Raw genomic sequence first — 72,089 nt, forward strand, 5'->3', positions numbered from 1 at the left:
ACAATGCAGTATTCTTTATATTTGAACTTTTTATATTCCTTCACTTTAGTTATTATCAAATCAATATATTAGTAAAAGTGCTAAGACATCAGAATAATTATTTACCCTCGTTATTTTATTCATTTTCTAATTTGTTCATATCGAATAGACCAAACACCCCAAAATCTGGATTTTGCATCTCCCATATCAAATCAATATTTTAAATTGGAAAGTCGATCCCACTGCCCAGAACTTTGGAGCCACGACAGGGCCTCAGACAAACAAGAGGTGTGGTGTATTGATGGTGGAACAGTCTGGGGTCTGTGTAGAGGGCCCTGTGGCTGTCTGACACATGTGCTACAGTTGTGTGTGTGTGCAGTTTGTTGGGGGAGAATGGTAGACTTTGAGGCAGCTGTAAAGACTACAGAAGATCATATGGTGTTTAATTGAATCCAGACAGTTGGCACCGGTCGTCCTGAATCCATGATGTGACCTGCTTAGACAGGAACATCTCTCCCTTTGCTATCAGGAGTCACAGACAAAGCAAAGGCACGTTTAGGAGCAGCAAGGTCCTGCAAATAAGTTATTAAACGTAAATAAGTAACATTGCAAGTAAGTAACATAGTAAGATTTGCAGATCACTTGAAATAATACAGGAGCATGTCCTCACAGACCAGCTGCCGTGTTGTGAACATTAGATCATAACGAACGCATTTATAGAGGCTACAATGGTTGAGTGTACAAACATGCTTTCAAGGCACGACTGTGTGCATTGCTGCACGCATAGGCGTCTATACATCATTATTTCATTCTAGAAGTTTTACTGTGGAAAAGGGATGGGGACTAGTGGTGGGAAGGGGACTAGAATTACGTTTTGACTCCCTGTTTAAACATCTCCGTGTAGCTTGGTCTGTAACTGAATGCCAAGCCTTGAGAAGCAACCGCCAACTCAATCCTGTCCCAGAATCCTCTTGGGAGACAGTGGTTAGCATAGAGACACCCTATGAAAGCATTAACATCTTGTAGACATTACATCGATGGAAAAACATTTACGACTTGAGGGAAAAAAGCAAATATTTTGCACTAAGCAAAGCAGAAAACCTAGAGTGATAACACCTAAACATCAGTATGACCTAATTGGAAACCTTGGTCTCAGAAAAACATAAGTTGTTACCTAAATATGGTTTGAATTTGTTGTCTTATTATATTTTTGGAATGCCAAGATGGTACAGGATCATTCACTGTGAGATTGTATTTTCTGAAATTTTGTATAAAAAATGACTTTGGATATGGGCCATACACGTGTTAGATTCTAAGTTCTGGTACAAATCCAGTTGGACACCAAAGGAAGCTCAGACTAGATTTATTCCATCCAAACTGAATGCTGCAGCTGCATAGCACACAATTTACATAAGCATATATTTATGCCTTCCGATTAGGAGTCACCTCCTCGTCTATCGAGGATAAACAATCAGTGTTGCTGGGCAATAACTAAGTATGTTCCTCCTATTGGTGTTCCAGGGATGTGTACATGTGTGTGCGATAAGACTACAGTTGGAGTATTGTTGGGATGGGCCCCTCTAGCCCCCCTCCCAGAGGTTTCTTCTCTCCTCAAATTTCTCCTCACCTCAATGTTAAACTCCACGTCTCTCACTGCCCTAGTTCCCCAGAATCTCGCCTGACCTTACCAGGAACTAAGAGTCAGCTGTGGCTCTTTACCTACTTTCTTAGAAATATGAATATACAACGATAACATATGTGGACATAGAAACTTTCTGCACTTTCCTTTGTCCCAACAATAACACTCTCCGGCTCCAACATCCTAACCAATAACAAATTATTACTACTAATAAGCACATTCGGCAATTACTAACGGACTGATTATGCAACTAAAAACTGTCTCAAGTCAAATACATGGCTCCAAAAGTACTGTATATAACACCACAAGCAAATGGCAGGACTTTCCTATGGGAATGACTACATGATTGCGAGTGTCTAGTCACTGTGGTATGAACGGGATGGTGGGAACCTTCTGTGTAGGCAACGCTACACCATGATCTTTTCATTTTCTCTGTTCCCCCGAAACAGTAATGGAAAGTACAGACATCATGAAATATCCTAATTGGAAACCAGCACAGGCGACCCAGAATGAACAGACAAGATCATAGCCAGGACAAGTGTTATGATGTGACTCATCAAAGAGGGAATTTCCTTTGTATATTGTGTAAGAACTTTCTATCAGTCACATGGTCATATTGGAGCCACTCAATTAAGGGTGTCAATCAATATGTGCCACAATAAACTGGAAAAAGCTGCTATCATCGCCAACATGTAGGCCAAAGCACACGTTATCTCATCTCTGCAAGCAATACCAAAACTGGCTCCATCTTTCCATGCGAACATACTTGTTCTTCTAACAGTCGAGTTCATTGTCTGTCAGGACCACATTCTAGTCTTCTTAAACTCATCATTTATTCTCTGGACACAATCACAACATCCACAATAAAACTGCTCATGATCTCTCTCTACCCCCAGAGATTATACTTGACCAGAATCCGCAATCTGGCTGTATAGCATTCATTTTAGTGTCCATGCAGGTGCTCCGACTACATGTTTATACTCTAGAAAAATGGGCCAAAACATCTGGGTGGTACCAATGATTTATATAAACCATGAATTGCTGATGCTATGCATTGGCCATTGAGAGGCTTTGAAGCCACCTGTCGGCCATATTGGCACTCCCCAGTAGAAGCAGTCCTCCATAGGAATGAATGGAATTCTACAGTATTTCAATGCAATGTTTCAAGGACAAAATTACATGTACAAGTATTTCTTTATTGTAGTGGCGACATCAACATTAGTAATCCCAAGATAAATAATACTTTCATTTTTATGTTTAGCTGATTAAATATAATTTAAAAGTATGCATTAAGTTGTCTGTAACTGGGCCGGCAGGTAGCCTAGTGGTTATCACAGTGGGCCAGTAACCAAAATGGTTGCTGGATCAAATCCCTGAGCTGACAAGGTAAAAATATGTTGTTCTACCCCTGAACAAGGCAGTTAACCCACTCTTCCCTGGTAAGGCCATCATTGTAAATACGAATTTGTTCTTAACTGACTTGCCTGGTTATATATATATATTTTTTTATTAAATGTAGAAATTAATAAATATATTTCTATAGCTTCCAAAATGTTTTTTACAATGGAGGGGGAGTGCCAAGATGGAGGCACTATTGCATATATAAATCATTGGGTTGTACGGACCTTAGATGTGGGATATAAAACATTACATAAACAACACATGGATAAAAATAGATGGATGCTGAATGGACGCTACAAAAAGAGGGAATTGCTCCATCTGCTGGACACTGTCTTCCTCGAGTTACCTACTATAGCTGGGTAAAAGAAATGTCTGAAACTAATATAAAACGCAACAATGTAAAATGTTGGTCCCATGTTTCATGAGCTGAAATAAAATATACCAAAAAACTTGCATACACACCAAAGGCTTCTCAAATTTTTAGCACAAATGTATTTATCCCCCAGGTCGTTGCTGCAAATGAGAACGTGTTCTCACTCAACTTACGTGTTAAAATAGAGGATAAATAAAATAAATAAAAAATGTACATCCACTGCCAAGATATATTGATTTTTCAATTTAACTAGGCAAGTCAGTTAAGATCAAATTCTTATTTACAATGACAGCTTACCGGGGAACAGTGGGGTAACATCCTTGTTAAGGGGCAGAATGACAGAATTGTGACATGTCAGCTCAGGGATTCGATCCAGCAAACGTTCGGTTACAGGCCCAACGCTCTAACCACTAGGCTGCCTGCTGCCCCGATAATCCATCCACATGACAGGTGTGGCATATCAAGAAGCTGATTAAACAGCATGGTCATTACACAGGTGCACCTTGTGCTGGGGACTTTAAAAGGTCACTAAAATATGCAGTTGTGACACACAACACAATGCCACAGATGTGCCATGTTTTGTGGTAGCTGCAATTGGCATGCTGACGGCAGCAATGTTCACCAGAGCTGTTGCCAGAGAATTGAATGTTAATTTCTCTATCATAAGCAGTCTCCGTCATTTTAGAGAATTTGGCAGTACGTCCAACCGGCCTCACAACCGCAGACCACATGTACCACGCCAGCCAAGGACCTCCACATCCGGCTTCTTCACCTACGGAATCGTCTGAGACCAGCCACCCAGACAGCTGATGAAACTGAGGAGTATTCCTGTCTATAATAAAGCCCTTTTGTGGGGGAAAACTCATTCTGTTTGGCTGGGCCTGGCTCCCAAGTGGGTGGGCCCATGTCCTCCCAGGCTTTTTCATGGCTGCACCCCTGCCCAATCATGTGAAATCCATAGATTAGGTCCGTATGAATTTATTTACATTGACTGATTTCCTTATATGAACTGTAACTTATTAAAATAAAATAAATAAACAGTTTAGTTTGTATTTTTCTTCAGTATAGATCCCATTACATACTGGTCTTGACGAGAAGAAAATAAAACTGTTTGGGGATCTCTTCTGCACTGTTCTACCAATCCCATAAATGTGGAGAAGATTGAGTGTCACCTTATCAACATCCAAAAAGTTGCTTCACAGGCTCTTTCCATTTCCCCTGAAAAACTGAACCGGTTGTTGGGGACTGAGGCTGTGTGTTACCCAACAGAGCAGGACCTGGCTGTCACACCTGTGACCATAGATCAACTCTCCCAGTGAGGGAAACCAAAGACAGCAGTGCCTTGTGAGCGAACGGTTACCGACAACCATCTTCTGATATTCTGGTAAATAACCTTTGGGGTTCTCTCATTTTGGCAAAAGTCTGTCCTCCGTCGTCTCTCCGTCCTGTTTCAATTCAGAAGATGGGCCTTTTATTAAATTAGCTCACCTCCTGCCTCCTCTCAACTCCTTTTGAAAAGGTCAAAGTTAAATTGAGAGTGATAGCGGATGGAAATGCACTTGCTTGAAATGAGACTGTCCTTCTCCACAGAATTGCCTAACTCCTGTGTCCTCTCTTGCCTGTTTGAACAGGTAAAAGATAATCAAGGCGAAACGGCGGAAAGTGGACACATCCGCTTGTATGCAATGGCTCCTCCAAATGAGACTCAAGTACAGTTGATGATTATCTAGCTATTTATCTGATTCTACAAATCAAAACATGTTTATATTTAATTTATTAACAGTTTTAAAGTATCAGCATTTACAAATGGTGAGGGAGAGGAGATCAGGCAAATTACATTTACAGGAGAACCTCCACATAAGGCAACATATGCTTACAGGGGTGAAGCCCAAATAAAATGTGTAAAGTGATCCAAACAAATAAAGGTTAGTAGGCAAACAGAGTGTCCTAACGAATTGACACATTCCTCTACCACACCGATTTCCGGGTCACAGAGGAGGACTGAGGCAAGAGGATGGTCTTTTTGGTCTATGGTCCTCCCTTAATCAATAGCCTCCTTCTGGCAAGGAAGCACGGGTATATTCTACCTGAATAGACAAGTGTACCCTACCCCCTTTGAATCAGCTATTATTTCCCCGAAGGAGAAGAGCATGCAGACATTTAAGAATATGCTACTTAACCCTTTATTAAATGTATTGCACAACTAGATACATTTATTTTAGGATTCCACCCTGTAAGTAATTTGCCTGGTGCGCAATTGGAGTAATTTCATACAAGCGGACGTGTCCACTTTGTCTTCTCACAGGCTCACCTTGACCTGTTCAAAAGGAGGCTAGAGAAGACACAGAAGTTGAGCAAATCTAATTAGGAATAGGCCTGTGTTTCTTCTAGGACTGACTGAAGGATAAACCCAGTGCTGTTGACCTTTGACCTGTATTGGATTTGCACTTTCTTTGACTTGTGGATAGGTGCCATTTATGACGTTTGCGTGCTTCTCACAGCATCCATTAATAACACTATTCAATAAGTCCAAAGTCATACCTAATGGCAACACAATCAGGTCTTATTACCAGTTATGGGATCCTAATAAATAAAAATGGGCCAAATATTACTGCCCCACAGTCCCAAGTTATTGATGCGCAATGCAAAACAATCTCCACGACAGAACTCTACAGCACTGTACTAAAGTGATTAACTAGACCTCTTGTTACCTTCTACAATGCAATGCTAAAATAGTAGATGTGGTGGGGTAACAGTGTGCAATATCTAACAAGAGACACGTGTCAAGTACAGTTGATGGCGAGCTAGCTACTTAATTGATTCTACAAATCAAAACATGTTTACTTTGAATTTATTAACAGTTTTAAAGTATCAGTACATTTACAAATGGTGAGGGAGAGGAGATCACAGTATACAAGGTCAAGTTGAAACACTTCCACGTTTTGATCAGTCTTTTTGAAACTCCCATTGTAATGTTGTTCGTCTGCTGTTAGAAGAGAGGCAGACCGAAATGCAGCGTGTAGGTTACTCATGACCTTTAATAAAGATAAAGCGGTACATGAAATAATTGAAAATACAAAAACAACAAACAAGTGAAACAAAATACAGCCTATCTGGTGACTAACACTAAGACAGGTACAATCACCCACGAAATACAACGCGCACTCAAGCTACCTAAATACGGTTCCCAATCCGAGACAACTAGAATCAGCTGACTCCAATTAGGAATCGCCTCAGGCAGCCAAGCATAACTAGACACACCCCTAATAATACAAACCCAATACGAAATAACAACATATAAACCCATGTCACACCCTGGCCTACCCAAACATATAACAAAAACACAAGATACAATGACCAAGGCGTGACAGAACCCCCCCCCCCCTAAGGTGCGAACTCCGGGACGCACCTCAAGAGCATAGGGAGGGTCCGGGTGGGCGTCTGTCCATGGTGGCGGTTCTGGCTCGGGACGTGGACCCCACTCCATAAATGTCCTAGTTCCTCCCCTTCGCGTCCTAGGATAATCCTCCTTCCCCGCCGACCATGGCCTAATAGTCCTCACCCTGATCCCCACATAACTGAGGGGCAGCTCGGGACAGAGGGGCAGCTCGGGACAGAGGGGCAGCTCGGGACAGAGGGGCAGCTCGGGACAGAGGGGCAGCTCGGGACAGAGGGGCAGCTCGGGACAGAGGGGCAGCTCAGGATAGAGGGGCAACTCAGGATAGAGGGGCAACTCAGGATAGAGGGGCAACTCAGGATAGAGGGGCAGCCCGGGACCGAAGCAGCCCGGTACTGAGGGGAAGCCCGGTACTGAGGGGAAGCCCGGTACTGAGGGGAAGCCCGGTACTGAGGGGAAGCCCGGTACTGAGAGGAAGCTCGGTACTGAGAGGGAGCCCAGTACAGAGAGGGAGCCCAGTACAGAGAGGGAGCCTAGTACTGAGAGGAAGCTCAGTACTGAGAGGAAGCTCAGGCAGGTAGTAGGCTCCGGTAAATCCAGGCTGGCTGGTGGACCTGGATGATTCAGGTTGTCTGGCCGATCTAGAAGATCTTGGCAGACTGGCACTTCTGGCGGATCCTGGCAGACTGGCACTTCTGGCAGACTGGTGACGCTGGGCCGACTGGCGGCGCTGGGCAGACAGGAGACTCCGGCAGCGCAGGAGAGGAGAAAGGCTCTGGCTGAGCTGAACAGGCGGGAGACTCCAACATCACAGGAGGGGAGAAAAGCACTGGCTGTGCTGAACAGGCGATGCGCACTGGACGCGCTGGGCCGACTGGGAGCACTGGTGGCGCTGGACAGACAGGAGACTCCGGCAGCGCAGGAGGGGAGAAAAGCACTGGCTGCGCTGAACAGGCGAGGCGCACTGGAGGCCTGGTGCGTGGTGCTGGAACTGGTGGTACTGGCGCGAGGACACGCACAGGAAGCCTGGTGCGGGGAGCTGCTACCGGAGGACTGGTGTGTAGAGGTGGCTCTGGATAGACCGGACCGTGCAGGCGCACTGGAGCTCTAGAGCACCGAGCCTGCCCAAGCTTACCTGGCTCGATGCCCACTCTAGCCCGGCCAATAGGAAGGGCTGGTATGTGTCGCAGCTGGCTCTGCACCCGCACTGGAAACACCGTGCGCTCCATAGCATAACACGGTGCCTGCCCGGTCTCTCTAGCCCAATGGTGAGCACAGGGAGTATGCGCAGGTTTCCTACCTGGCATAACTATTCTCCCTTTTAGCCCCCCCCAATATTTTTGGGGGGGGGGGTGACTTTCCGGTTTCCAACCGCGTCGCCGTGCTGCCTCCTCATACATACGCCTCTCCGCTTTAGCTGCCTCTATTTCCTCCTTGGGACGGCGATATTCTCCCGGCTGCTCCCAGGGTCCTTGACCGTCTAATTCCTCCTCCCATGTCCAAATCTCCAAATGATGCATTCTCTCCCATTGCAACTGCTCTTCACGATTAACAGGGAGAGTAGGCTCAGGTCTGTTTCCTGACTCAGCCACTCTCTCTCTGCGCTTTCCCCTGTTACCTTCAGTTTTCGCTCTGTATAGCAATGCTTTCCTTCTCGATTCCATCCGTGTATAGCCCTCTTCGCATTGCTGTAGGGAATCCCAGGCGGGCTCTTGCACTTGCTCTGGGTCAGCTGCCCACCTGTCGATTTCTTCCCACGTCGTATAATCCCTTCTTCTGCCGTCCATAGCGTCCTCCTTTAGCTCCTGCCAGTTCACACGCTGCTCGGTCTGTGAATCGTGGTGGGTGATTCTGTAATGTTGTTCATCTGCTGTTAGAAGAGAGGCAGACCGAAATGCAGCGTGTAGGTTACTCATGACCTTTAATAAAGATAAAGTGGTACATGAAATAATTGAAAATACAAAAACAACAAACAAGTGAAACAAAATACAGCCTATCTGGTGACTAACACTAAGACAGGTACAATCACCCACGAAATACAACGCGCACTCAAGCTACCTAAATACGGTTCCCAATCCGAGACAACTAGAATCAGCTGACTCCAATTAGGAATCGCCTCAGGCAGCCAAGCCTAACTAGACACACCCCTAATAATACAAACCCAATACGAAATAACAACATATAAACCCATGTCACACCCTGGCCTACCCAAACATATAACAAAAACACAAGATACAATGACCAAGGCGTGACACCCATGCCATGGAGTTTCTGATAGCGAACAACCAGCCTCGCAGTGACAGGTCAATGCAGGTGATGGTTCACGAAGATTGACTCAGGAATGGAAACTGAAGTGTGGCGTTTGCTTCATTTCTGCCGCAACATAAGGCCACTTCTTTATTCCTCCACGTTTTGGTATTTGATGTGTTTCCAGAGTTTCTACGAACCAAACACAACATTGAAAGTTGGATCACACGTATAACGACTCATGCTATTTAGCGCACACCGCTAACTAAGCTAGCAGTTTCACATCCGTTACACTCACCCCCCTTTTGACCTTCCTCCTTTTTTCGCAGCAACCAGTAATCCGGGTCACGGCACCAATGTAACAGAATAACTTTAAACCGTCCCCTCGCCCATACCCGGGCGCGAACCAGGGACCTTCTGCACACATCGACAACAGTCACCCTCGAAGCATCGTTACCCATCGCTCCACAAAAGCCGCGGCCCTTGCAGAGCAAGGGGAACTACTACCTCAAGGTCTCAGAGCAAGTGACGTAACCGATTGAAACGCTATTTAGCGCACACCGCTAACTAAGCTAGCCGTTTCACATCCGTTACATTTATATCTGTGCCACGGTGGAGGTGTCATGATACCCATAAAACCTAGCAGTCAAACAGGGAAATAGTTCCAAACGGTTTTCCACCATTTATTTTTCCCCCAATAGGAAATTATAGACAAAACATTTTTTTTTTAAATGTGCTGTCTGGTTTGCTTAATATAAGGAATGTGAAATGATTTACACTTTTACTTTTGATACTTAAGCATATTTTAGCAATTACTTTTGATACTTAAGTATATCTAAAACCCAAATACTTTTACTCAAATATCATTTTACTAGGTGACTTTTACTTGAGTGATTTGGGTACTTTTCCTAAAACTGCCTGGCGTGACGTTTTGATAACCATGTAAATCTTTCTCTAGCCGACACCTTTGCTAACAGGTATTGTGTCAATTTAAAACTTGCACAAGAGAGTTCACAGAATTGTACATTTAAGAAATGTTGCCAATTTATTAGTTGCTAACATGAGATAGTTAATCCAGAGATTCTTACCTTTGACTCGATTCGGCAGTCTGTCCCGATCACCATGGTATTTGTAGTTCTTTATGTTAGCCACATTAGCAGCTAATTAGCATTTCATTTTTTGAGGGTAAATAAAGATGAATAAATTGATAAGTAACCTTCGAAGAGTTTTACACGGTTATCAAAATGTCACACCAGGTTAAGCCTACACAAAACACAGCCCTTAAGTGTTTCTAAAATGAATGGTTGACAGCATGGGCAGCGCCATTTGAGGCTACAACCCATAGGAATACCCACTATTTTAAAATGGCAGAAGCATGGTGGAAGCCCTCAATGGCGCTGCCTACGCTAATATTGCCTTTTGGCCACTAGAGGCCTCCATCATTCTCTATAGGTAGGTTTTCCTGTTTGGTAAAAGGCCATATAGTGGAACTGGAAAGAGACCCGGAAATTAACAAGTGGTCGAGGAGTTTGTCAATTCGTTAGTAGGCAAACAGAAGACAGTCCCCCCCTCCTGAATTTCCACCTTTTTGGAAGTATGCTTGGGGTCATTGTCCATTTAGAAGACTCATTTGCAACCAAGCTTTAACTTCCTGACTGATGTCTTGAGATGTTGCTTCAATATATCCACATCTTTTTCCCTCCTCATGATGCCATTTATTTTGTGAAGTGCACCAGTTCCTCCTGCAGCAAAGCACCCCCACAACATGATGCTGCCACCCCCGTGCTTAACGGTAGGGATGGTGTTCTTCAGCTTGCAAGCCTCCCCAATTTTCCTCCAAACAATGGTCATTATGGCCAAACAGTTATTTTGTTTCATCAGACCAGAGGACATTTCTCCAAAAAGTATAATCTTTGTCCCCATGTGCAGTTGCAAACCGTAATCTGGCTTTTTTATGGCAGTTTTGGAGCAGTGGCTTCTTCCTTGCTGAGTAGCCTTTCAGGTTATGTCGATATAGGACTTGTTTTAATATGGATATAGATAATTTTGTACCCGTTTCCTACAGCATCTTCAAAAGGTCCTTTGCTATTGTTCTGGGATTGATTTGCACTTTTCTCATCAAAGTACATTCATCTCTAGGAGACAGAACGCGTCTCCTTCCTGAGCGGGATGACGGCTGCGTGGTCCCATGGTGTTTATACTTGCGTACTATTGTTTGCACAGATGAACGTGATACCTTCAGGCGTTTGGAAATTGCTCCCAAGGATGAACCAGACTTGTGGAGGTCTACAATTGTTTTTCTGAGGTCTTGGTTGATTTTTTTTAATTTTGCCATGATGTCAAGCAAAGAGGCAAAAGGTAGGCCTTGTAATACATCCACAGGTACACCTCCAATTGACTCAAATGATGTCAATTAGCCTATCAGAAGCTTCTAAAGCCATGAAATCATTTTCTGGAATTTTCCAAGCTGTTTAAAGGCACAGTCAACTTAGTGCATGTAAACTTCTGACCCACTGGAATTGTGATACAGTGAATTATAAGTGAAATAATCTGTCTGTAAACAATTGTTGGGAAAATTACTTGTGTCAGGCACACAGTAGATGTCCTAAAACACTTGCCAAGGCTATAGTTTGTTAACAAGACATTTGTGGAGTGGTTGAAAAATGAGTTTTAATGACTCCAACCTAAGTGTATGTACTTCTGACTTCAACTGTATTTTAATTTACTTCTAAATAAGATGATAAGGAAAAGCTATATGTCAATGATTTTCTCTCCATTTTGTAAATCAAATCACTCATTGAATTGACTGTCTTCAATTCAAATTGACCCTACCTAACTCATGTAGTTCTATTCAATTAACAACACATAAGCATACATACACAAACAGTAATAGTAACAACAAAATTGACCAATAAACAACTAAATCACTGTATTGAGACCCTGTTGCATACCTGATAAAGCAACGAGGCCTCTCTCCAATGGTCGCTGAAGAGATCAAGTTGGAAGACAGTTGATTCCCCAAACTGAGTCAACCTAGGTAAGTCCAACAAAGGTGTGTGTCAATTTCCATTGTCATGTTTCTCTGGTTTAGGGGATATGAGGTTTCTGCAGGAAATGCTACCCAGCAATTCGGGCTCTGGCTGGGCCACTCAAGGACATTCAGAGACTTGTCCCGAAGCCACTCCTGCATTGTCTTGGCTGTGTGCTTAGGTTCGTTGTCGTGTTGGAAGGTGAACCTTCGCCCCAGTCTACGTTCCTGAACGCTCTGGAGCAGGTTTTCATCAAGGATATTTTTTCGCTTTGTCATTGCTGGGTATTGTGTGTAGATTGATGAGTTTTAACTTTAAAAAAAATAAATGTTAGTGTAAGACTGTAACGTAATAAAATGTGGAAAAGGGAAGTGATCTGAATGCATTCCAAATACACTGCATGAAATAGGTGTTGATGAGCCTTTACACATTCATTAAATCAGCCCATGGCCGGCCACGTGCTAACAAATTTTGACTCATGAAGGGATCTCGACTAAAAAGAGGTTTGTGACCACTGTTCTAGTCTATGTAGCAGGGATAATCAACTACATTCAGCCGGGCGGATGTTCAGGGGGCTGGAACATAATTACAAATCATTTGTAGACTGAAAATTGACCACAAGAAGCCCAAACAGATATAATATTTTACTAAAACATAATAATTTCAAGCCTTGCTTACATTTGTATACGATCACATATACTGTATCTATTATGGGTGGAAATACTTTGGAACAGATTTCCAAAACGTAAATTACTTGGAGTTGACTGGCTGATGTTTTTACATGATTTTATGTACAACTACAAAACTTGGGAGGCCAAATAAAATCATCAGCTGGGCTGTATTCGGACAGTTGGTGAACTCTGTTACGTTAGGAGTATTATTGTTATACCAATGCATTATGTTCGAGTCTCATAGTCTATTAATTATAGGCTTATGGTTTATTATGTGTAGCTCTATGTCAGTCACATGTTAAATGCAAGAGTCATGGATTTCCATAGGCCACCAAGACTATTTGATCTGTAATGCAAAATCACATGTTAGATGGTTTGTTGTGTGCAATCGATTACAGTTGGGTATATGGTAGGCTATGCTTTTATGATTATTTAATGAGTGTCCAAATTTTGGCCCATCTACATTTTTGCTGGCACTGCAATCAACGGATTTCTGGCTATGCCACTGCCAGGAACACTCCATATTATTCAAAGCCCCATGAAATGACACCCTATAAATATTCTACAGACACTAGTGAGTACTCCCCACCCCACTTTTACACCAGCACAAATAATATTTTTTTCCTGTACAGTGCTGTATTTGTGCCATATAGTGTCCAGTCAACACATTTTCAGCTGTTTGACCACAGTAAAAGTCCAGCAACACTCCATATTATTCAGAGCCCCATGAAATGACACCATCTAGATTCTGTAGACCTTGCCTACTGAGTACTCCCCACCTCACTTTTATGTCAGCACAAATAATATATTTTTTCTCTATAAACGAATATGTCATGCATTTGCATTGGGGGCATTTCTTTTACCTTGGAACATGTTCTAAAACACAAATGCAATGCAAATGTCACGTATATATGAACAAATATGAATCCGTATTAATGTTTAAACATACATCATGAATAACTACAGGTTAATGACACTTTTCGACTATTACGCGGGGGACTTTTATTTTGAAATAGTCCGCCATTCAATGACCCGGATGTACTTATTTTAAGTGTTGCTGATAAAATGCTGACAAATTAATTCGCTCCGAATAATCTTTTGTCGAAATCATAACAATTTAACATTTTACAGCTAAATAATTTCCTAAAATGTAACGTTGGCTGAAAACCTTTACTGAGTGTCCCTTGGATTGTCTTTAAATTCTCACATAAAAGGGTTCGTATTGTTTATTTCTTTACACTGAAAGACAAAGGTTGCGTTATAGCTTCCGGTCCTTCCACTCTCCTCAGCCCTGCTTCAACTAATCAAATCCCTGATGAGCAGGGGGTTGCGGGATTAGTAGCCTTTATAATCAGTTGTGTAGAGTAAGGTTGGAGCAAAAGCCTGCATACCCAGTAGTAGCTGCTATTAGCAACGCTGTTGTGTTTACACTATATCGTTGGTACCTTTTTGTATTGGCATTGAGTTGCACAAAAACAGTCCGTAGTTTAGGAAGCCGGGGGCGTTTTCATTTCGGAGGCCGTTTATCGTTTAAGAAGCAAACGGAGCAACACGAGCGTTTGTATTGAAAAAAAAGTAAGGTTAGTGCCTCCCCGTTTCATTCCGTTTGCTTTCGGAAACGTTTTGCAACAGGTTCGGCATAATGAATACGCCTCAGAAGTTAAATATAGCGTTACTTACACCAACGTACTGTGCCGGTGGTCATGACGTTTGGTCATTAACACGGGGGAATTTGAGTCAATGTCTAAAGAAATAACATTTATTAAAGACTTTCCAAACGTGGTTCTGTTATATACCCACTTCTTCTCCACTTACCTCATATCAAAATAAAAGTCCAGAAGGTGCGCCATATGTTGACAAAAGGAATAACTTGTGGGGTACTTGTATTTTGACATGAGGTAAGCAGAGGACTTGGGTCTAAAACAGACCCACGTTTGGAAAGTTGTTTAATAATAAGTAGCTTTAGATATTTTGGCTCAAATTCCCTCTGTTTAAAGGACCAACTGTCCTACCCACCGGCTCAGTAAGTTGAAGTGGAATTTTTGGTAAGCACCTCAAGGTCTTAACACTTTGATTAGGCCTATATTGTGGTGGTCATTGTTGCAAATCATTGAGTGTTTTGTTTCAGAGATGTGAGGGTACCTACAGCTGACTGAAGTGAAGGCCAGCATCTCAACCATGGGGAAGCGGTATTACTGTGACTACTGTGACCGGTCCTTTCAGGACAACATGCACAACAGGAAAAAACACCTATATGGTGTTCAACACCACAGATCTAAAAAGGCCTGGTTTGACAATTTCAGGGGTAAGTCATTTCATTTCCCAAGAGTTTCATGGTGTGTTTTAAGACAACTTGAGAACAAACAAAAAAACTAACAGCTCAGACTAGGAGAAATCTTTACGTTAGTTATTTTCAGGTCAGGGCAGTCAGAAATCTAGGATGATGGTCACCTTCCAGTCCTCTGCTGCCAATGACTGGAACGAATTGCAAAAATCTCTGAAGCATGAGTCTTATATCTCCCAATCTAACTTTAACCATCAACTGTCTGAGCAGCTTACCCTTCACTGTACCTGTACACAACCAATCTGTAAATTGCACACCCAACTAGCTCATCCACATATTGTTACTTACCCCCTTGCTCTTTTGCACCCCATTATCTCTACTTGCACATCATTATCTGCACATCTATCACTCCAGTATTAATGCTAAATTGTAATTATTTCGCCTCTATGGCCTATTTATTACCTCCCTCCCTACTCTTCTACATTTGCACACACTGAACATAGATTTTTCTATTGTGTTATTGACTGTACGTTTGTTTATTGTTACTCTGTTTTTCTTCTTGATTTAAAAAGGCTTTATTTACTTTGCATTTCAGTAAACATATTTAAAAAATAGCAGGGCCGACATGTTTTGACTTCAGTTCATCAGACCAGGGCTTCAATGTTTGACACAGTAACCAATTAGGAGACATGATTAAACAAAAATAACAGCATAAAGAGATGGTTGGGGCTCAATTCAGAATGATGTGATCAAATACATTTCAGTTCGAGTCCTTTTCTAAATGAAATTGCAGGCCATTGTTGTTATGACAGTTCCCAGAAGATACCAATCCTATCCTTACGCTTGTTTACACTGAGCTGCACTGTGGTCAGAAAACATACCTCAATGCAGGGATGGGGATATGCCACTGTACTCCAAATGTTTACCTTTATCCACACTGCTCCATCGAGAAGATTGAAGTACTTACAGCCAGTATTCCTGGAACACTGCCCTTATCGTCTTTACGCTAGCTAGCAGTAGCCACGGCAGCCATTATTGAATGGCACATCACGTTGAACAACAAAGGAGATAATTGGCTGACACTGCCATTCCAAAGTGGCTGCTATGGCTACTGTGCGTTTTCCGTTAGGGTTGGTATCTTCTGGCGACATCTGACAGGTACTTGTCATAACAGGCTGAGGACAATATGACACCTCTTCTTTCATCACAGATGCAGCAGCCATCCTGTATGATGAACAAACTAAGAAACCCTGCAGGAAATTTCTTCAGACGGGTAAAGACAAAGATATATAATGAACATTTTAATGAAAGACCCTTACAACTATCGGTGTGTAATGCTTAATTTTTTTTGTCCTTTGCATCAGGCCAGTGTGTGTTTGGCAACAACTGTAGGTTCTCTCACATGTCAGAGAGGGACATGGAGAACCTAAGAATGCAGATTGAAGGTGAGTTGTTTCCACAAGATGGCACTGTCTGCCATGGACATGGTCCTCATATTGAGAGTGTTAATTTATGGGCAATGCTGTTGTTGTTGTCGCACCTTGCACGATGATAACATTTTTAAGAATCGCAATTTTCTGTCATTATGGTGGCAAGTACTCTGGTATTTCAATTATGAACACACAATGCCACTCTGTTAATTTAGGTGGTTCAATGAAATCTCTAATAGTAATCATCTTTTCTAATTTCACTCAGAATTCAAAGCTCCAAAGGTGATTGTGCTAATGAAATCCATATTAAGAGGTGTAGTCTAATGTCTAGATGAAAGACGGAGCAGAGAGGACCCGGAGCACAGAGCGTCCCCTGAGCGGAGCATAGAGGAGTGGCTCACCAGGAGAGAGAAGAAGAGAGCCGCCCTAAGCAGTGGAAGGTACAGTATGAATCAATGGTCAAAGGCTGTCAGTACTTGCATACAGTGTTATTTACGCTTGCATGGAGTCAGATTTGATACTTAGTGTGAAAATAATCTTTTCCCCTTTTCTTAAACTATTTGACTCTATTTACTCTCTACAGTGTTCTGAAAGAGGAAGATGAGGAGGATGAAGATAATCAACCAGAGAATGATATACCGCCACATTTCCTCACCATTCCTGACCTTCCTCCCTCCCTTCTGCCCCCTCCCCTTGGAGGATGGAAAGTCAAAGTCAGAACTGAATGGGGTTGAAGGGGCAGTGAAGTTAATGGCAGTTCTACACTGAGGTCAAAATAACAACCTGAACTGGAATTTCAACCTGTTCAGGTGGGGTGGATTTTTTTTTTGGTAACTGATCTGATTATTCTTACCTATGACCAGTCATCTTTTATTTGTATACGCATCCTACTTTGAAGGGGTAAGCAGGGTAGGCTCAGAGTCAAGACGATCCTATCCGCCAATCAGGGTTGTGTATGTTAATATATTTACATTTGTATCAACACGCCCACACAATCAGACTGAGCATTTCAATGGCAAAAGGAGCCTCAGGGAAATAAATATTTTCGTGAAATAAACACACAGTCATTTATTAGACATACAGTGATTTAGAAATACTGCATGGGAGCTTTAAACCTGGGTCATCATTTTTTTTCTCAGTTTGATGTGGTGATGCAAGAACGGATCATTAATTGCTATTAGGGCTCAAACTTTTACTTGATAGAAGTGAGTGAATTTGTAACACATTTTAATTGATTTTCTCCATCACCGACTACATTAAAATTCAGTTGCGTGCATGCAGAGATTTTGTTGAGTAGGTCCTCGTATTCAAGAAAATGTATTCCGAGTTGGAAATGTACAGAAGGTGAGGTTCTAATGCTTTTTAAATGATGGCCTCAGGAAAGCAGCAGAACAGGAGTGGCTACCGTGATATAGACTCAGCAAAAAAAAGAAACGTCCTCTCACTGTCAACTGCTTTTATTTTCAGCAAACTTAAATGTGTAAATATTTCTATGAACATAACAAGATTCAACAACTGCGACATAAACAGAACAAGTTCCACAGACATGTGACTAACAGAAATGGAATAATGTGTCCCTGAACAAAGGGGGGTCAAAATCAAAAGTAGCAGTCAGTATCTGGTGTGGCCACCAGCTGCATTAAGTACTACAGTGCATCTCCTCATTGACTGCACCAGATTTGACAGTTCTTGTTGTGGGATGTTACCCCACTCTTCCACCAAGGCACCTGCAAGTTCCCGGACATTTCTGGGGGGAATGGCCCTAGCCCTCACCCTCCGATTCAACAGGTCCCAGACATGCTCAATGGCATTGAGATCTGGGCTCTTTGCTGGCCATTCCTGTCTTGCAGGAAATCACACACAGAACGAGCAGTATGGCTGGTGGCATTGTCATGCTGGAGGCTCATGTCAGGATGAGCCTGCAGAAAGGGTACCACATGAGGGAGGGGGATGTCTTCCCTGTAAGTTGAGATTGCCTGCAATGACAACAAGCTCAGTCCTGTGATGCTGTGACACACCGCCCCAGACCATGACGGACCCTCCACCTCCAAATCGATCCCGCTCCAGTGTACATGCCTCGGTGTAACGCTCATTCCTTTGACGATAAACGCGAATTCGACCATCAACCCTGGTGAGACAAAACCGCGCCTCGTCAGTGAAGAGCCCTTTTTGTCAGTCCTGTTTGGTCCAGCGACTGTGGGTTTGTGCCCATAGGCAACGTTGTTGCTGGTGAAGTCTGGTAAGGACCTTACAACAAGCCCTCAGTCCATCCTCTCAGCCAATTGCGGACAGTCTGAGCACTGGTGGAGGGATTGTGCGTTCCTGGTATAACTCGAGCAGTTGTTGCAATCCTACACCTGTCCTGCAGGTATGATGTTCAGATGTACCGATCCTGTGCAGGTGTTGTTACACGTGGTCTGGGCTGCGAGGACGATCAGCTGTACGTCCTGTCTCTCTAGCTCTGTCTTAGGCGTCTCACAGTACGGGCATTGCAATTTATTGCCCTGGCCACATCTGTAGTCCTCATGCCTCGCAGAATGCCTAAGGCACGTTCATGCAGATGAGCAGAGACCCTGGACATCTTTCTTTTGGTGTTTTTCAGAGTCAGTAGAAAGGCCTCTTTATAGTGTCCTAAGTTTTCATAACTGTGTCTTAGACTGTTCCACCAGTGCATGTTCATGAATTGTTTATGGTTCGTTGAACAAGCATGGGTTACAGTGTTTAAACCCTTTACAATGAAGATCTGTGAAGTTATTTGGATTTTTACAAATTCTCTTTGAAAGACGGGGTTCTGAAGAAGGGATGTTTATTTTTTGTGCTGAGTTTATTTTAAAAATACTTTTGTATTTTGTCATTTGCTTCCCTCCACATATTCTATGTGAATGGAAAGTGGTTTGTCCATGTTGGGATTTATTTATAATGGATGGCATACTGTTTTACCTCCGATTAAGTTCTTGGTCCGTATTAAGAGAATGAGTATCGGAACCGGAACAAAGAGCTCTACCCTCTCTCTGAGTTACAGGCAAGTCTATTGACCAAATGTTCCCTCCCCTTATGTTTTTCGAAAGAAGAGAAAATTGTGATTTGTCCAAAGCATGGGAACTAATGCTGCTCGTTATCAAACCTTCCCGTATCATGACAGATCTACGATACCATTTATGGTTACGTAGTCTGTCCACGAGTGATTACCTCGCCAAGGATGGCTGGCCACTTTTGTAACAAAATTGTTTTACATTTTCTATCTTCTGGTAATAAAATAGTGTTTTAACTGGACATATTGTTATTTCCCCTGTTTCACTTGCAAGATCAACTAGGGGATAACAGAACAAGTGGTATTCAGGACATTACTTTAGTGTGTTAATGGAGGCCTGTCCATATGTGCCAGGCAGCTACGGTCCAGCCCAGATCTTGGTAGGATGTCCCATCACCCTGTGACAGGGACCCTTTCCTGGCAGCGTCTGCCTTTCCTGTGACAGTGACACAGATTGAAACCGAAACTGCTACACCCTAAAAGAACATTTTCAATTTGTTTCAGATAGGCTCCCCGAGGGAGATGACAGGACAGCTGGATCCTTCCCTGGTTGGTTGGCCGGCAGTGTGAATAATATTCTGATGATTATTATGACCGTGCTGGCTGTCTCGCATCTCTGGGCTCTGTGATAAAAACTTGCAAGGCCAATATTGGAGCAGGACTACAGTTAATGACTTGTCTCAAAGCCTTTGTGTCTGCGTAACTGCCACCGAGAGCTTTGACATGTGTCACTGGCCCTGAGATTCCCAGGCATACAATAACTTCACATAATGAAGTTGGTAATTACCAAAAAGTTATTACATTTTACTGTGGATGACTTGCATCCACACTTGTAGTTTTGCATGTACTCAAACTATTCACCAACATGTACAGTCATTGTACCCAAACACAATTCCAAGTGCAACAGTGTTTAGCTATCAGTAGTAACTTCAATGTCATTAATATGCAGCTTGCATTGATTGCTTAATTGTCAGTACACTCTGTGCCCTTTAGCTGCACTGCTCTCCAGTGCCACAATAACTGCTCTTTAAGACCTTAACCTCCACAAATGAGAAGTTGCAGTACTGAATACTGAGTCAATTCCCTGCTGAAATGTGACACATCAACAAGCTCTCTCTCAACTTAGCAAAAGAGACTTACAACGCCGAGTCCCACTGGAGCTCTGTTGCACATAGAGGCGGTCTTCCTTGAATCCATGATTAAACAAGTTGCCTGTGTCTTGGAAATATCGCAGTAGGCTATTTTACAACAGGTTGACGTTGAACGTTCTGGCGAGAGTGATTGCGTTTGACATAGGTGTTACTAAAAGCAGCTTGTGTTTTTGTTATTCTTCAGAAGTCCCTACAGATGTTTCGTTATTGACTTGTGCTCTAGGCACCAGGCAGTAGCAGAGGTCCATTCGCTGTGACTGTGAGTCGGTTTGTTTTTCACAATCCAGTCATTCAAGCATCGAATCTGAACTGTATGCGATTAAGGTTAAATGCAGAGTAAATACCAAATCAACACTACCGTTTTTTTACTTTTGATTTGTAACACACACAGTTGTAAGAGAAATGGTTCCCTAGCAGCAAGTCTTCAGCTTGTCTGCTGAAAGCATATGCACCAGGAACAGATGTTGATGTTGATTCAGTTGTTTGAGGAGCAGCACATGCCAGCCAGGTCAAACCTCATTTCACAGATTGGTCATTAATCATTAATGTCATCTTTTCATCTTATATATCCCACTAGTAGATAGCTTGGAATTAGGGTCAACACATGGAATTATCATGGTAAGAATGTCGATCATTATGCAGTTCAAGAAAACGACAACATAAAACAATTGGAAATTAATATTTGGCTGATAAGTATCTAATAAACCTTTTCCCTGCCTTGTTTGGAATTCAAAGGTTGATTGAAAATGAATGGAAAATAAAGGTTGATTAATGTATTATGCCGCAATAATAGTTGGTAAAGACAAAGTGGGATAATTTATCATATATTCATGGTGTAGGCGGCTGCTTGGTTGGACCCATCATTGGTAGGTAGTCCGAGATAGATGAATGAATCATTATTGAGATTGGGCACATTCTCCCCTTCCCAAGACGAGCACCAAAAGTCTAAGCATTTAATTAAGAGACGAGCAACCTTCTGCATCGCCTTTTGGGGAACAAGTCCAAGGCTTACCCCCAGTTGTTCTCTTACCTCTCAGTAATTTAGTACCTGCAGGCACTATTCCAAACGTAGATCCTGTTTTAAAACCGTCCAAACATTTCATCTTACTCTTCAGTGGATGCTCCTTAGAGGAGGAACAGGAGGACCATCCTCCTCAATGAATTTCATAAAAATCGAAATGGTGAAACAAAATTTTTTTTTTAGATAAAACTATACTAAATACAGATTCACTTAACCAGATAATTGATTAAAACACAATGTTCTGCCTCAGCAGCACTCTGTAGGGTAGCACCATGTTTAGCCGGAGGACAGCAAGCTTCTGTCCTCCTCTGGGTACATTGACTTCAATACAAAACCTAGGAGGCTCATGGTTCTCACCCCCCCATAGCCTTACACAGTAGTTATGACAGCTTCCTGAGTATGTCCTCCAACCTATCAGAGCTCTTGCAGCATGAACTGACATGTTCTCCACCCAATCAAAGGATTAGAGAATTAATCTAGTACTGAAAGCATTAGTTACAGCTAGTTAGCACTGCAGTGCATAACATGTGGTTAGTAGTTGACTCAAAGAGAGAGACAGACAATAGTTTAACAGTTTTGAACATTCATTTCCAAAATTAAGGAAACGCAACAGAGAGAGAGAGATTTGGTTGTGTTTTTTTACTTTCACATTTACTTAACTAGCAAATACAGCTAAATAGTTTAGCCTACTCAAACACCCGCCTCAAACAGAGAAGGATGATTTGTTAGCTAGCTGGCTATGACTATTCAATACTGGAACTTCCAAGTCAAGGTAAGCTTTTGGTTTTATTCATTTATTGCCACCGGGGCCCACCGGTGTAATGGCTAAACTGCTTATGCAGCTAGCTAGTTTAGCCTACTCAAACACCCGGCTCAAACAAAGGGGCATGCTATGTTAGCTAGTTAGCTATAGCTATCCAACACTGGAACTCTTCCAAGTCAATGTAAGCTTTTGGTTTTATTAATATATTGTAACTGGGGCCGTTGGTGTAGCTGCTTAACTGTTTTCTGACTCTACACTGTACTGCATGATTGTGGCGGGTTTACTAAGTTCTAATAGTTCTAGTTGACTATGAAGTGACAATGATGTAGGCTGTGTGTAGCGGTTAGCGATCATAATATGAAGGTTTGGCCTGGAAAGGTTTTTTCGCCTGGTCACAGACAGCTAACACGTTGTGCACTGAAGTCCACAAGTGAAGGAAAAAGGAGAGAGGAGGAGAGCACATATATAGTTGCAAGAAGGAATTATATATACAATGAGCAAAGTGATCATGCTGTTTTTATGTGGCAGCTATGAAAGTGAGCTGTTTGTGTGTGATTAGGGGTGTATTCATTCCGTCGATTCTGTTGAAAACGTTTCTTAAACGGAAGCAAACAGAGATAAACATGCTTGTCCAATAGAAACTCAAATTTGCAACTGTTGGACTAATAGTTACACCCTAGATCAGATAGATGCAGGCAAGAGGGTGCAAGGCGCCTCCCGGGTGGCACAGTGGTTAAGGGTGCTGTACTGCAGCGCCAGCTGTGCCATCAGAGTCCCTTAGTTCGCACCCAGGCTCTGTCGTAACCGGCCGCGACCGGGAGGTACGTGGGGCGACGCACAATTGGCCTAGCGTCGTCCGGGCTTGGTCGGTAGGGATGTCCTGGTCTCATCGCGCACCAGCGACTCCTGTGGCGGGCCGGGCGCAGTGAGCGCTAACCAAGGTTGCCAGGTACACAGTGTTTCCTCCAGGAAATTTGGGGCAGTTGGCTTCCGGGTTGGATGTGCGCTGTGTTAAGAAGCAGTACGGCTGGTTGGGTTGTGTATTGGAGGACGCATGACTTTCAACCTTCGTCTCTCCCGAGCCCGTACGGGAGTTGTAGCGATGAGACAAGATAGTAGCTACTACAACAATTGGATACCACGAAATTGGGGAGAAAAAGGGATAAAGAAAAAAAGAGTGTGCAAGGCGGTATTGAATGTGTCACTGTCACCTTGATTACTCAAAATTCTCTTTACCTGTGCACCTACATTGTAAACTTTAAATAATAGGCTAGGTTGTAGCAAACTCATGATCGGTACAGGACATTTTTTTGTGTTTTATAGTAGCCTAAACCTATTGATGTTACATTGAGCTGGGTGAGTGGAATATGAATGGCAGTCCTCCAATATGCTGTAATATAAATAAGCCCGTGCTCATAAAAAAAACGAATCATCCTCCCCCATCTGAAACGGCACCGACCTCTGTTTCTCTTCGAACAAGTATAAATACATTCAACGGCTTGGCAAATCCCAGGAGAATAACATGTTGTATGAATCTTTAAAACAGAAGTGTTGAGTCTTACTCTATCCACAAAAATATGCTAAACTTAAAATGTGTCTCAGGGATTTATTTTTTTCATTGTCTGGGAAGTTGTCTAGATGTGTTCAAAGGGATGTCGATATTATTAGATTTTGTAGTCCCCTAGAATATCATTTATTTCGACTCTTCTCTTTGCTAAGATGGTATGTGTTACAGTCTAGGAAGGGTGATAAGGAGTCAGGAAACCAGATATGCAAAATAAAAAAGATGGAAAAGGAATAAAGGCATAGATTACCATCATTCAATTTGAATTAGTTTCTGCATATCTACACTGCTGAAAGAAAGCCATTATAAACAGCACTGTGGTGTATGGGCACCATTTCCTTCTTCAGATCCATTACATCATTTCACTTTATTGTATACTTTGGCTATTTACCAGCATTCAAAAAAATAAGTTCCTAATGATCAAGTAAACAATTCATTACTGTTCTTCTCCCAGGAGACCAAACATACAGTCGTCAATATGATCCAAAGTCTGTCCGAAAGTCTGAATTGTCCTGCCAGTCACATCCATCCCCTTCTGTCTCATCACTTCTGGAGCCCTCCCTTAGCGCCATTAGAGTCCTTTGAGAGATCTTTGGCCAGTTAAAGCCAGCAACTAGTGTCTGCCAAAGTCCCCTGAGGGGAATGTTATAGACAGTCTGCCAGACTCGTGTTGTGAGATGGAGGACCTCGAGGGAGAAAGGGAATGCTTTCCCTGTGCGTGAGTCATAGCCCCGTCACTGTCAGAGGGGTAAAGAGAAGGCATGCCTTGTTTGGAACTAAACTCAGAATTCAGTGAGAGCCTCCATGTTAGAGCCTCTCGGGTCATCAGCTTGTCAAGACACAGTATCGTCAAGGAGGATTCTGACACGTAAACAACCAGAGATTTGGGAACCCTTTGGGCAGTAACTGGTGAAATAACAATAAACAAAGTATCTGTGAAGAATACTGTGTAGGAATTTGAATATTTTTTTTGCTTCGTTGCTTGGTTTCATAGAAAATTGAGCTGCATGATCAATGACAGATTTTATTTGCAATGGGACAGTAACTTATTATTGTCAACTATGTTTCATCTGTTTCCAACGGAACCTTGCCTTTACTGTGGTGTATTGACTTCACACTATTGATTTTACATTCATGGTGATATAATATTAATGCTAGGTTGGCTGTCAGGTTAATATACCACCCATCCATCCTTTGAAAATATATTTTCATACAACAGCATAGCCATATGTTTTACTGCTGATTTATCTTCAGATAATGTCACTTTATCAATCACACTTGAGTATTCACTGTCTTTATCATTTGCATCATGTCAGGAAACAGGGCAGAAAGAAGTTCCATTCTGTAGTTCAGACCTTAGAGGCTGTGGGTGGGAATTTCATACAGGTTTCCTGGTATTTTGCCAAATGAATAATTGATTCATAATTATTGTCACCTAAAACAGAACTTTCAATTCACTCTCCTCTCTGGTATGACTTCTCATGTGATTTAATATGGTAGGCTGAAAAGAAAGTGAAATGGACCAAGGACATTGACATTCCAATTTCCTGTCTGTCTCCTACCCAGTCTGTCTCCTACCCAGTCTGTCTCCTACCCAGTCTGTCTCCTACCAAGTCTGTCTCCTACCCAGTCTGTCTCCTACCAAGTCTGTCTCCTACCCAGTCTGTCTCCTACCCAGTCTGTCTCCTACCAAGTCTGTCTCCTACCCAGTCTGTCTCCTACACAGTCTGTCTCCTACACAGTCTGTCTCCTACACAGTCTGTCTCCCACCAAGTCTGTCTCCCACCAAGTCTGTCTCCTACCCAGTCTGTCTCCTACCAAGTCTGTCTCCTACCAAGTCTGTCTCCTACCAAGTCTGTATCCTACCCAGTCTGTATACTACCCAGTCTTTCTCCTACACAGTCTGTCTCCTACACAGTATGTCTCCTACCAAGTCTGTCTCCTACACAAGTCTGTCTCCTACCAAGTATGTCTCCTACCCAGTCTGTCTCCTACCCAGTCTGTCTCCTACCAAGTCTGTCTCCTACCAAGTCTGTCTCCTACCAAGTCTGTATCCTACCCAGTCTGTATACTACCCAGTCTTTCTCCTACCCAGTCTTTCTCCTACCCAGTCTGTCTCCTACCAAATATGTCTCCTACCAAATATGTCTCCTACCCAGTCTGTCTCCTACCCAGTCTGTCTCCTACCAAGTCTGTCTCCTACCAAGTCTGTCTCCTACCCAGTCTGTCTCCTACCAAATATGTCTCCTACCCAGTCTGTCTCCTACCCAGTCTGTCTCCTACCAAATATGTCTCCTACCAAGTCTGTCTCCCACCCAGTCTGTCTCCTACCAAGTCTGTCTCCTACCAAGTCTGTCTCCTACCAAGTCTGTCTCCTACCAAGTCTGTATCCTACCCAGTCTGTATACTACCCAGTCTTTCTCCTACCCAGTCTGTCTCCTACACAGTCTGTCTCCTACCCAGTCTGTCTCCTACCCAGTCTGTCTCCTACCCAGTCTGTCTCCTACCAAGTCTGTCTCCTACCAAGTCTGTCTCCTACCAAGTCTGTCTCCTACCAAGTCTGTATCCTACCCAGTCTGTATACTACCCAGTCTGTCTCCTACCCAGTCTGTCTCCTACCAAGTCTGTCTCCTTTTCCATCACTGTATGGTTTACTGAACATTGGGATGTTTTGTAACAGAAGTGGGATGATAAACTGAAAACTATCGACACCGACCATACCGATTACTTATCGCAGGCATTTTGCTGATGTAGTTTATTACAACAAGTAGCCTATACGAGAGAAATGTGAAGCTTGAAATGAAATATGTTTGCTACTATGGGTGGTTGTTAACGGGACCCATACAACCATCAAACCAGTAGTAGTAGTTTAAATGATTTTTTATATTTTTTACGGTGGTGCACATTGTTATGAACGTATCGTACTATTTATCGTTATTGCATCAATTCAGGCAGTTTATTGCGATACGGATTTTGTCCATATCACCCAGCACTATCTCTTAATGATGTCTGCTACTGTTCGGTATAAAATGTTGTCCTGTCTTCACATGCTGGGATTTGAGTCCCAGGGAACCAGAGCTCCTTACGTCTGTCTGAAGAGAGGGCCACCATCTGTCCTGTTGGGTTTAAACCCTATTGATACAGCCACAACACTAATGGTGTTGTCACAGAAAGCAGCTGGAAGATTCATATTCAAACTCATTAGAAAGCAGCTACACAATTCGGTATAATTTCCTAATTTCTGTCACATTCTAGTAACTTCCCTGAGTAGATTTTGAGACTATCTTATATGAATGTATATATCACCTATTGGCTCACAACATAACACATGGTTTCCAAACTGTGGGGCGCGCCCGCAAGGGGTGGCGCAAGGGGTCGGCAGGGGTGGCGCGGGGTCCCCCCCCCCCCCCACAAAATCACAATAATGTATATATATATATTGGTTTTTTTTTTGTTCAGGAACTCAGTCCGGCTTTAAATGTACTCTTGAAAGTTGTAATAGTAGAATGCACAATGTGCAATTTCAAAATTGGGTAGTGCATCATCAGTTGGTCCTTCTGTAGCTCAGTTGGTAGAGCATGGCGCTTGTAATGCCAGGGTAGTGGGTTCGATCCCCCGGGACCACCCATACGTAGAATGTATGCACACATGACTGTAAGTCGCTTTGGATAAAAGCGTCTGCTAAATGGCATATATTAGTTGCTCTTGTCATGCTAGTCAATGGCATACCTTAGAGAGCTATTTATAACTTGTTAGAAATGTCCAGGTCAACTTGCCCATGTCAGCTAACGTTTTTTTTTATTTTGTTTTTTAGCCCATACATATTGTTGTCATTTTTTTGTCACCCAAATAACACATGAAAACATATTAGACACGGCAAAATGTATAGAATTGCAAGCAAATCTGCTTTAGAAACGGCAAAGTTTTCTTTGTACCCCATGACAAAATGTGTAGAATTTCAGGAAATAAGCTTGGAACCTGCAAAATTCTCTCCACCAACAAGAGGGGTGTGAACGGTTTGTGTCATAAACAGTGCTTGTTCCCACAGAAATAGATGTGGCGTGTGAACGCTTGCGCGGCGTAGGAGACTTGTACACACTATAGAGCTTCAAACATTACAATACTCATGTCTGTTCCCGTAAAAGTTACAGTATCCGTACGGCAGGTATGAAAACAACATTTGACAAGGCTTTTACGTTTGTGTTTGTTTATTGGACAACATGCATCCAGACATCATGTTTATAAATGTATATTTGATGTGGTGAAGGGTACCCATGTGCAGTTACCGTGCATAGGGTGAGATTACTGATGCCGAAAGAAGGCCTTGGAACGTTCAACCAAAGGCAACAACAGACAGTGCGAGGACACTTGAAGGTTCACATGAGAGGTCATTTCTATACACCATGTCCATACAGTATACAGTATATTGCGTTAGTTTTTATTTGCAAGACATTTCTTTCGGATAAGAAATGCATTTGTTTGCAAGTTATGTTTCTATCAAGGATATTCGATCCCTAAAACATGTTATTCTGAAATGATTGATATGTGCATTTCCCCCCGCGTTTGGCACAAAGTATCAGAGCTGCACTATGTTTGACTTGATGAAGATCACAGTCACATATAGAGAACAAAACTGCTTCATATGACAACACATTGAGGGATATGAGAAAACATCAGATCACTCTCAACAAACTGTACATTAACATATATCTCCTCGTTAATGCAATGTAACATCGGTCATATACAATATCATTGCTTTGCTATTTTTGTATGTATTGTCTATTACACTGGCTATTTCACATTTGCGCAAATCCATATAATGTCAAATAGTTATTTCTCATATATGAACAGATAACCGAGCAACATTTTGTCACCCTCATCAAGGTAGACTATTGCAAGCCCTGTTCTTTTTCATTAGTTAGTATACTATTTTCTGGTATGATACAGACTTGATTCAGCTTGTGATAAAAAGAGCAAGAGAATATATATAGCATTTCATTAAAATGATAGTTAAATTCTTCATATATGATAAGGAGACAACATAGATTTCTAAAAAAGAATTATGACAAAAGAGCAAAATGTCAAATTTAAGTACATGGCAATTAGCAGGTTACTAAATGTGTTAGACTGATGTTTCAGTAAACCTGGGAATCATACATAAGAACCCGCATTTAAAAAAAAAAAGTATATGTTTGCATTCTTGATATCTTGATCTTTGATATAAAGTATCTCTTCTTCTATAAAGAAAATAGAACCATCTAAACAATAGCTTAATGTTGTTTTTGGTGGACCATGTCAGAAGCCAATCGAAAAATATGTTTAAATGTCCTTTGAAACTGTCTCCACATTCGCAGAATAGAAATATTTACACAAAACGTTAATCTACGGTGTACTTTTTTGCAATAATTACTATCATTTGCATAATCATTTCAATAAATACATCTGACTTTGAAGGTAAACACCACAGAGGAAGTACACAAATCATACTACGTGGTATTATTTACATGTACATGTGCTGAATTGGGGTGAGCCAGCAATCGGAACAGTGACTCAAGAGATAGAGATTGGCAGATGCATCTCAGGTTTGCTGATGATAACTATTATTATCTGTGTCTACAAAATTCCACAAATGATATCTCTAAATTCCCCAAATGATATCTCCACATCTCTAAATTCCCCAAATGATATCTCCACATCTCTAAATTCCTTCTCTACAACAGGTAGGATACTTTCTTTAGAAACTGCCGTTGGTACTGCAGAGTTATGTTGTGTATGTACTGTGCCTGTTCTTTATGTGCTGTTGAATACAAATGTATGTAGGGAAAAAAAATGCCGTTGGCTACGTGCTTTGCAAGGGCAGGCTGTAATGCCACATGATATACACTCGTAATGTCGATATGTTTCAGACAACATGGTTAGCAATAGAGCACAGACACTACAGCTTTACTCATTTATCTCATAGGAAATAGAAGGCTAATAAATTACCTTGTGAATGGTATAGGGCAACATTATGGTGAGTTGAATCAAAGAGATTGTATAATTGCTTAGTATTTGTTCTTTCTTTTTGTGTATGATACAGTGTGTTTGGTGGTAACCTTCAGGACATCTGAAAGTAATGGTGAAGGGTAAACAAGACATTTTGTTCCTCAGGTTCCTGGCCTATAACCATTAGTCCAGTTGACAGTTTTGGTATCAGGGTGTTCAGTCTGTGTTTTGGCTCTAAATGGATCTCAGGACAGAATGGTCATTAAATATATGTCTCTGGTTCCTATCTATCAGTTCAATTTGTCTATGCTTAGTCACTGGGTTGAGTGTGAAAGGATAACAAAGGAAACAACCCTTCTGGTAGTGGAGGACGGGGCGTTCTACTTCATACCTCTACGAAGCATCTGGTTAGCTGCAATAAGCATTACGCTGATGATAAATGCAAAGGCGAAGGCACAAATCAGGCTCTTCCGCACACATGTGTGCTTCTGTTGTGTTGGGCTGGCTGTGAAGATAGAGAGAAGGTCAGAGAGAGTTATATACTGTATATGTAGATAGAGAGAATGTCAGAGCGAGAAAACGCCAGATCTGTATATGTACAGTTGAAGTCAGAAGTTTACATACACCTTAGCCAAATACATTTAAACACCGTTTTTTTTATATACAAATGCTGAAATGTAATCCTAGTAAAAATGTCCTGTCTTAGGTCAGTTAGGATCACTACTTTATTTTAAGAATGTGAAATCTCAGAATAATAGTAGAGAATGATTAATTTCAGCTTTTATTTATTTCATCACATTATCAGTGGGTCTGAAGTTTACATACACTCAATTAGTATTTGGTAGCATTGCCTTTACATTGTTTAACTTGGGTCAAACGATTCGGGTAGCCGAATGTCACGTTCTGACCTTAGTTCCTTTGTTTTGTCTTTGTTTTAGTATGGTCAGGGCGTGAGTTGGGGTGGGCAGTCTGTTTGTTTTTCTATGTAGGTTTTTGAATTTGGCCCCGGTATGGTTCTCAGTGGCAGGTGTCGTTAATTGTCTCTGATTGAGAATCATACTTAGATAGCCTTTTTCCACCTGGGTTTTGTGGGTGTTTGTTTTCAGGGCTTTGTGTGTTTCTGCACCAGACTGAACTGTTTCGGTTGTTTCTTTGTTGTTTTGTTATTCAGTTTGTATTATTATAAAAAATCATGAACACCTTGGTCCTCACCTTCTTCCACGACGACAGCCGTTACAGAAACACCCACCACCAAAGGACCAAGCAGCGTGGTGACAGGCAGCAGGAGCAGGAGCAGCGCTATAAGGAGGAATGGACATGGGAGGACATTCTGGGCAGCAAGGGTTGCTATACATGGGAGGAGATCCTGGCTGGAAGGGATCGCCTCCCATGGGAACAGATGGAGGCAACTAGGAGAGCAGAGGCAGTAGGTAAAGGGAGACAGCGGTTTGAGGGAACACGGCTGGAAAGGAAGCCCGAGAGGCAGCTGACAATCGTTGTCCCTGATTGAGAACCATATTTATGTAGCCTGTTTTCTATTGTGTTTCGTGTGTGATTGTTTTCTGTTTTCTGTTGTGTGTCTGCACCAGCCAGAACGGTTTTCGGTCGTTTGTTATTTTGTTATTTCCGTGAAGCACGGGCGTGGCAGCATCATGTTGTGGGGGTGCTTTGCTGCAAGAGGGTCTGGTGCCCTTCACAAAATAGATGGCATCATGATAAGGAAGGAAATTATGTGGATATATTGAAGCAACATCTCAAAGACATCAGTCAGGAAGTTAAAGCTTGGGCGCAAATGGATCTTCCAAATGGACAATGACCCCAAGCATACTTCCAAAGTTGTGGCAAAATGGCTTAAGGACAACAAAGGCAAGGTATTGGAGTTGCCATCACAAAGCCCTGACCTCAATCCTATTGAAAATGTGTGGGCAGAACTGAAAAAGCATGTGCGAGCAAGGAGGCCTACAAACCTGACTCAGTTACACCAGCTCTGTCAGGAGGAATGGGCCAAAATTCACACAACTTATTGTGGAAGGCTAATTGAAATGTTTGACCCAAGTTAAACAATGTAAAGTCAATGCTACCAAATACTAATTGAGTGTATGTAGAAACTTCTGACCCACTGGGAATGTGATGAAAGCTTAAATAAATAATTATCTCTGCTATTATTCTGACATTTCACATTCTTAAAATAAAGTGGTAAACCTAACTGACCTAAGACAAAGAATTTCTACTAGAATTAAATGTCAGGAATTGTGAAAAACTGAGTTTAAATGTATTTGGCTAAGGTGTATGTAAACTTCTGACTTCAACTGTAAGAGCAGCACAGCATTTGTTTATGGAAGTTTGTCCTGTCATTATCAGAGACTAAAAGATCAACACCAACCCTGATCGTTTGGTCAACTGTAAGCCGATCAAACACCCATACGTAGAATGTATGCACACATGACTGTAAGTCGCTTTGGATAAAAGCGTCTGCTAAATGGCATATTATTATTTATTATTACAACCTACACCGGTCACACTTATTGATAGTGGTTGAAACCTCTTACTGTCAATGTCCACTTGGCACGCTTGACTGTCCAGGTGGCTCTCTTCGGTCATGATGATGTTCTCAATGTCTTTCATGGTGAGGTGGTCACAGAAGGTGTCATACAGTAGCCTCTTCAGCTCATCCACTGTCAGCTTCGACATGTCACACTGGGGGACAGACACAAACACTTGAGCACAGGTATCTGTCTGCATATCAATGTTTGAGCAAGGTTACACAGAGGAGCATTTCTATGTAAGACAACTAGAGGTGGTGCAAATGTTTCTATCCCATCCCATCACCGACACAGTTGTGGTGAATACGTTTCCATTAATGGATTATGTTATATCAAATTTCACACATTTCATTTGGAAAAACATACATTTTGATTAGCCTGGAGCTTTTTTAGATGTGAATTATTTGTACTGCTATAACGTTTAAAATCATGAACAGCCTCCTGACTATTATGACATCCAATGTAATGATCCATTCATTTACATTTACATTTAAGTCATTTAGCAGACGCTCTTATCCAGAGCGACTTACAAATTGGTGCATTCACCTTATGACATCCAGTGGAACAGCCACTTTACAATAGTGCATCTAAATATTTTAAGGGGGGGGAGGGGGGTGAGAAGGATTACTTTATCCTATCCTAAGTATTCCTTAAAGAGGTGGGGTTTCAGGTGTCTCCGGAAGGTGGTGATTGACTCCGCTGTCCTGGCGTCGTGAGGGAGTTTGTTCCACCATTGGGGAGCCAGAGCAGCGAACAGTTTTGACTGGGCTGAGCGGGAACTGTACTTCCTCAGTGGTAGGGAGACGAGCAGGCCAGAGGTGGATGAACGCAGTGCCCTTATTTGGGTGTAGGGCCTGATCAGAGCCTGGAGGTACTGAGGTGCCGTTCCCTCACAGCTCCGTAGGCAAGCACCATGGTCTTGTAGCGGATGCGAGCTTCAACTGGAAGCCAGTGGAGAGAGCGGAGGAGCGGGGTGACGTGAGAGAACTTGGGAAGGTTGAACACTAGACGGGCTGCGGCGTTCTGGATGAGTTGTAGGGGTTTAATGGCACAGGCAGGGAGCCCAGCCAACAGCGAGTTGCAGTAATCCAGACGGGAGATGACAAGTGCCTGGATTAGGACCTGCGCCGCTTCCTGTGTGAGGCAGGGTCGTACTCTGCGGATGTTGTAGAGCATGAACCTACAGGAACGTGCCACCGTCTTGATGTTAGTTGAGAACGACAGGGTGTTGTCCAGGATCACACCAAGGTTCTTAGCGCTCTGGGAGGAGGACACAATGGAGTTGTCAACCGTGATGGCGAGATCATGGAACGGGCAGTCCTTCCCCGGGAGGAAGAGCAGCTCCGTCTTGCCGAAGTTCAGCTTGAGGTGGTGATCCGTCATCCACACTGATATGTCTGCCAGACATGCAGAGATGCGATTCGCCACCTGGTCATCAGAAGGGGGAAAGGAGAAGATTAATTGTGTGTCGTCTGCATAGCAATGATAGGAGAGACCATGTGAGGTTATGACAGAGCCAAGTGACTTGGTGTATAGCGAGAATAGGAGAGGGCCTAGAACAGAGCCCTGGGGGACACCAGTGGTGAGAGCGCGTGGTGAGGAGACAGATTCTCGCCACGCCACCTGGTAGGAGCGACCTGTCAGGTAGGACGCAATCCAAGCGTGGGCCGCGCCAGAGATGCCCAACTCGGAGAGGGTGGAGAGGAGGATCTGATGGTTCACAGTATCGAAGGCAGCCGATAGGTCTAGAAGGATGAGAGCAGAGGAGAGAGAGTTAGCTTTAGCGGTGCGGAGCGCCTCCGTGATACAGAGAAGAGCAGTCTCAGTTGAATGACTAGTCTTGAAACCTGACTGATTTGGATCAAGCACAGTGATGAAGAATTGAAACGATAAAGCAACTAATAAAGTGTGTGTTTTAATTGTTTAAACATGGCTCTGGAATAGACTCTCTCTCTCATGAATAAATTGAATAGAAATTTGAATCTCCGGGGAACGCTTGCAACGGCAATTAGGAATATAATACGTGATGTCATAACCACAGTGGAATTGCCCTCTCTTTAATGATTATTTAGCTCCTATCATGTTTTTATGGTAATTTTAATTAGACTGACTGTGGTTTATAATCACAAAAGCTTTGAAAGCCCTCAGGAAAATCATCTCACTCCAATGAGGAAATATTAAGCCATAATTAGCTCTGATAAAGAAAGAGGAGAAGGAGGTAGATGAGTGGGGTGATAGCAGATACCTTCCAAAATACTGAGTCAAAATCCGCCCCATGGAATTTATCAGGCATCCCAGCAGCAATAAGTTTAGGTCCAAGCAGTGCAACAAATTCCTCGAAGTCAACCTGGCCATCACCTGCAGGGATAGGAGTGTGGATATTTAGTCAATATGTCGGTCAGTCAGACACTTTTACACATGTAATGGAGCAAAGGCCTTATCTTGAATGATCTCAGTGAACAGCATTTCAAATTGTGTGTGTTTGTGATTCACCATCCATGTCCAGCCTTTGGATAATAATCTCCAGCTCCACCTCATTGGGCATGTATCCCAGTGACCGCATAGCCACCCCCAACTCCTGCTTTGAGATGTATCCGTTTCCATCTCGGTCAAACACCTTGAAGGCCTCACGGATCTCTGTGGAGAAATGAAGGAACAAAACTCAGATAGGAGGATTGAGACTAGTCTGATGTACTAATGCACTGATAATGGGATGTTCAGATTTCCCCACCACACAACATAGCTGTTCTGACCTTTCAAACTACCCACAGATAACTGTTAATAAGGCTCAGACTTAGAGTAAGGTGGCTTTAGGTTCATATCTTATTGCAGCTAGTTGGCTGATATTTTTATTGCTCAGCTGAATTTGTAGAGCTTTAAATCTCTGAGTGTGTATTTGCGTCAAACAGCAGAGAGACAGGAAGTTTTGCATATTTGATGCCAACTGTACCTTTTTCACTTCAAACAGAATACTTTAGCACATGATGAGAGGCTACAAGCCTATTAGCAGTAGCTAGGGGGTTTGGAATAGTTTCCATACCAGATCTTAGAGGAAATAAACAAAATCCTCATCAAAATGGTAAAGGGCTTGATAAGTTTGTTTAGATCAGGTGTGAAATATCCTTGACCTGGAGTGTATCTAGATACAGTACATCACCATTGAGAAATGTGTGCATAAGAAGATCCACAAATAAAGGCTGAGCCAATAACACAATATAAAAATATATGTACAGTGTGTGCAAATGTAGAAGAGTAGGGAGGTAGGCAATAAATAGACCATGGAGGCAAAATAATTACAATTTAGCTGTAAGGGGTGCGTAACTGGTGGCAGGGAAGTCAGACACAGGAGAGCAGAACTAGGTAATAGCTGGAGCAGTTTAATTCCAAAACCAACGGCATCAAGAAAATAACAACATGGGTACCCGACGTGCACCAGTCAACATGTGCACAAGCACTTACAACAAACAATACCACACAAAGACATGGGGCGAACGGAGGGTTAAATACACAACTCGTAATGAGGGAATGAAAACCAGGTGTTTGGGAAAACAAGACAAAACAAATGGAAAATGAAAAATGGATCGGCAATGGCTAGAAGACCGGTGACGTTGACCGCCGAACACCGCCCAAACAAGGAGAGGAACCAACTTCGGCAGAAGTTGTGACATTAGCATTAACACTGGAGTGATAGATGTGCAGATGATGATGTGCAAGTAGAGATACTGGGTGCAATAGAGCAAGAGGGTAAGTAATAATAAGTGGATGAGATAGTTGGGTGTGCTATTTACAGATTGGCTGTGTACAGGTACAGTGATCGCTAAGCTGCTCTGACAGCTGATGCTTAAAGTTAGAAAAGTTTTGAGAATGACACAAATATTAATTTCCACAAGGTTTGCTGCTTCAGTGTCTTTAGATATTTTTCATAAGTGTCAAAGGCTTTTATTGACAATTACATGAAGTTGATGCAAAGAGTCAATATTTGCAGTGTTGACCCTTCTTTTGCAAGACCTCTGCAATCCGCCCTGGCATGCTGTCAATTAACTTCTGGGCCACATCCTGACTGATGGCAGACCATTCTTGCAAAGCCAATGCTTGGAGTTTGTCAGAATTTGTGGGTTTTTGTTTGTCCACCCGCCCCTTGAGGATTGACCACAAGTTCTCCATGGGATTAAGGTCTGGTGAGTTTCCTGGCCATGGACCCAAAATATCGATGTTTTGTTCCCCGATACCACTTAGTTATCACTTTTGCCTTATGGCAAGGTTCTCCATCATGCTGGAAAAGGCATTGTTCGTCACCAAACTGTTCCTGGATGGTTGGGAGAAGTTGCTCTCGGAGGATGTGTTGGTAGCATTCTTTATTCATGGCTGTGTTCTTAGGCAAAATTGTGAGTGAGCCCTCTCCCTTGGCTGAGAAGCAACCCCACACATGAATGGTCTCAGGATGCTTTACTGTTGGTATGATACAGGACTGATGGTAGCACTCACCTTGTCTTCTCCGGACAAGCTTTTTTCCGGATGCCCCAAACAATCGGAAAGGGGATTCATCAGAGAAAACGACTTTACCCCAGTCCTCAGCAGTCCAATCCCTGTACCTTTTGCAGAATATCAGTCTGTCCCTGATGTTTTTCCTGGAGAGAAGTGGCTTCTTTGCTGCCCTTCTTGACACCAGGCCATCCTCCAAAAGTCTTCACCTCACTGTGCATGCAGATGCACTCACACCTGCCTGCTGCCATTCCTGAGCAAGCTCTGTACTGGTGGTGCCCTGATCCCGCAGCTGAATCAACTTTAGGAGAGTCCTGGCGCTTGCTGGACTTTCTTGGGCTCCCTGAAGCCTTCTTCACAAATCTCCTTGAAGTTCTTGATGATCCAATAAATGGTTGGTTTAGGTGTAATCTTACTGACAGCAATATCCGTGCCTTGCCTTTTTGTGAAAAGCAATGCTGATGGTGCGTGTTTCCTTGCAGGTAACCATGATTGACAGAGGAAGAACAATGATTCCAAGCAACACCCTCCTTTGAAGCTTCCAGTCTGTTATTCAAACTCAATCAGCATGACAGAGTGATCTCCAGCCTTATCCTCGTCAACACTCACACCTGTGTTAACGAGATAATCACTGATATTATGTCAACTGGTCCTTTTGTGGCAGGGCTGAAATGCAGTGGAAATGTTTTTTTGTTCATTTGCAGGGCAAAGAAGGACTTTGTAATTAATTGCAATTCATCTGATCACTCTTCATAACATTCTGGAGTATATGCCATCATACAAACTGAGGCAGCAGACTTTGTGAAAAAAATGCACATAGGTTTACTAGCATTTCAAAGCAGTTGGAGGCCACGGAAGGAGTGTTGTATGGCATTGAAGCTCGTTTGGAGGTTTGTTAGCACAATGTACAAAGAAGGGCCAGATGTATACAGAATGGTGTCGTCTGCGTAGAGGTGGATCAGAGAATCTTCAGCAGCAAGAGCGACATCGTTGATATATACAGAGAAAAGAATCATCCCGAGAATTTAACCCCCATACAGACTGCCAGAGGTCCGGAAAACATGCCCTCCGATTTGACACACTGAACTCTATCTGAGCAGTAGTTGGTGAACCAGGCGAGGCAATTATGCATACATCAAATCAAATCAAATGTATTTATAAAGCCCTTCTTACATCAGCTGATATCTCAAAGTACTGTACAGAAACCCAGCCTAAAACCCCAAACAGCAAGCAATGCAGGTATAGAAGTACGGTGTAGAAGGTGTAGAAGCATACATTCATATCAGATTTCAGCACACCAAACTTCAACAATACTGTGCTCAAATGAGGTATACAAATTAAAACAAAACGCTATACTAAATCTGTACACAATCCATGCAAATTGTACATAGGCTGTTTTCCCTCAACTTGTGCCAATTTAAATCCACATTTGTTGGCAAATAAGCCTTCTAGTCCAAAATAGGTTTTAAATATTGCAGTTACTTAATTTAACAAGACTCAACGGGTTTGAAGACGACTAACTGCAAAGTGGAGCATGTGTTTCGAGAAAATGGATTCTATATTCCCCTGCTGAATGCATAATAATGTTTACTGTGAAACAATGAGCAACTGAGTGGCCATATGTCATGCAGGTGAAAGAGGACCCAAAAGCGACTTAACAGAAACAGAGTTTATTTAAGTCCAAACAGGGAATAACAGAAATCCTCTAGTCTGTAGAGGGGAATAACTGGAGAAGCGGCCACAGACTGCAGGTCGCTTCGGGTAGGCGCAGGCCGTAGTAGACAGAGACACCTGCTCACACGCAGCATCTGATGAAGGCAAAAACACGACAGGACAGGGCGAAACACAATCACAGCATGGTGAATACAAAACAAGGAACCGACGGGACAGGAACGGAACACAAAGGAATAAATAGGGACTCTAATCAGGGGAAAGGATCGGGAACAGGTGTGGGAAGACTAAATGATGATTAGGGGAATAGGAACAGCTGGGAGCAGGAACGGAACGATAGAGAGAGGAGAGAGAGGGAGGGGGGAGAGAGAGGGATAGAAAAAGGGAACGAACCTAATAAGACCAGCAGGGGGAAACGAACAGAAGGAAAAGCAAAAATGACAAGATGATATAAGACAAAACATGACAGTACCCCCCCACTCACCGAGCGCCTCCTGGCGCTCTCGAGGAGGAACACTGGCGGCAACGGAGGAAATCATAGATCAAACGGTCCAGCACGTCCCGAGAAAGAACCCAACTCCTCTCCTCAGGACCGTAACGAAAAACGATAAAAAGGGAAACTAGGGTACTACTCTAAAAAAAAAAAATGAGAACTAGGGACAGACTGAGACACAGCAAGGGCAGGAACAAGAACAGGAGAGATGCGATGGCAGGGAACAGACTGAGACCCAGCAAGACCAGGAGCAGAAGCAGAAAAAAAATTACCAGACTTCTTCTGCGCGCAGTCTGAACACGCAGCCACGAAACGGCGCGTGTCACGCTCCTGAGTCGGCCACCAAAAGTGCTGGCGAATAGACGCAAGAGTGCCTCGAACACCGGGATGACCAGCTAACTTGGCAGAGTGAGCCCACTGAAGAACAGCCAGACGAGTGGAAACAGGAACGAAAAGGAGGTTACTAGGACAAACGCAGTGTGCGTGAGTGCTTGCTTAACCTGTCTTTCAATTCCCCAGACTGTCAACCCGACAACACGCCCATAGAATCCCCTCGAGATCAGTAGAAGCCACAGAAGAACTAAACAGACGGGATAAGGCATCAGGCTTGGTGTTCTTGCTACCCGGACGGTAAGAAATCACAAACTCGAAACGAGCGAAAAACAACGCCCAACGAGCTTGACGGGCATTAAGTCGTTTGGCAGAACGGATGTACTCAAGGTTCTTATGGTCTGTCCAAACGACAAAAGGAACGGTCGCCCCCTCCAACCACTGTCGCCATTCGCCTAGGGCTAAGCGGATGGCGAGCAGTTCACGGTTACCCACATCATAGTTGCGCTCAGATGGCGACAGGCGATGAGAAAAATAAGCGCAAGGATGAACCTTATCGTCAGACTGGAAGCGCTGGGATAGAATGGCTCCCACGCCTACCTCTGAAGGCGTCAACCTCGACAATGAATTGTCTAGTGACGTCAGGAGTAACGAGGATAGGAGCGGACGTAAAACGTTCTTTTAGAAGATCAAAAGCTCCCTGGGCGGAACCGGACCACTTAAAACACGTCTTGACAGAAGTAAGAGCTGTGAGAGGGCAGCAACTTGACCGAAATTACGAATGAAACGCCGATAGAAATTAGCGAAACCTAAAAAGCGCTGCAACTCGACACGTGACCTTGGAACGGGCCAATCACTGACAGCTTGGACCTTAGCGGAATCCATCTGAATGCCTTCAGCGGAAATAACGGAACCGAGAAAAGTAACGGAGGAGACATGAAAAGAGCACTTCTCAGCCTTTACGTAGAGACAATTCTCTAAAAGGCGCTGTAGAACACGTCGAACGTGCTGAACATGAATCTCGAGTGACGGAGAAAAAATCAGGATATCGTCAAGATAGACAAAAACAAAAATGTTCAGCATGTCTCTCAGAACATCATTAACTAATGCCTGAAAAACAGCTGGCGCATTGGCGAGACCGAACGGCAGAACCCGGTACTCAAAATGCCCTAACGGAGTGTTAAACGCCGTTTTCCACTCGTCCCCCTCTCTGATGCGCACGAGATGGTAAGCGTTACGAAGGTCCAACTTAGTAAAGCACCTGGCTCCCTGCAGAATCTCGAAGGCTGATGACACAAGGGGAAGCGGATAACGATTCTTAACCGTTATGTCATTCAGCCCTCGATAATCCACGCAGGGGCGCAGAGTACCGTCCTTCTTCTTAACAAAAAAGAACCCCGCCCCGGCCGGAGAAGAAGAAGGCACTATGGTACCGGCGTCAAGAGACACAGACAAGTAATCCTCGAGAGCCTTACGTTCGGGAGCCGACAGAGAGTATAGTCTACCTCGAGGAGGAGTGGTCCCCGGAAGGAGATCAATACTACAATCATACGACCGGTGAGGAGGAAGGGAGTTGGCTCGGGACCGACTGAAGACCGTGCGCAGATCATGATATTCCTCCGGCACTCCTGTCAAATCGCCAGGTTCCTCCTGAGAAGTAGGGACAGAAGAAACGGGAGGGATGGCAGACATTAAACACTTCACATGACAAGAAACGTTCCAGGATAGGATAGAATTACTAGACCAATTAATAGAAGGATTATGACATACTAGCCAGGGATGACCCAAAACAACAGGTGTAAACGGTGAACGGAAAATCAAAAAGAAATAGTCTCACTGTGGTTACCAGATACTGTGAGGGTTAAAGGTAGTGTCTCAAATCTGATACTGGGAAGATGACTACCATCTAAGGCAAACATGGGCGTAGGCTTGTCTAACGGTCTGAAAGGAATGTTATGTTTCCGAACCCATGCTTCGTCCATGAAACAACCCTCAGCCCCAGAGTCAATCAAGGCACTGCATGTAGCACCCGAACCGGTCCAGCGTAGATGGACCGACATAGTAGTACAAGATCTAGATGAAGAGACCAGAGTAGTAGCGCTCACCAGTAGCCCTCCGCTTACTGATGGGCTCTGGCCTCTTACTGGACATGAATTAACAAAATGTCCAGCAACTCCGCAATAGAGGCACAGGCGGTTGGTGATCCTCCGTTCCCTCTCCTTAGTCGAGATGCGAATCCCTCCCAGCTGCATGGGCTCAGTCTCAAAGCCAGAGGAGGGAGATGGTTGCGATGCGGAGCAGGGAAACACCGTTGATGCGAGCTCTCTTCCACGAGCCCGGTGACGAAGATCTACCCGTCGTTCTATGCGGATGGCGAGAGCAATCAAAGAGTCCACATCTGAAGGAACCTCCCGGGAGAGAATCTCATCCTTAACCACTGCGTGGAGTCCCTCCAGAAAACGAGCGAGCAGCGCCGGCTCGTTCCACTCACTAGAGGCAGCAAGAGTGCGAAACTCAATAGAATAATCCGTTATGGACCGTTCACCTTGGCATAAGGAAGCCAGGGCCCTAGAAGCCTCCTACCAAAAACTGAACGGTCAAAAACCCGAATCATCTCCTCTTTAAAGTTCTGGAACTTGTTAGAGCAATCAGCCCTTGCCTCCCAGATAGCTGTGCCCCATTCTCGAGCCCGGCCAGTAAGGAGTGAAATGACGTAAGCAACCCGAGCTCTCTCTCTAGAGTATGTGTTGGGTTGGAGAGAGAACACAATCTCACACTGCGTGAGAAAGGAGCGGCACTCAGTGGGCTGCCCGGAGTAGCAAGGTGGGTTATTAACCCTAGGTTCTGGAGGCTCGGCAGGCCAGGAAGTAACAGGTGGCACGAGACGTAGACTCTGGAACTGTCCAGAGAGGTCGGAAACCTGAGCGGCCAGGTTCTCCACGGCATGGCGAGCAGCAGACAATTCCTGCTCGTGTCTGCCGAGCATGGCTCCTTGGATCTCGAAGTGTAACGAGCGTCTGAAGTCGCTGGGTCCATTACTTGGTCGGTTCCTTCTGTCATGCAGGTGAAAGAGGACCAAAAGCGACTTAACAGAAACAGAGTTTATTTAAGTCCAAACAGGGAATAACAGAAATCCTCTAGTCTGTAGAGGGGAATAACTGGAGAAGCGGCCACAGACTGCAGGTCGCCGGGTAGGCGCAGGCCGTAGTAGACAGAGACACCTGCTCACACGCAGCATCTGATGAAGGCAAAAACACGACAGGACAGGGCGAAACACAATCACAGCATGGTGAATACAAAACAAGGAACCGACGGGACAGGAACGGAACACAAAGGAATAAATAGGGACTCTAATCAGGGGAAAGGATCGGGAACAGGTGTGGGAAGACTAAATGATGATTAGGGGAATAGGAACAGCTGGGAGCAGGAACGGAACGATGAACGAACCTAATAAGACCAGCAGGGGGAAACGAACAGAAGGAAAAGCAAAAATGACAAGATGATATAAGACAAAACATGACACCATAGGCCATTTATATTTAGTGAGCTGAGACAAAGTCTGAAGGATTTGGCTTGTGGGATCAATCATCAAATACCTCCACAGCATCCACTATAAAACATGCATGGGGTCTGATTTACAATATAGTGAAGTAATTAGACACCACAAACTCAGTTCCATTTGACAGGAGAATGGTAATAGTAATAGTAATAGCATGCAAACAAATTGGTCGAGACTCCCTTTACTTTAGTTGTGATGAATACTTTGAGCACTTGCATTCATGTGTTAACCTTCTGTTAAATGTTTGCAATTGAAAAAAGGCATATCGGAACCTATTTTGTGTACTGAGGACTGAAAAGAAATGTGTCTGTGTGTCCCTAACCATAGGCAGAGCGCCAACTATTCTGCGGACAGGGTCAGACTGAACTTACTGCTCTGGGACACAATAGCAGGATCAAGACAAATCACACGTTACAATTACAGTGAGTGCTTTTATAGCAAACTGTTATGCTTCCCAGAAAGCACATCAAAGGAAAACTATGATTAATGATTTTTATAATAGTCAAATCAATGAGTAAGTTGTTTTGATAGCTATTGTTCAGTTTTCACATCTTATGTATGATGGAGATTAATATGCCATTGCCAAGGTTATCTTTTTTTCCGTACACTCTTAGAAAGAAAGATACTATCTTCAACCTAAAATGGTTCTTTGACTGTCCCCATAGGAGAACCCTTTGAAGAACACTTTTTGGTTCCAGGTGTAACCGGTGTGAAATGGCTAGCTAGTTAGTGGGGTGCGCGCTAATAACGTTTCAATTGGTTACGTCACTCGCTCTGGGGCCTTTAATTAGTTGTTTCCCTTGCTCTCCAAGGGCCGTGGATTTTGTGGAGCGATAGGTAACAATGCTTTGAGGGTGTCAGTTGTTGATGTATGCAGAGGGTTGCTGGTTTGAATCAAGGTAGTGGTGAGGAGAGAGATGGAAGCAAACTGTTACGCAGGTAGAGCCCTTTTGGGTCTGGGTAGATGTCTTTTGGGTCTGGGTAGAAGTCTTTGGGGTCTGGGTAGAAGTCTTTGGGGTCTGGGTAGAAGTCTTTTGGGTCTGGGTAGAAGTCTTTGGGGTCTGGATAGAAGTCTTTGGGGTCTGGGTAGAAGTCTTTGGCGTCTGGGTAGATGTCTTTGGGGTCTGGGTAGAAGTCTTTTGGGTTCCATGTAAAACCCCTTCACAGAGAATTCTTCATGAAACCCTAAAGAGTTCTACCTGGAACCAAAAAGGGTTCTACCTGGAACCAAAAACAGTTCAGCCTGAGCCTGAACCCTTTTTGGTTCCAGGTAGAACTCCTTTGGGTTCAATGTAAAAACCCTTTCCACAGAGAATTCTACATGAAACCCCAAAAAGTTCTACCTGGAACTAAAAACAGTTCCACCTGGAACCAAAAAGGGTTATTCTATGGGGACAGCCGAGTGTACCAAGTAGTTTTATGGATTTCTCTACTCTTGGCTGTATAAGGAAGGTTGATACAAATACCAGGGCCTCATTGTAATAAACAGTTTGTGATAATAATGAGGTTTTCACCACATACAATGATAGAGATAGGCGGTTAAAACAATAAAAGGAGTGGCTCAATAGCTTGCGTTGACAGTCCTTTGCCAATAAAATCATTGTTTAGTGTGTTCTCTTGGAAGCAGACAGCTAGGCTGATGTTTGTTTATTTTTCATCTCCCTCCTGTGTGGCTCTGTTTGTTGGCTCTGTTTGATCTGCTGTCAGGTTATCACCTTTGTCTTTCCTTCATCATCTCACTGAAAGAGAGATCCCCCTCCTCCTCCTCCCTCACAAGTCTCACATAACCCTATTTGGGATTTCAAGTCTTTGCATCAGTCAGACTGAGATCCCATGAGCTCTAACAGAGAGATGGGGTCACATCGCCCTGGCCATCAGACAGCATTCAGCCCTGCTCAATGTCTCACAACAATAATAGCAACCAATGTCCTACTTCCACCTGACCAATGGGTGTGATTGAACAATTGTCTCATAGCTCATATAGTGCCAACTCTTGTTGTCATTTACTGTTGAGATATGATGCCATCAGAATGACAAATGCAACACCCCTTGGAGTGTTGTGGCTGTAGAGACAGTCACCAGTGACTGACTGTTATGTGGGCAGCAATAAATCACTTATTTTTGTTTGTACTTCTTTACTATTTCAGCACAGCCCCACTGATATACACATATCTTGATATGTTCATTGACAAATACTGAATATAAAGGTATGATTTTGCTAGCCAGTGACCTTGGCTCTTTGTCAGATATGATTAGGAATGAGTTATTAATGAGTGAGAGAGGTTGAGGGTCATAGATTCTTGACTAGCACCACCTTGGAAAATGAGTTTGTAATTTTGATTTGTCTTAGTTCTTCATTAAATGTCAAGGGTATGGCCACCGCATTGGTCCTGTTCCAAGAAGAGTTACACTTGAACGCCTTTTAGGTTCCTTGGCATATCCTGATTTAATTTCAAATGTAATTTTTTTGCAAAGTTAGTTCCAAAGTTAGCTTAAGCTGTAGAGGTATTGAGTTAAAGTGGTCTGTTGCTTCAAGAACGTAAAATGACAAAGTCCAGCTTGCTGCCTGCGCCTGTCCATTTTTTTCAAAGTCATTGCACAGCTGCAGATCATTGACTGGAGTTGAAGTCTCATGTCGTCTACAATTATTAATGCTCACAGTACAAGACTGATCTTTGGAATTGCTGACATTGCTGAGCAGTGACAGCACTATGAATGCACACCAAACAACATTCCAGTATTGTAGAATTAATTTACATTCTAAGTCAATTCCTCCATTTCCACCTGGAAGTCACTTAAAAAAAGATTCCAATCTAGATGTGTATTAAAATCCCCTCGATCAATCTGCTCTTTATTGAATAGAGCAGAAATAAACCATTTCTGGTGTAGCAAGCCCAGAAAGGGGATCTCGACAGGGGTCTGTCTGCGCCGTTCCCCTTGAAAAACAAGATAACCTCTGAGCATGAGCTCTAGTCTTCCCCAGTGCCTCAGGACCATTGGTTCTCTCTCTGAGGAGGACAGTTTTTTCTGCTCATCTGTCTCACTTGGCTTGTAGCTCTTGTATGGGCGATATAGCTGTATTCTGCACTGTCCCTAATGCTTTCCCAACCGATGACTAACGACAATGAAACCAAAATGGGAAATAAATAGCTAGACTGTGTGGAGCCAACTGACTGATAATGGTGTTTATATGGTCGTCAAATATTTAAAAGCCTCTTTGGTTGTGCATACATCTATCAAAGATTAAATTACTTTATTCACAGCCATCTCACTGTATTTGCTGAAGTTGGTGTCAGATATATTTTTTATAGAGACCTCCCACTGTGCACAAGCTGGTTGAATCAACATTTTTCAACATAGTTTGTCAAGTATTGTGATGTGTAATCTACGTGAAAATACATAGGATTTGTAAAAAGTAATCAATTGTTGTTTTTGAGGGTGACAATTCATCATGGCAAGTACATTTCAACACAGACATACTTTATATAGAATATGCTTGTCACACCCTGATTTGTTTCACTTGTCCTTGTGCTTGTCTCCACCCCCTCAGGTGTCGCCCATTTTCCCCATTATCCCCTGGGTACTTATACCTGTGTTCTCTGTTTGTCTGTTGCCAGTTTGTTTTGTTTCGTCAAGACTACCAGGCTTTTTACCTCTGTTCCTAATCATTGATTGTTCCTGGTTTTCACGGTTTTGACCTTTTCTGCCCGCCCTGACCCTGAGCCTGCCTGACGTCCTGTACCTTTGCCCCACTACTCTGGATTACCGACCCCTGCCTGCCTTGACCTTTTTTATTGAAAAGTGGTGCGTGCATATGTATTCACCCAATTTGCTATGAAACCTACCTAAATAAGATCTGGTGCAACCAATTACCTTCAAAAGTCATATAACTAGTTAAATAAAGATATGATCTGTCACATGATCTCAGTACATACAGTGGGGCAAAAAAGTATTTAGTCAGCCACCAATTGTGCAAGTTCTCCCACTTAAAAATATGAGAGAGGCCCGTAATTTTCATCATAGGTACACTTCAACTATGACAGACAAAATGAGGAAAGAAAATCCAGAAAATCACATTGTAGGGTTTTTAATGAATTTATTTGCAAATTATGGTGGAAAATAAGTATTTGGTCAATAACAAAAGTTTATCTCAATAACATGCAGATCTCCTCTACAGCAGTGATGGTTTGGGGCTGTTGCTGGACAACACGGACTTTCAACTCCCTCCAAAGATTTTCTATGGGGTTGAGATCTGGAGACTGGCTAGGCCACTCCAGGACCTTGAAATGCTTCTTACGAAGCCACTCCTTGGTCCCCGGGCGGTGTGTTTGGGATCATTGTCATGCTGAAAGACCCAGCCACATTTCATATTCAATGCCCTTGCTGATGGAAAGAGGTTTTCACTCAAAATCTCACGATACATGGCCCCATTCATTCTTTCCTTCACACGGATCAGTCGTCCTGGTCCCTTTGCAGAAAAACAGCCCCAAAGCATGATGTTTCCACCCCCATGCTTCACAGTAGGTATGGTGTTCTTTGGATGCAACTCAGCATTCTTTGCCCTCCAAACACGACGAGTTGAGTTTTGACCAAAAAGTTATATTTTGGTTTCATCTGACCATATGACATTCTCCCAATCTTCTTCTGGATCATCCAAATGCTCTCTAGCAAACTTCAGACGGGCCTGGACATGCACTGGTTTAAGCAGGGGGACATGTCTGGAACTTCAGGATTTGAGCCCCTGGCGGCGTAGTGTGTTACTGATGGTAGGCTTTGTTACTTTTGTCACAGCTCTCTGCAGGTCATTCACTAGGTCCCCCCGTGTGGTTCTGGGATTTTTGCTCACCGTTCTTGTGATCATTTTGACCCCACGGGGTGAGATCTTGCATGGAGCCCCAGATCGAGGGAGATTATCAGTGGTCTTATATGTCTTCCATTTCCTAATAATTGCTCCCACAGTTGATTTCTTCAAACCAAGCTGCTTACCTATTGCAGATTCAGTCTTCCCAGCCTGGTGCAGGTCTACAATTTTGTTTCTGGTGTCCTTTGACAGCTCTTTGGTCTTGGCCATAGTGGAGTTTGAGGTTGTGGACAAGTGTCTTTTATACTGATAACAAGTTCAAACAGGTGCCATTAATACAGGTAACGAGTGGAGGACAGAGGAGCCTCTTCAAGAAGAAGTTACAGGTCTGTGAGAGCCAGAAATCTTGCTTGTTTGTAGGTGAACAAATACTTATTTTCCACCATAATTTGCAAATAAATTCATGAACAATCCTACAATGTGATTTTCTGGATTTCTTTCTAATTTTGTCTGTCATAGTTGAAGTGTACCTATGATGAAAATTACAGGCCTCTCTCATCTTTTAAAGTGGGAGAACTTGTACAATTGGGGGCTGACTAAATACTTTTTTTGCCCCACGGTATACACCTGTTCTGAAAGGCCCCAGAGCCTGCAACACCACTAAGCAAAGGGAACCACCAAGCAAGCAGCACCATGAAGACCAAAGAGCACTCCAAACAGGTCAGGGACAAAGTTGTGGAGAAGTACAGATCAGGGTTGGGTTATTAAAAATATCGGAAACTTTGACCATCCCACAGAGCCCCGTTATTAAAAATTCGAAAAAATATGTCACCACAACAAACCTGCCAAGGGAAGGCCACCCACCAAAACTCACGGACCAGGCAAGGAGGGCATTAATTAGAGAGGCAACAAAGAGACCAAAGATAAAACTGAGGGAGCTGCAAAGCTCTACAGCTGAGATTGGAGTATCTGTCCATAGGACCACTTTAAGCCGTACACTCCACAGCTGGGCTTTACGGAAGAGTGGCCAGAAAAAAGCCATTGCTTAAAGAAAAAAATAAGTAAACACGTTTGGTGTTCACCAAAAGGCATGTGGGAGTCTCCCCAAACATATGGAAGAAGGTACTCTGGTTAGATGAGACTAAAATGGCTTTTTTGGCCATCAAGGAAAACGTTATGTCTAGCGCAAACCCATCACCTCTCATCACCCCGAGAACACCACCCCCAAGGTGAAGCATGGTGGTGGCAGCATCATGCTGTGCGGGTGTTTTTATCGACAGGGACTGGGAAACTGGTCAGAATTGAAGGAATGATGGATGGCACTAAATACAGGGAAATTCTTGAGGGAAAACTGTTTCAGTCTTCAAGAGATTTGAGACTGGGACAATGACCCTAAGCATATTGCTAAAACAACACTTGAGTTTTTTAAGGGGAAACATTTAAATGTCTTGGAATGGCCTAGTCAAAGCCCAGACTTCAATCCAATTGAGCATCTGTGGTGTGAGTTAAAGATTGCTGTACATCAGCGGAACCCATCAAACTTGAAGGAGCCTGAGCAGTTCTGCCTTGAAGAATGGGCAAAACTCCCTGTGGCTAGATGTGCCAAGCATATAGAGACACACCCCAAGAGACTTGCAGCTGTAATTGCTGGGGGCTGAATAGTTATGCACACTCAAGTTTTCTGTTTTTTTGTCTTATTTCTTTTTTGTTTCACAATAAATAAATTAAAAATGCTTCTTCAAAGTCATAGGCATGTTGTGTAAATCAAATGATACAACCCCCCCCAAAGAAATATGTTTTAATTCCATGTTGTAAGGCAACAAAATAGGAAAAATGCCCAGGGGGTGAATACTTTCACAAGCCACTATATCTACAGCTACCCAGAATTCACAAAAAAATAGACAATACAATAGGCCTAGGGTTTCAAGCTCTGGTTTATTTCAGATTAAATTAAAAGTTAAATAATGGGATTAGGCCAGTTACTCAGATGGAACTATCCAAGCAGTAGATACATCTCCTTTAAATGTTGATATTTGGTTGAGTTATCAACCAAACACAATTCAATCCTACTTTTGTAATACAGTAAATAGCCTAAAGTTAAGGCTATCTTGCAAACTAATTTAACATTCAACCTTAAAATGAGTAACACATCCATGGCCACAGAGGTTACTGTAACTTAAAATGTCTTACGTAATCTTATAAAGCGTGTGAGTAAGGGCCTTAATACAGCTCTGTGCATGTTTAAGATACCATGCATTGGTCATCACAGCTCTGAAGAGATTTTCACAATTGCTGTAATAATCTGCCCAGAATCTCGAACGGCATTGATCACTTGGACCATGTAAACTTTGAATGTAATCTCAACTGCAATCCAGGTCATTTGGTTCTGATATTAGATTAAGCACAGCGATAACAGAATCTGTTGTATAATTAAACAAAATAGCTGACATTGTTTTCCCATTTGAACTTTACTGTGCTTTTAATTTGTAATTTGTTGAAAGTGCAGTGATTGACATTTGGGTTAAAACTAACCTAAAAACCAGACATTGTTTTTCCATTGGAATTTGGTTGTGCTTTTAGATGGTTGAAAACATAGTGACAACACATTGGTAATTCAACTAACTTTTGGCTGTCTTTCTGAGTGGGTGAATATAGGTTGTAATCTCATTGAATAACGTCTCAACTAAATATGACCCAATTATCAATGTTGAAATGACATGGTGTGCACAGTGGGCTGCTCATCCATTTCATGAGACTTCTCTATCATTCAACAGGCTTTTCTTTTTATGATAATACAGCTGAACTCACACTGTGACATTGGTTCTGCATTCAGTGAGGCTGCATCTAAGAGAGAGAGAGAGAAGAGCCCTCCTCTTCAAATAGCTTACTGTAAGCCTAGAGCACATCAACAAATGATCACAATCTCCATTCCATCTCTGTTATGACTAATCCCGGGTTATCTCGTCAGGTTTACAGATACTACAAGAGACTGAGCTTCTTCTGATGTGCCATGAGAATTGCAGTACAAGCTGTCTGCTGAGATATAGCAGAGCTGAGCTCTTCACAGTGGTGGTGAGGTAAGGTGAGGAAACCACCTCATAGTTCGCAGTATTCTGGGACCCTGCAAATGAGAGGAAAAGCCTCAATGGTACTAATTTAAACTGCTGGTGAGTCCATTGGGACACTACTGCTTACCATATATCAACATTTCGCATAGGATTCCCCATTCTGGGAATTACCCAGCTACATACAGTAAGTGATCAGGGTAACAGTGTTTGATGAGAACAGCACTATATACTACAGTGTTATAGTTTGTTCAAACAATGCTATGCCATTTTGTGCTATAGCACTTAGAACAGCTTGTAAATCTTGCTCAATATAATGCTGATGATTCTTTCTATTACAGATGGAAGATCTTAATTTGATCACTCTTTTGTTACTGAGAGTTTTCCTGCAGTTGAGCTTCGTTATTTACATACATTCACTAACACATGGTTATATTAACAGTTTCACACTTTTGATGTAGCCTCATTTTGACCAGCTAATAGTTTAACCACCGATCAAGGAACATTATGGACTAAACATTCAAATCCTGTTGCTGCAGGATTATTTTGCTGTTGACAATACTGGTCAAATTAAGATTCTACACCTGTATGTATGCACTCTATTATATCCTGATTAGAGTCCAGTGTGTTTCAACTGTGTGTTTGGTACTGTGTGGGAATCAGCTGATGGGGGACTAGAGGTTTGTGGGTCTCTGTCAAATGTTAACATTGTATCAAATATAATAGTAGACTAATCGATTTGCAGGTTTACAGATAGTAGAGACGGAAGCCTCCCTCTCCTTTATATGAGGTGCTTACTGCAACCTCTTCCCATTTGTAACCATGCATGAAGATAGCTTTTGCATACAAAGTGGAAAGTGATCTGAGCCCTACTCCAATGCCTGGTGTCTGGGGGATTCTCTGACATGCTGTGATCTATAAATAAGGTTTTCAGGCTCCGTCAGTTGTGCGTTGACAAACAGGAAGAGGGGTGGGGAGAGACCGAGACCTGGGTCCTCATTCTAAGGAAGTCAGTGCTGTGTGGGCAAACCACCAGTCTTATCTAGCTCGGCAGACATGTTCAAGTGCCATAACTGGCAGTTAAAAACACTTTCCTGACTATGCAATAGTTGTCGAGGTACACTTGAATTAACTATGCAGAATGATTATTTTGAGGAGTTGACTCTTGTTTGTAGGGACTAGGGATTGGGGAGAATAATAAAAAAGTGCAATTGTCTTAAATCCCTATTCCTGGTTGTTTTCACTGATGTTGAATATAGGTGCACCTCCCCACTACATATTTAAAAATGTATTTTAATTTTTAAATGCATTATTTTGGTAAATGTTTTTTTGTCATATAACAACTATAATAATTGTAATTTTGGTGAGAAAATGTAAATGTCACAATTATCATATTAACACATTGCTGTGTTATCTTCAAGGAGCACGCAGGTTTTCATATTGGAACTTGCACAGTGCAGTATTACAGTGTAATCAGTCACAGCAGCCAGCCAGCCACCCAGCCAAAAACACAAGCCAATTATTTCAGGAAAAAAAGACAATTGGCTCCTGTGCAAATTTTATCAAGTCTTTACCCTCATAATCAGCCTGTCCCTTTTCCACCCCCCTGTCTGAATTTGGACAGCTCACTGTGCCTGTTACATTGGATGATCCTCAATGAGTAAACAGCAGTCAAATGGCTTCCTCAATAAGTTAATGATTTGCTGCAGAGCTCTGCCTGCTGCACTGTCCTTTGGCTGGCACTCCACCTGCAACATATGGCATCTTGGGCATTTTTGTTTTGATCTAATTCTATGAGTTGGGCCCCGTCATGGTTGGTCTTTTGATTAGAGTCTCAGTCCCTCAACAGCTAGTTTTTTCTCCATGCCAAATAAGTTGCTCAAAGCAACGATGGAATTTTAGGGCGAGACAGCTTGGCCAGACCTGGGGCCAGGGCGACCAACTAACAGCAGAAATAGGAATTTCATTATTCTTTGTGAAAGACTCAGCCATATCTGATCTGACTGTCATCTCTATTTTACTTCTTGTTGACTTTGCTCCAAAAACACTAGCCTTTAAACAGATTTTGATTGGGATGTTACAACAACAAAATCTCCACTCTCAACTTTCACGAAATGTATGAAAACACATTCTATTTCATGCAGGGTCTCGTTTGTGCCCGAGGCCATCCGCATGGTTAATAGGAACATTAAGGAAGTCTGATGGACTATTCTAGAGATAGTTTAGTCCTACAATTAATTAAGAACTGTGAATACCATTAACGTTAAGTTTCTTAAATTGCACTATGCACCCTGAACTGATGCCTTAATAAGGGTTTCTATTGATTTTTTACACTGTCAGTGTGTGTTTATCCTGTCTGAAGCACCATGTCAGCCCGGAAGGAATTGCCCCTTGGGGAATAATAAAGTTGTGTTGTGTTGTATTGTATGTGGATCTCATCATTGCTAGAACCACCAAACTGCCCTTTCAGACAGGAAGAATGCTACTATATTCAGGCAGAGTGTTGTTATTTACCCAATGCCAGACAGGGATCTCTTAAATGATCCCTCTGCTGAGATGCAGCTGGACATCAAAGGCCAGGGAGATTGTGTTACCATGTGAACTTTAGAATCTGTCTTTTTTTAAATGAAAACATCCCCTATGAATTTAACTACACAGCCCATTCTTCCTGGAGTAGTAAATGAATAATAGTCTCGAGTTGGGATATATGGTTAATCTCGTAACCCAGGACTAAATCTACTGTGGAAGACTAGGTTCTATATTACCCTAAACCCATAGGTTCTCTATGGTTTGCAACCTCTGTCAACAAAACTAACGTGAACTAGAACAATAATGCATCAATGTCAATCAATCGCTAACTAAAGATTTGTATTATACTGTTGATTGTTTTAATATCTATGTATTTAGTTCACAAATCTCCACCATGAGCCACTTGTTTTCAGAATTCACCATGCAGCTTTTTTCATCATCATCTGGTGCTTCCAGGTAGCATTCAATCCTCCCTGCCCCATGTCACATTCTGCTGTCAATCATCAATGACCTTCAGAAAAGCAGCCAATGTCATGAATACATTCACTTCTTATTGGCTGCTGTGAGTCACACACATCATCATCAGCAGTCATCACAGATTGTGAGTTCCAATGCTATACCATGCAACACATACGGACTGAAAGGCACAATGTCCTCTACTTCAGGGTCACGTCCTGCTGGATTGTACTTCAACAACTGTTCATTTCTTAAAGTGTGAAAAAGTTCATAATTGCCAAGTGTTATTTTTCTTCCATTTGAATTGTAAGTACTTTGTTCTCTATGATTCAGATCTGGAAAAGACAGACATACATACACAGGTTATATTCTGGAGTGTCGGCTCGTCTTTGCTACTTTATGTTCTCTCAGGAAATGCCGGTGGAATTGTTTGTTTTTTATCCTGCTACACAGTTACACTTGGTGATATCATCTGTCTCCTGATTTTTACTCTATATGTCCCTTCCCTGCAGCACCAATGCATTAATTATAAGTCATAACTTTCATTGAATTTCCCTCAGAAACGTTATTAGAGTAGGCAGATAGATACACTCTGTGGATGCTGGGTGGCCTCCAAAGGAAATACTGTAACTTGGAGTGGGAAATAGACAGCCGCTTCAATAAATAATGTGTTTATCTGATTAATGGAGTTAATTGAGTGATTGCTGTTGAAATATATAATATCTGTAACATACACATGCTTACTCACAGGCAGTCTGAATCAATAATGTTTTGCAAGATACAGAAGATTGGTCAAATCATTAATATTGAGTGAGAGCTATTCCATGTACTGCTAGACATAACAAAGATTTGGAAGATGTGGCTCCAACAAGTTTTCTGTGAAACAGGAGTTTATAGAGTCACTAGGTATCATTATGTGGGTGTTCTTGGCATTTGGGTCCTTTGCCTTTGCAACCATGAAGAACACATTAAAATGACAAATAGTTACACATCATTTAGAGTTGCAAAGGTTTGGGAACCTTCCGGAACATTTCTGGAAATTTTAGAGAATTTTTCCATGTGAAGTTAAGCCCGGGAATTTAGCTAAAATTCATCAAAAAAGTTAGCTTATAACAGTGAACCTTTTTTGTGGTTCACGTAAGGCAATTCTAGGTCTTATGATATATTTTGGTTAATCTATCCCCAAGTCAATGGAATTGCAACTCTCTGCATGTGCAGTGCACATGTGGTTAGAGCGTTGGACTAGTAACCGAAAGGTTGCAAGTTCGAATCCCTGAGCTGACAAGTTACAAATCTGTCGTTCTGCCCCTGAACAGGCAGTTAACCCACTGTTCCTAGGCCATCATTGAAAATAAGAATTTGTTCTTAACTGACTTGCCTAGTAAAATAAAGGTTAAATAAAAAATTTAATAAAAAAACATCACATGTGCAGTGCACTCTTCCATCACATGTACAGCTGATTCTCAGAGGTACATGTAAGAGACATTTCACTGCAGTGAATATTTCACTGCAGAGGACATTTCCCTGCAGCTAATGTAGAAGGAAAACCTTTGTACATTTGCAAATATTGTGCCAAATCATATGTGAAGAATGCAACAAAGATGCAGCATCATCTGGCCAAGTGCATAAAGTTCCCTCAGCGCTCACAACAAGCAACCTCTGACAAAGTCCCTCTACTTCTATTTGAGGTGAAAATGTTGAATCAGACACCTTATCGATAGCAACAGCTCATGGTCCTCCTGGAATCAGAAGGTTTATTTTACTCAATGGAGTAACGTAGTCAGAGAAATGCTGATGAATGTCTTGCTCGAACTGTGTATGCAACTTGTTCACCGCTGATGATGCTCACGTGCAATGTGTATTGGAAGAGATTTCTGAAAGTCCTTCGCTCAGCATACACCCCTCCAACCAAACACACTTTATCTACTAATTTGCTGGATGCAGAGTTCAGGTGAAGGTCAAGCAAATCATAGCGAAAGCAGACTGTATTGCTGTCATCACTAATTAACTACATAATCTCCACTCAACTAGTATTCTACAAAAGCAGAGACACAAGGGACAACAACAGACACACTGGTCTCTACATTGCACATGAGCTGAAGGCAGTCATCAATGACCTTGGACCATAGAAGCTATTTGCACTTGTGACAGACAATGCCACGAACATGAAGGCTGCTTGGTCTAAAGTGGAGGAGTCATACCCTCACATCACACCCATTGGCTGTGCTGCCCATGCATTGAATATGCTCCTTAAGGACATCATGGCACTGAAAACAATGGATACACTCTACAAGAGAGCCAATGAAATGGTTAGGTATGTGAAGGGTTGTCAAGTTATAGCAGCAATCTACCTCACCAAGCAAAGTGAGAAGAATAAGAGCACCACATTGAAGCTGCCCAGCAACACCCGTTGGGGTGGTGTTGTCATCATGTTTGACAGTCTCCTGGGGGGGAAGGAGTCTCTCCAAGAAATGGCTATATCACAGTCTGCCGATATGGACAGCCCCATCAAGAGGATCCTCCTGGATGATGTATTTTGAGAGAGAGTGGTAAGCAGCCTGAAACCCCTGGAACTTATAGCAATAGCCATTGCACTGTTTGAGGGAGACAATGCCATCCTGTCTGATGTTAAGACTCTGCTTGCAGATGTAAGAGAATAAATCCCTACTGCCCTGCCCACTTCAATGTTGCTTCAAGCAGAGAAAACTGCAGTTCTGAAATACATCAAAAAGTGTGAAGACTTCTGCCTGGAGCCCATACACGCCGCAGCAGACATGTTGGACCAAGTATGCTGGCAAGAACATCCTGTCTGGTGCAGAGATCAACAAGGTCTATGGTGTCATCACTACCATTTCTCGCCGCCTTGGCCTGGATGAGGGCAAGGTTCTTGGCAGTCTGGTGAAGTACACTTCCAAGCAAGGGCTTTGGAATTTTTTACATTTCTATCGGAGGAATTGAATCATTTGCAATTATGTCTACTTATGATAAGGTAAAAGGTTTATGTTTCTGTCTCCATATGATATGGTAAATATATCCAATGCAAAAAACATCGACATTTAAATGGTATTAATATTAATTCGCATATATTTCCATTAATTCCCATATATTCCTGTTAATTCCCAAGGAAAGTTTCCACCTCTGAATATTCCCCAAACTGTGCAACCCTACATGTCATACATTATTTTATTTGTTATATTGAACGGTGTGTCAATGATAAAACATCATACAAGTTCTTTATATTGCAAAACATTATGTTTATGCATTGTTTAAGGTGCTTAGGCTAAGCTAATTGGCTTCTTCCAGTTGTGACATGTTTTGGGGGTTTAGAGATATCTATTATTTTGAATGCTAGAAATTGAACAAAAGTATGTAATATATTGTATAGAGCAATAAAAACAAAGAAGGCTATTAAAAGTTGTATGTCATTGGTGTTAACACCTTAAAATTCATTCATTACAAAGATATACAAGGACCATTCAAGCAAATTTCAAACAAATATTGTCTAGCAATATTAAAGGGATACTTTCCAAGCCTGTAAGCCTTGGAATAAATCATAGTTCATCATAGCACTCATTCAGGTTGGCATGCCTACAGGAAAAACATATTTAGAAAGGGGTATTCTAAAGGGGTCTATGGGTGTCCCCATTGAAGAACCTTTTTTTCTTCCAGGTAGAACTCTTTTGAGTTCCATGTAGGGATCTTCAAAATGGTTCTACCTGGAACCTTCAAACGGTTTCTCCGACCTATGGGGACAGCCAAAGAACTGTTTTAGGTTCTAGGTAGAACCTTTTGTTTTATAAATTGTTTTATGATTTTTATTGAACCTTTATTTGACTAGACAAGCCAGTTAAGAACAAATTCTAATTTACAATGACTGACTACAACGGCAAAACCCGGACGACGCTGGGCCAACTGTGCTCGCCCTATGGGACTCACAATCAAGGCCAATTGTGATAAAGCCTGGAAACGAACCAGGGTTTGTAGCACTGAGATGCAGTGCCTTAGACCGCTGTGCACACATTCTCTTTGGTTTAAATGTATTTGTAGATGGTAGAACTACATCAAAACAGACTATTAACAAAAATTACAAAAACGTTGTGCTAACTGATGTCTCCCAACCATAAGTAAAAATGTATCCACGTAAGTCGCTTTGGATAAAAACGTTTGGTAAATGGTATATGTTTATACCGCAATTTTAACAGCTGGGAACATGTACGAACAAGTGAATGAGTCAAGACAAGTATGATAGAACATACTAGGGCAATCTGCGTGCATTTAAAGTTGTAATTGCTGCTCTTGTGTGAGACCATTGTGATGTGCTAACATTTAGCCCCGTAGCTGTGGGGCGCTCTCCGGGGCGCTCTCCGGGGTGCTGAACAGTTCAGATCGAGTGACTCATTGCACGGTTAAGGCAAGGGTCATTTTCTTGACCTGGCTGTATCGATCCTCCACATGCAGAATGGATTTAGGCAAGACATGAAACAATAGATATAATAATCATGACTCACCTTCCACCTCATCCTCGGGCAGGTTAATGGGGGTCCGGTATGATAGGATATCTGGAATAGTGCAATTTCCCTTGTACATGAACCTTGTGGTTCGCACTGGCATTCGCACTGGCATTTCTGCGAGAGAAAATCTGTGTCTCGATCTTCATATAGCTCACTGTAGTTTGCTGACCGAAACTTTGCTATAGTCCACTTTGGAGAACAACATTTTGCAACCGGAAAAAAAGATCTCTGTTCAGGTTCTGTCACTTGACCGTTATTGTTTTTTGGTGTAGCCTGTGGAGAAAACAGTGTCGGATTCGAAGCTCGCGAAGTCCCGGACAAAGTGGCAGGTGTCTCTGCTTTTGTCTTCAATGCATGTAATGCCTATACATCAAGAGTGCATGTGTAGCCTATATGTCACATCAACTTTGCATTACAATTACCGAAGGACACAAGTAGGCCTACTAGATATATTGCTGAAACTTTATTTTTGGTCGTAATTCTATCTATTTTATTGTCTCAAATAAACTTAGCAAATTTCTTTGTTTACATCAAAACCAACTATTTTAATCCGCACATTGCAAGATATAAGTCGCTCTGGATAAGAGCGTCTGCTAAATGACTTAAATGTAAATGTAAATATTTTATTCCGCATATATGGGAATAAAATAATGATACAAAAATATAAACTAAAATGAGATATATAAAAAAAACGTGTCAACTACAAAACCAATTCGAGAGCAGTTTAAGTCTGCGCTGGCTTTGAAATGCATGTCATTTCATATTTGTTAGACTGAAGACTTCTATTTTCTGTTTGATAGGATTAACATGAACACATATATTTTTTGTTTAAATCCTACAGGTCGTTGTTTTGTACAAGGTATGTATTGCCTTCCGTCTCCTCACACTTTCCTTTTCCGTTTCCTTTATCTTCACTTCTGGAGACCAGTCGATAAAACTGTTAAGTAGCCTAACTAATAGCCCCGAAAAAGCTTCTACCGGAAGCCTATTGAAGAGATGTTCGTCTGTAACGTTCTAATTGAAAATAAAACAAGACCAAAAAAACGAAATAACATCAAAACTAAGAACTAGAGTAGTCAAAATATTCAACTGTCAAGGGATTTCCTGGGCGACCCACTGCGTCTTCAGATGGATCTTTGAGGTTGAACCTCCTCGAGCCGTCTGCTCTGCACACTGCGGTCTCATTTTGTTTTTCTCAGTCCTAGCTCCCCAAGCTTTTCTTTCCCCTCCAGTGATGACACCTCCTCCACCTCCCATTTCTAGGTAGACTAAATGATCTAATTGAACACAAAAGTGTCTCTCAAGGTTGACATTGATGACTGACTCGGTGATGCTTGAACATGGTGGTCACTGTATCTTATATTACGGCAAGTATGTTGAATGAATAGATGGACAGTGTAATAGCCTACCCATGGAGATAGAGACATGATGTCGTTTTATAGAAGAATATAGTTTTATTTCTAAAGATTTGTATATGATAACACAAATGCGCAAGGGCTGATCCCGAGTTGCAAGAGGTGAACTTCAGTTTGATGTTATTGGAGGACACCTGCTGTGGTAGGAAGGTCAAAGAAGCGCACCGTAATTCAATTTCAGCACCAAGGATAGCGCATTCTAACGTTCATACACTTACCGCACTGCCTCTGCTGCATGTCAGTCTGAAATCGAAGAAACCAAATGACCCTACCATTTCCTTTTGAAGTTCTTCAATATGTTTTCAATGAAGCATCATTTAACAAATCATGCATCACTCAAGTCTGTATCTTCATGCGCTGCTTGTTTGTTGGCTATGTGATAGGATTCTTTACATAGTTGAATGAGAATCCTGTGGTGAGGCCTCTCTATGGTTTCTTTGGCTGTTTTAGTGCTGGTTTGGCTGACAGGTCTATTCCCCTCTGGATGCTGGGGGATTGTCTCTCTCTGCTGCACCTGCGCCCCTCCCTGAGCCTCTGTCTGGGCACTGCATGGGCTCTGACAGCAGCAGGCTTTATGAAAGCTGAATAACAGGCCCCTCTCATTCCAAACCCCTTCACAGTACAATGGATATATGATGGCTCAGACCCTGAGTCATCCTCTCAAACCAAGAAAGACAGGCACAGCTTTTTAGAAGAAGAACAAAACAGTAGGCTACTAGAAATGTCTATAGGAACCCACCTTTTGACCTTAACATCAACATGTGTGCAGTTCATATACTGAACAACAGGTAGCTAGCATTTCTTTGCTGAGATCACCATTCCAGTTAGTGAGACTATTTTCCCCCACACTGCACAGTACGTGTCTTGTTTACAAAGGCATCCTTGCATATATGGTGAATGAGTAAATATGTATTGATTGTTAATGTCCTGCTAGCCCTGCTAGTATAACATATAAAATAACCTGTTGTTTCTTCACTGGGCATTGCACTCCATGAGTTTGTTTGTGTCTTTGTCTCTGTGCGTGTAAACGTGCACGTGTGAGAGAGCAGGTTTAGGGCAAAAGGTGCTCCTCAACAGTGTACACATTCTTTGTCCACAGGCGGTATTAAAAGGTCAGACATCTATACAGCGTTTGACGTCCAGACTGCTTTCAGCCAATAGCCAGCATGGGTTCCTCTTTTGTTCTTGTCAAATCTTTAATAGTCTCAGACCATTTTAATAGACCCAGGGGTGACAGGGTCTGTCGATATTAACACATTTCTTTCCTTTGTTTCTTTGCTTGTACTGCACAGGTGAACAATAACGATTTGTCCCTCTTTGTAACAGTAAACCAATGAAGTAAGATCACCTAACTTGTCAGTATCAATTTCATTACTGTCATAACTTCTTCAATAGTGTGATGGAGGCCACAGTGAAATGTTGGAGTCACATTAAAAAGACCGACAAAATCCCATTAAAACTAACCTTTTTTGCTACTTATTTGTTTGTTTTATGGCTGTTTCAGAGCGAACATATGTTATATAAATCTTTCTCCATTGGGGGAAAACCTACATTAAGAGATTTCAGACTTTATGCCTCGGCAGGGCAAAATAAGTAGAAAGGTTCTTAGTCGATCCACGAGACAAGGGATCGGATTTGATGGCTTGAAATGTTGTTGGTATTTTGCCTAAAGCTATCAACCTCTCAAATGTCTGCACTCAGTGTTACAGATGCACTGTAGCTCCTCCTGGAAATGCTAGATAACACAGGGGAAAAGATTCCTCGTTCTCGACTAAAAAAGTTTGAACATGCGTTAAGATGTCTCATTTATTACATAAGATCATACACAACACACAATAAAATTATAAGAATTCTAAGGTAGAATGTATTGGTTGTAAGTGCGTTATTCTACTGTTCAGCACACACACATTGTCGATGACAATATTTATGTCAGTTGTTACCAACAAATTCTCTGGTGTGAATAACAATGGTCTACATATATTTGATAAATAAATAAATGTGGAAATCAGCCTCTGTTGTTCTGGTAAATAGCCCATCGGTGGAGGTTGAAGAAATCCCTGTAAAATACCTTTTTGATGAGATGTTGTTGAAAACAGAAAATCAAACAATTATGATCTGTAAAACAAACAAACTAGAACAGATTTTCCTTCCATGAAAAATACAATCTGTAAAACTAACAGAGCAGAAAGAAGACCCCCAAAATCTCATCAATGGGACCTGCATTGCTACAGCTTACCATGGCCGATTCTATTGGCAATTTTGATTGCTTCTGTAATTGACTGGAGGACCCTCAATTCCAGAGTATACACTTCTCTGACAGCATGCATGTGATCAGAATGAAATCTTGCCCATTATCCAAGTAACACACTCTCAACTTCCAAGGCTTATCTTTGGCAGTACATGAGTTGGTCTGCCAGTAGTCTCACAACGCTGTCATAGAAGTAACACAAATGACCACAGTACTCTAAAAACACTGTCATAGAAGTAACATAAATGACCAAAAACAGCTGTGTTTGATGTCATTTGTTGACTGGCAAAACTACCCATTTATGTTGTAACATAATCCTAATCTCCAAGTGGTTTTAATTGAGAAGATTTAATGGGCCAATCAGCAGTTGAAACAATAACAAAGTGATATTGAGGTTAAACAGTGTTTGTTCACATTTACAGTGTTTAGAGACATTGGAGTAAAACAAGTGTACATTTTGGGGTTCTGATGGGATACAACAGTTAAAACTCTTAGATGTAAAGTCCTCTGTTTTGGGGGACTTGCGTGATTCTGGTACCGTTTCTGATCAACATTTGCACTTATAAATCGATCTGTGGACACAGTAGATCGAAATGGCTGGCATTAAGCGATGGCCCTGGTTCCCACAGATACAATAGTATATTGTCTGAGCCTGTGTGACGTAGGATGTGAAATCCTAAATCACTTGAAGCTGGGAGGTCCCTCCTACCATTTCATTTGATATTCAGACTGTCCATCAACTCCTGGCTGAATCATATGTCATAGCCATTGACAAAGCAGTGGTTTCATCACTGTAGGACATTCAGTGATTGATTTCTAGCCATTCATCTAAAATAATTAACAGATTCTAAACACAAAACACGTACTGATTAAAATGAGATGAAAGGCGAGTTCCTAACGAGTTCAAGAAGCCAAGCTAGAGCTCTGCGAGACGTTAACAGCGATGGGGGAAGACGTATGATCAAGAGAGACCATTAGAAAATTATGCACATTTTCTCTAACACTAAATATACAGTACAAATATGTACAGTATTTCCAGTTACAAGGAAGGTGAAATCTTATACTTAGTCATTTTATAATGATAATACTATATTTAGAAAGCTTATAAGTCATTTCAAGCCTTATTCATACATTGAATAGGAAATACATCATATAAAATATTTCATATTTTTATCGTATTTGTGTCCTTGATCTTGTGTCCTCAGACTAACTATTTTATGCCCCTCTCATGATAAACAATTACATACACCACCAGTCAAAGGTTTGGACACACCTACTCTTTCAATGGTTTTTCTTTATTTTTTACTATTTTCTAGACTGTAGAATGATAGTGAAGACATCAAAACTATGAAATAACAGATATGGAATCATACACCACACACCAAAAAAGTGTTAAACAAATCTAAATGTATTTTAGATTTTAGATTCTTCAAAGTAGCCATCCTTTGCCTTGATTACAGCTTTGTACACTCTTGGCATGCTCTCATCCAGCTTCACCTGGAATGCTTTTCCAACAGTCTTGAAGGAGTTCCCCAATATGCTGAGCACTTGTTGGCTGCTTTTACTTCACTCTGAGGTCCAACTCAAACCAAACCATCTTAATTGCGTTGGACTGGTAACCGGAAGGTTGCAAGTTCAAATCCCCGAGCTGACAAGGTACAAATCTGTCGTTCTGCCCCTGAACAGGCAGTTAACCCACTGTTCCTAGGCCGTCATTGAAAATAAGAATTTGTTCTTAACTGACTTGCCTGGTTAAATAAAGGAAAAATAAAAATACAAATACAAAATTGGGTTAAGGTTGGGTGATTGTGGTCATCTGATGCAGCACTCCATCACTCTCCTTCTTGTTAAAATAGCCCTTACACAGCCTGGAGGTGTGTTGGGTCACTGTCCTGTTGAAAAAGAAATGATAGTCCCACTAAGTGCAAACCAGATGGGATGGCGTATCGCTGCAGAATGCTGTGGTAGCCATGCTGGTTAAGTGTGCCTTGAATTTTAAATCAATCACAGTGTCACCAGCAAAGCACCCCCACACCATCACACCTCCTCCTTCATACTTCACGGTGGGAACCACACATGCAGAGATCATCCGTTCACCTACTCTGTGTCTCACAAAGTCACAGCAGTTGGAACCAAAAATCTCAAATTTGGACTCATCAGACCAAAGGACAGATTTCCACCGGTATAATTTCCAATTGCGCGTGTTTCTTGGCCCAATCAAGTCTCTTTTTCTTATTGGTGTCCTTTGGTATTGGTTTCTTTGCAGCATTTCGATCATCAATTTCTGAGGCTGGTAACTCTCATGAACTTATCCTCTGCAGCAGAGGTAACTTGGGTCTTCATTTCCTGTGTCGAGAGCCAGTTTCATCATAGCGCTTGATGGTTTTTGCGAATGCACTTGAAGAAACTTTCAAAGTTGAAATTTTCCGGATTGACTGACCTTTACGTCTTAAAGTAATGATGGACTGTCGTTTCTCTTTGCTCATATGAGCTGTTCTTGCCATAATATGGACTTGGTATTTTACTAAATATATCTTCTGTATACCAACCCTTCCTAGTCACAACGCAACTGGCTCAAACGCATTAACTTTTAACAAGGCACACCTGTTAACTCAAATGTTTTCCGGATTACTACCTCATGAAGCTGGTTGAGAGAATGCCAAAAGTGTGCAAAGCTATCATTTTTTGTTGTTTTACCTTTATTTAACTAGGCAAGTCAAATTTTTATTTACAGTGACGGCATACCATCAAGGCAAAGGGTGGCTACTTTGAATAATCTCAAATTTAAAGTATATTTTGATTTGTTTAACACTGTTTTGGTTACTACATGATTCCATATGTGTTATTTTATAGTTTGGATGTCTTCACTATTATTCTACAATTTAGAAAATAGTAAAAATAAAGAAAAACCATGAATGAGTAGGTGTGTGCAAACTTTTGACTGGTACTGTAGATTACATTTTCGACTGCATTTAGTTACATTTAACTAGTTTTAAATTAAAGCTCAGGAGGCATTTATAAGTTATGTTCTTCAAAGATCAATGGGTACATACCAAAGTCGACGTAGTAACTGCTGATTGCCCCATTAAGAGACTTTGGTATTTTGTTATTTTATTTGCTTTAGTTTTTATTTATCCCTCAGTCTGGAATAAAGTATTAGGAACCTGAGAGCAGATCATCTGAATGGATGCTTCCAATATGAATTCCTGGTCGTAAAATTTAATCGTAATGCACTTTCGCATATCTATGGGGCAATAATCGTAATATTGTGGTGGGGTTGACACAAATCAATTTCCTCCTGATGATGATTTGAACTCATTTTCCTTCGTTTGATGATAGCATTAAGCAGCAGAATTAACATTCGGTAAATGAAAAGCTATGATTTCCATCACTATTGTCCCGCTTTACACAGGGAATTCTAACTCTAACTCTGTTGTTGCCTGTGTGAATGTTGTGATCATCACCAGTTTAATAACCACTTTAAGCGCCTAACCCACAGGATGTCTTGCTCTAATACTGGCAGGAAAGAATGCCAGGGGTGTTGTGTTGCTTCTGCCATGGCACACTGCATTATATCTGCCTAACGTCACCAAACAATAACATTTTGGGGTGACAAGGTGTTTCACCCGCAGTCATTGTCAAGTTGTTTGTTTTAGGTACAAAGACTTTTTTTGCCAGGAACATAGACCTCTCAATAGTGCTTAATGTAGTTTGTGGACAACATCCTGTTGACGTCACTAACTCTGTGACATCTTACTTAATATTCTCTGTATGCTCTTGACTTGCCTAGATTGTATTTTTTTAGGATTTTATTTATTTATACTTTAAAATCATTGTATTTGGTCCAACCTCCAAGTGTACTATTATCAAACCTTTCTTCCTAAAAAATAACTAATGATATATACACAGCATATGAATGAGCCTCTTTGACAACTCAGATATGCAGTGAAAATGAAATCCAGAGCGTTCAGGTCAATTCTGAAAAACCAAAGAATCAACAGCAAGAGCGTTTTTATGTATTTTTCTTGCACATTCAGTTTATTCTTTAGTGTAGGAGAGTATGGGGAGAGGGACCAGTTGTTGCTGTGTAGGTTGTCACAGTGCTCATAAATAACAAATCTTGAGGGTGCTGTCAGCTTCGGAAAACTTTTGAGATAGGGACAACTTTCTGCTTTTAGTAACCAAGGAAATGTTTTTCATTGTTGTTGTTGTTGTTGTTGTTTATGTCATTACTGTTAAACTGTCAATAAATCACACAGGTTGTCAGTTTAAACCACTGTATCAATTCTCATGCTGAGCCATGAGTATAGAGAATCTTCAGAAATATTTTGCATAAGCATAAGCATTACATCCCACAGAGACCATCAGTCAACTGCACAAAAGTTCCCCTGCTTTGACACCAAGATTACTCAGAATAAGCTAACATGTTCATGAAGTGAAAGCGACATAAGTTCCTTATGTCTTCTTTGGAGAAGTTTTTCATGTGGAGTTCTGCACCAGTCAGACAGTCAGGAAAAAAATGGACCACATGACACAAGTTTAAAAAAAAAACAGATTATGTAAGAAAGAGCCTTGAGGTTTTTTCTGTAGTTCTTTTAGATTGCTTCCCAGTTGAGAGATGCTCCTCTGAATAAAAATACTTCCTTTCCAAAGTTATTTTCCTATTCCCTTTTTCTGCAAAGTATTCGACATCCAAGCAGAAGAAATGGTATAAGGATGAGCCTGCGGTGGTTTGGCAGAGTGCTTCTTTTCCAGTGCAGATGTGACATGCCTCATCAGGCTCCCAAGTTATAGAGCTGATTTGTAGGAGCTGAATCAATATCAGAGACAGACGCTTTAACACCAACTCCCTTTCTTGAAAATCTTCCACTTCTCAAAGAAGTTTCTCTTGGTGGAAATAAAATCATTAAAACACTCAAACAGACCCTCGGCTTGAATAAAAGACAGTTCGTCTTTCATCAAACGATGCTCCTCTTGAACACAACTTCAGCACAACTGCAGCCCGAAGCACAACGCAATGGATGTCATAAGCAATAATGGCAGAGCAGTGTCACAGTTTGTGGTGATGAATGCTGCAGCAGCAGAGCCTTGGGAGTCAGCCCCCAGATGAGTCTGTCATTGTTAGCTTGACTACGGTGGAATATTGACAGCACTATAGGCCTATATTCTCTAAACTATACTACCCACTGTATGTCGACTTCCCTGATCTCCCTTTGACAGCATGAGGTGCAGTAGGCATATTGATGGACGGTTCCAATCAAATGAAGATGATGGATCAAACAAATTCATGTACATGTTGACTTCAGATTATGCACTTGAAGGCCCAATTAAAACCAGTCTATTCAGAGGAGAGTTTGTCGGTGGGTAAAGGTGGAGAGCAGCCAATATGTTGATCCATCCTCTGCAGCTGTTCTATTCACTTTAGAGAGGCACTCCAGATCACATTTACCACTGAATAACAAATATTGTTTGCTTGGAATCATGTCAAGAAAGGATGAAAATAAACAGTCAAAGTGTTCTTTTCCACACCCTGTTTACTTGAGTCTCTGTGGGAGATCTGAGTTATGCTTGCTATCTGTTGTTAAAGGATGTACATGGACATTACAAGTTATGAGGGTCTAACTGAGGCCTTCTCAAGAGTCACCAAGTGAGTGAGTGGGCACTGTATATTACTGAAGGTGTGAGACTGACCTTATTTTCTTCCACAGCTATTGCCAGGGCCATACAGGACTCCAGCCAGGACAACTTTCTCTCTGATCTGATTACCCTGCATTAACTGTGACTGTAACTCAATCAGAGCTTGGGCCCAATGTTTGCCTGGAATACATAAACCTTTTCTACCCCTTTAGTAAAGATTGCCTATGACATTAACACATCTGTTGAGGCGTCTCTCACTGCAGGGAATAGTCTTCATTTTCATTTCCTCTCATTTACATGTGGATTTCAGCACCACGACCATGCTGAGATGTAAATGTAATTAGTGTGAAGGAAAACAAACAAATACTCATTGAGTAGTTAACCCAGAATGTTATTATTATTTACACTATTCAGCCATATGCTGTGTCAAGTATGATCAACTGGATACTGGATTGTTGGAATAATTAGTTGGTGGTTGATATTTTATTTTCTTAATAAAGAGAGAGAGGGAGTGAAGGCTTACTGCTGTTGCAGTTTTATCTAGGTGATTTGCAAGATTGAGATGGACAACTAAAAAGTGGCCAAATGACATTCATGTCTCAACCTTAAGTCTGCTCTCAGAGCCAACTGTTGTTCAATTACAAGATGTTGATAGAAATGACTCCCTAAATCCATCAGTGTAAGAGGTATTAAAAAAACAAATATTGCTTTTCTGTTCTCATAACAAATGAGACAGACCTCTCATTACATGTTTAATTTCTCAATATTGGCTTACATTTCTGTAGATCAACATAGCATTGGTTAGGTGTTCATTCAATTCCAGCACAACAGTCAGATTACCTAAAAAATACTGCATGTGTTTTTATTCTGTTAAAGTATAAGCCGTGCCTTGACGATACACTTCCTGGACTGTGTCACTGTGTCTGATCACAGAGCTTTATCTTTTCCTGCTATGCATAAACTCAGGTAGAGAGAGAGATGTGGAGAGAGGGAGAGAGAGAGTAAGGCAGAGAACACCACTGTAGTGCAGAAGAGCCAAGGTCATTCAGATTGAGACATTACATCAGCCTCCAGAGACAGACTTGCATTAAAGATGCACTATGCAGAACTTGCTCTGCCATTTCCTGGTTGCAAAAATTCGAATAGGTCGCCTAATTTCAGTTTATGTGATAAAATGAGCAAGTGTCGAGAATCATTGTACCATCTCAACTACTGTGAAATATATTTTCCATAAGCAAAAATATTGTATATTCAGCTTTTTGAAGCTGGTGCACAAAATCGAAAGATGAAAAAACTAAACTTAAGAACGGGAAGCATAAAAATAGTGCAAATAGAACAGATCTTAGACTTGCTTTCAATGAGAATGACAGATCTATAATAAAGATTTTATGTTAATTTGGTCAGGTCGCCCAAAGAGTTACATATTGCAGCTTTAAATAACAGTTAAGAATGAAGAATTTTAACTATGACTTACAGCTCTATTTGGCTGCTTAATTGCTGGATGAGTGTCACGCCCTGACCTTAGATATCTCTCTTTTCTATATATTTTGGTTAGGTCAGGGTGTGACTAGGGTGGGTACTCTAGTGTTGTATGTCTAGGGTTGTTGTAATCTAGGGGATTTGTATTTCTATGTTGGCCTGATATGGTTCCCAATCAGAGACAGCTGTTTATCGTTGTCTCTGATTGGGGATCATATTTAGGCAGCCCTGTTTCCCACTTTCTGCTGTGAGATCTTGTCTATGTGTAGTTGCCTGTCAGCACTCGTTTGTATAGCTTTACGTTGCATTTTGTTATTTTGTTCAGTATTTCATTCTATAAATAAATACGAATTTACGCACAGCACGCTGCGCCTTGGTCCGATCCTTATAACGAACGTGACTGAAGATCCCACCAACAAAGGACCAAGCAGTGTGCCCAGGAGGAGGAAGTATCCTGGACTTGGGAAGAGATCCTGGACATGGGAGGAAATCCTGGCAGGACAGGATCGCCTTCCTTGGCGGGAGTCGCCTAGGAGCATGAGAGGACAGCAATGTCGTCGACGGAAGCCCGAGAGGCAGCCCCAAAAATTCTTTAGGGGGGCACACGGGTTGGTCAGCAACTCCGAGGGGTGAGTCAGAGACTGTCGATGAGTTATTGGACAAATTGGAGGAGAGTGAACGGAGGGGAGTTAGAAACCTTCGAGGAACTGATGGACAAATTGGAGGAGAGTGAAGAGAGAGAGCTTTTGGTTTGGCGTAGTATGCATGGCATTCGCCCTGAGGAGCGTGTTAGCCGTCCGACGCCACCTGAGTCAGTTCCCCGCACATGCCCTGAGGTGCGTGTCCCCAGCCCGGTACCATCAGTGCCGGCACCACACATCAGCCCTCCAGTGCACCTCCACAGTCCAATACGTCCTGTGCCTCCTCCCCACATTCGCCCTGAGGTACCGGTGCCACACATCAGGCCTCCAGTGCGCCTCCACAGTCCAGAGAGTCCGGCGACGGTCCCCAGTCCAGAGCTTCAGGCGACGGTCCCCAGTCCGGAGCTTCAGGCGACGGTCCCCAGTCCCCAGCTTCCGGAGTCCCCAGTCCGGAGCTTCCGGCGACGGTCCCCAGTCCGGAGCCTCCGGCGACGGTCCCCAGTCCGGAGCCTCCGGCGACGGTCCCCAGTCCGGAACCTCCGGCGGTCCACAGTCCGGAACCTCCGGCGACGGTCCCCGGTCCGGGCTCTCTGGCGACGGTCCCCGGTCCTGGGTTGTCGCTGATGATTCGCGGTCAGCATCCACAAAAGCGGAGGGATCAGCGTAAGGAGGGGGGGCTGCATCCAGAACCAGAGCCACCCCTGAAGGTAGAAGCCGGGAGTCCGCACCTTTTGGGGGGGTACTGTCACACCCTGACCTTAGATATCTCTGTTTTCTATATATTTTGGTTAGGTCAAGGTGTGACTTGTGTTGTATGTCTAGGGTTTTGTATGTCTGCGCCTTGGTCCGATCCTTATAACGAACGTGACAATGAGGGAAATTAGTTTTATGGGGAAATAGGGCTCTCTCACACACACACACACACACACACACACACACACACACACACACACACACACACACACACACACACACACACACACACACACACACACACACACACACACACACACACACACACACACACTTACTGGACTTGTACAATACCAGGTAGTATATATTACTATATAATAATTTAATACTATACTATGCTATGCTATATACAGTACCAGTCAAACATATAGACACACTTACTCATTCCAGGGTTTTTCTTAATTTGTACCATTTTCTACATTGTAGAAAGTAGCCACCCTTTGCCTTGATGACAGCTTTGCACATGCTTGGCATTCTCTCAGCCAGCTTCATCAGGTAGTCACCTGGAATGTATTTAAATTAACAGGTGTGCCTTTAAAAGTTAATTTGTGGAATTTCTTTCCTTCTTAATGCGTTTGAGCCAACCAGTTGTGTTGTGACAAGGTAGGAGTTCTATACAGAAGATAGCACTAGATTATTGCAAGAACAGCTCAAATAAGCAAAGAGAAATAACAGTCCATTACTTTAAGACATGAAGGTCAGTCAATGCTGTCGTGATGCTGTCGTGTAAGTCGCTCTGGATAAGAGCGTCTGCTAAATGACGTAAATGTAAATGTAATGTAAATGTGACTTGACTTTAACATCAATCTGAAGACTGCTATTTATCCAATTAAAACCTCTCTGGGATATGTGGGACAGTAGCGTCCCACTTGGCCAAAAGCCAGATAAAATGCAGAGTGCCAAATTCAAATAAATTCCTATAAAAATCTAAAAGTGGGTGGGGTTATATCCTTCCTGTTTGGCCCTGTCCGGGGGTGTCCTCGGATGGGACCACAGTGTCTCCTGACCCCTCCTGTCTCAGCCTCCAGTATTCATGCTGCAGTAGTTTGTGTCGGGGGGCTAGGGTCAGTTTGTTATATCTGGAGTACTTCTCCTGTCCTATTCGGTGTCCTGTGTGAATCTAAGTGTGCGTTCTCTAATTCTCTCCTTCTCTCTTTCTCTCTCTCGGAGGACCTGAGCCCTATGACCATGCCCCAGGACTACCTGACATGATGACTCCTTGCTGTCCCCAGTCCACCTGGCCGTGCTGCTGCTCCAGTTTCAACTGTTCTGCCTTATTATTATTCGACCATGCTGGTCATTTATGAACATTTGAACATCTTGGCCATGTTCTGTTATAATCTCCACCCGGCACAGCCAGAAGAGGACTGGCCACCCCACATAGCCTGGTTCCTCTCTAGGTTTCTTCCTAAGTTTTGGCCTTTCTAGGGAGTTTTTCCTAGCCACCGTGCTTCTACACCTGCATTGCTTGCTGTTTGGGGTTTTAGGCTGGGTTTCTGTACAGCACTTTG

General features: G+C 42.3%; 3 protein-coding genes across 6 annotated transcripts in view; 2 read left to right on the forward strand and 1 right to left on the reverse strand.

The window, feature by feature from the left end:
• The window catches only part of LOC124048784 (scavenger receptor class F member 2-like), a 7,892-nt gene extending 6,625 nt beyond the window's left edge, over positions 1-1,267 (forward strand). The window contains exon 11 of the mRNA XM_046369863.1: positions 1-1,267. This exon is cut by the window's left edge and continues 1,265 nt beyond it. The gene's annotated coding sequence lies outside the window, so the exon portion shown is untranslated.
• Positions 1,268-13,778: 12,511 nt separating this feature from the next.
• Positions 13,779-17,732, forward strand: zmat5 (zinc finger, matrin-type 5). Of its 4 annotated transcripts, none has more exons than XM_046369864.1 (6): positions 13,779-13,951; positions 14,865-15,041; positions 16,231-16,293; positions 16,385-16,465; positions 16,782-16,890; positions 17,034-17,732. In XM_046369864.1, exons 2-6 carry the CDS (start codon positions 14,915-14,917, stop codon positions 17,182-17,184), a joined length of 531 nt encoding a protein of 176 aa, XP_046225820.1. In that variant the 5' UTR covers positions 13,779-13,951; positions 14,865-14,914; the 3' UTR covers positions 17,185-17,732. The 4 variants fall into 4 exon arrangements, with proteins under 4 accessions (XP_046225820.1, XP_046225823.1, XP_046225822.1 ...); XM_046369867.1 differs by lacking the exon at positions 13,779-13,951 and adding an exon at positions 13,979-14,368; XM_046369866.1 differs by lacking the exon at positions 13,779-13,951 and adding an exon at positions 13,979-14,311.
• Positions 17,733-28,219: 10,487 nt separating this feature from the next.
• On the reverse strand, positions 28,220-59,553 carry cabp7b (calcium binding protein 7b). The gene is made up of 5 exons (XM_046368161.1): positions 58,403-59,553; positions 35,002-35,145; positions 34,754-34,866; positions 32,515-32,662; positions 28,220-30,470 (listed from the first exon to the last, which is right to left on the reverse strand). Exons 1-5 carry the CDS (start codon positions 58,515-58,517, stop codon positions 30,346-30,348), a joined length of 645 nt encoding a protein of 214 aa, XP_046224117.1. The 5' UTR covers positions 58,518-59,553; the 3' UTR covers positions 28,220-30,345.
• Between the last annotated feature and the right edge of the window lie 12,536 nt (positions 59,554-72,089).

The sequence above is a fragment of the Oncorhynchus gorbuscha genome, linkage group LG11 (assembly GCF_021184085.1).
Source record: "Oncorhynchus gorbuscha isolate QuinsamMale2020 ecotype Even-year linkage group LG11, OgorEven_v1.0, whole genome shotgun sequence".
NCBI classification, from domain to species: domain Eukaryota; kingdom Metazoa; phylum Chordata; class Actinopteri; order Salmoniformes; family Salmonidae; genus Oncorhynchus; species Oncorhynchus gorbuscha.

Coding starts and splice junctions, on each gene's coding strand:
- zmat5 (XM_046369864.1), top strand. CDS start 14,915: ATGGGGAAGCGGTATTACTGTGACTACTGTGACCGGTCCTTTCAGGAC. Junction 15,042..16,230: donor CTGGTTTGACAATTTCAGGG/GTAAGTCATTTC, acceptor CTTTCATCACAG/ATGCAGCAGCCATCCTGTAT. Junction 16,466..16,781: donor CCTAAGAATGCAGATTGAAG/GTGAGTTGTTTC, acceptor TCTAATGTCTAG/ATGAAAGACGGAGCAGAGAG.
- cabp7b (XM_046368161.1), bottom strand. CDS start 58,517: ATGCCAGTGCGAATGCCAGTGCGAACCACAAGGTTCATGTACAAGGGA. Junction 34,867..35,001: donor CCAAAGGCTGGACATGGATG/GTGAATCACAAA, acceptor CTATCCCTGCAG/GTGATGGCCAGGTTGACTTC. Junction 32,663..34,753: donor TTGACTCAGTATTTTGGAAG/GTATCTGCTATC, acceptor TCTGTCCCCCAG/TGTGACATGTCGAAGCTGAC.